The following is a 72,089-nucleotide window of genomic DNA, read 5'->3' on the forward strand; positions in this document are numbered from 1 at the left end:
CGAAATGTTACATTATCCCCCCTTTAGGAACATTCGTCTCCGAAAGACACTAAAATTGTTTTAAAGGAAGAAATCGACTCAAGAATAGAGTCCCAACAATTGAAAAATATCAAATCAATATAAATCATATGATTTCAAAAAGTCAATTTCAAAACTTCAATTGCCACCAATAAGGCACAACATTACATTACGAGGAATATCCTTCTCACAGCAACGACATGACCTCAACATACTTTACATGAGACAATTATGTCAAATTTTAGTCGAACAACATGTTATATATCATTTCATAAAGACTCACCATATAAAAATGCACGACTTAGGTAAAAAAAAAACAAAAGGCAAAAATTGAAGTTTTATGCATCAAATTCACTGTACATCATTGAAATGTGATTAAAATGCACATTTTTTCAAGACTTCACCAAAAATCAAGAAACACAAATTTCTAGTCATATTTATATTATTAAAAAGAATAACTAACCTTTATAATCAAAAAGATGAGGATAACATGACTTCATATCGGTCTCACCCTCCCATGTTGCCCCCTAAACTAGGTGATTTTTCCACACTTTCACAGAAATCACCTCTTTATTCCTTAACCCCTTGACTTGCCTACCAAGAATTTTAACGAGAACTTCATCATAAGAGAGGTTATCCTTCACACCAAGACCCTCAATAGGAAGAATAGACTCGGCATCACAAATACCTTTTTTAAGAATAAAAACATGGAAAACACGATGAACCAAAGCCAATTCACTAGGGAGTTTCAATACATAGGCAACCTTACAAACTCCACAATAGGAAGAATAGACTCGGGATCACAAGTACCCTTTATAAGCATGGAAACATGGAAAACTGGATGAGCCAAAGCCAATTCACTAGGAAGTTTAAATAGATAGGCCACCTTACAAACTCCTTGCAAGATTTCGTAGGGACCCATATAACGACGACTCAACTTCCCTTTCTTGCCAAATCTAACCACCCGTTTCATTGGTGAAATTTTGAAATTCACCTTATAACCTTCTTCAAACTCCGAGTCCCTTCTCCTATGATCGGCATAAGACTTTTGCCAACTATAGGACATTTGCAACCGATTCCTTATTATATGAACTTTCTCTAAAGTCTTATAATTCAAATCGGGAAGAAAAGCGTAGGCTCACCTACTTCAAACCATCCAATATGAGACCTACACCTCCTACCATACAAGGCTTCATAGAAAGCCATAGAGATAAATGAATTAAAACTTATTTTAAGTAAACTCCCCCAAAGGAAAATGCTTATTACAATTTTCCTTGAAATCAATAATACAAACCCTAAGAATATCCTCAAGGGTTTGAATAGTAAATTCCTCTTGACCATCCGTTTGGGGATGAAAAATGGTACTCAACTTCACCTTAGTACCCAACCCCTTTATTGAGTGACCTCGAAAACCTATATGTGAATTATGCACCCCGATCCGATGTAATGGATAACAGAATACCTTGGCGACACACAATATCATCTATGAAGATCCGAGCATAGTCTTCCGCCGAATATGTAGACTTGACAGGAATAAAGTTAGCGACTTGGTCAACCTATCCACAACAACCCATATAGAATCATATGACTTTTGAGTTCGAGGTAAACCCATCCCAAAGTCCATATTGATGTCTTTCCACTTACAAGTAGGATTTTTTATCTCTTGTAGTAAGCCACCCGACTTTTGATTTTCGGCTTTTACTTATTGACAATTTGGACCATTAGCAACAAACTGCGCTATATCCTTCTTCATACCTTTCAAGCAATAAAATTTCGTAAGTTCATGGTACATTTTCATTGAACCCCTATGAATTGAGTAACGGGACATATGGTATTCCTCAACGATCCGATCCCTCAACCCATCTACCATTGGAACACATAATATGCCTTGGAACCTTAAAATACCATCCTCTTAGGGAGAATGTATCGTTAGGATTGCCAAGGACCGATTCCTTGAACTCCATCAATGATTTGTCAAGGTGTTGTTTGGACTTCACCTAACCTACCAATGATGACTAGGAGTTATTATGAACTATGAAACCATAATCCCAAGAATCTTCTAATCTCACTCCCAACCTACCAACCTATGAACATCCCTCACTACGTTTTCCTTGGATTCATCAATGTGATATACACTACCCATAACAATACGACTTAGGGCATCTGCAACCACACTAGAGGACATTCATTTTAAAATATTTCAACAATTCTAACCACCTTCCTTGTCGGATATCAAACTCCTTTTGGGTGAACACATATTGGAGACTCTTCTGGTCGGTAAAGACATCAACATTAAGTCCATACAAGTAGTGCCTCCATATTTTCAAGGAAAACACCATGACCGCTAACTCAAGGTCATGAGTCGGATAGTTTATCTCCTGCATCTTAAGTTATCTAGAAGAATAGGCTATCACCTTCTCATGTTGCATAAGCACACACCCTATACCCACACGGAAGCATAAAAATACAATACAAACCCCTTTGTACCCTCCAGTAAGGTTAACACCAGAGCAGAAGTGAGCCTATCTTTAAACATTTTCAAACTCTTTTGACATGCCTCTGACCACTAAAATTTCTTACTTTTTTGGGTCAAAGTAGTCAAAGGAGATGCAATGGATGCAAAACCATCCACAAACCTTTGGTAATAACCCGCTAGACCTAAGAAACTCCTATATCGGTTAGAGTCAATGGTCTTGGACAATTTTTCACCACCTCTATTTTCCTTGGATCTATCTCAACTCCTTTACTAGAGATTATATGCCTAAGAAATGCCACAAACCTCAAGCAAAACTCACACATTCTATATTTGGCAAACAATTCATGTTCCGTAAGGGTTTGTAATACTACCCTTAAATGACCCTTATGATCACCCTCATTCATCAAATATACCAAGATATCATCAATGAAGATAATGACAAATGAATATAGGTAACTTCCGGATGCAATATTCATTAAGTCCATAAACACTGTCGGAGTATCAGTGATACCGAAAGACATTACAAATAATCACAATTGGAAGTAAAGATAGAGATCATAAGACTTACCAAGTCAACTTCATAGTTCCATTATTTTCCCTTCCATAAACCCTCAATTCGATAAAAATTTAGATGTACCACATCATAATTCAATAATCAACATAATAATAAGGCTAAAATAGTCTCTACACCATATTTCAAAACTATGTCAAACCTTAAGAAAAGATAGATAGGTAAATTCTCATAACTTAGATCACTTCTCACTAACTAGTATGACTAGATACAAATAATCCTAATTTATTCATTAGTAGTGCAAAAACATTACCTAGTAGTGATTTAACAATTAATCAAGTCAATTGAATCAATCACTACCCAATTCACATAAATATCAAACCTAGGGCTAAGGGTAAAAAATCACGCTCTTCAATTTAGACCAAACTATTACAAATTACCATAATCAATTTAAAATACATGTTAATCCATTCATTCTATCCTAAATAAACCATAAACAACGCAGGTCGTAAAAACAAATTCGTAATTGAATGTAACCCACTTGAAAACCGAACTTTTAGAAATACTTTGAAGGAGCCCTTTGAGGAAAGAAATCTCAAAGGTGAATTAGATCTGATAACTTAATATTTGATGAAGATTTGATGGTGAAATAGTCCCTTTACAGCACCCAATACCTTCCTTAGCTTGTCTTCAATGGTGTCTTCCAAAAGAGACAGAAATAAGAGAGAATGAAGAGAGTTTATATTGTAAATGTGTTTAGACTAATGAGAGTTGGGAGTCTTTATATTGGGGGTTAATTAACTTTATTATATTCCCTTAAAACCCTAATTTAATTACCCAACCCTGTAAGTAATTAGATAAACCTAACTTAAAATGTGCTGAAAAGTTGCAGGCCCATCAACGATACTCGGCCCGACGGGACCTTGTTCCATCGATGGTCAGGCCTGCCTTTCATGCTGCACAATCATTGTTCTTGTCAGATAATGTAAATTTGAGGGCCTCCAAAATTTTGAATAATTGTGGGACAATGGTTGGCATAAACGCGTCGTCGTTCCACACACGAGTCGCCGTTGCCTTCTCCTGGTTGCACACTGCCTAGGCCGTGTTTCCTTCTACGTGCTAGGTTCCTCCTGAAGGGCCTTTGGTTGGTCCTTAGAGACTCGTACTAGGACGTTTTATTAAAGAATCATCTTATAGAACTATTAACTACCCTTCTAACAATTTTCATGGATTTATAATTTGTAAGAGCTAGTGGACTAAGGCACACTAATAACCCTTAGAACTATTTTCCGAACGTCATGGACGTTCGTGGACGTTTTGATTCCTAAACTTCCTAAATAACCTATATTCATTATCATAGGTCTTAATAAGTGTTTACACTCCATGGAACCTCTGTTAGGCGTTAAGACTTGTCTTTGATTTTAGAAATGTTACAACTCAAAAGTATGAAGAATGTGTGTTTGTTGATGTAGATATGAAGGCCATTAGAATGGGTTAGCATATTATAATGAACACAACCTGATATCACTCATCATTGAGATAGATTCCTTAATGCCTCAGAAAATCTTATGTGGAAGCTGGAAGGTCCCTAGGTTAATATCTTTGGATTTTAAGCTACATTGATTGATTGATGATTGATATCAATGTAGAAGTGATGCATAACTATAAAGAAGGGAATTTAGTAGCGGGTTTTTTTTCTAACATTGATTTTCATTTTGAAGGTAAACACAAAGACAATTTTAAATCATAAGTGAAACATCTCAACAAGTACAAAATAACTATTCAGCTGGAAATAGACAACATACAAAATTTGAGAATAAATAAAATACAGAACACAGGTTAAACGACGCTAAGCTAACATTGAAAGACTAACAATTAAAACTACAATTTGTATTCTTCATTCAGTAAGCTACTTTATTCTCCAAGTTGGAACTAATCTTGTTAAATAGTGGTATTAACTCTTTTGGAGTTCAATTTGTTTAGAAGATTAAAAAAAGGTAGAAAGTAAGGTAAAAGTTGTAGTATATGAATATTTTATTTTTGATTAATGGTTATGTCAATTCATTCCTACTGAGGGAACATTTCACAATCACATACCTTCCAATCTAGCTTATGTCTACCACATTCATGTTAAAGAAGTCTTCATTGGTAATGAATCATAACATCAATGAGATCTTTGACATTCAAGAAGTGATTACAAGCCGGACATGATATTGTTTGTAAAGAAGATGATTGTACGGGTGAGGTTGTGTTAAGGAAGTCATGGATGCAAAGCTTCGGTGAGGTAGATCAAAGAGGCAACTTAATATAGGTTCTTGGAATTTATATTATTCTTTTTTGTTTGATAAAAAACATTAAAAAATTTCAAATAAATTTATTAATTTTTAATTTTTATAATGTAACGCCCACGTAATTTCACTATGTTTCTGACATTTTTGTACATTGTACAAAATGTGAATTGCATTTCTTACAATGTACATGCATACTAAATGTTTTATTTTTGGTATGCTTTCGATCTCGTGCACGTTTTCATAACTTGCACCCAACATGGGTGAGCAAGTTCGTATACAAACTCAGAAGGCAATAATGGTTAAGGAAGCTTTACATAGGAAGACAAACTCTTAGCGAGGAAAAAAACCACATGACTGCATGCCTTATTTTAGACTACTAAAGCAGAAAGTGGATGGTTTATTAGGTAAGGGATGAAGGGGAATCAACACTACGTATGAAGGAAGGAATTCAATTGTTTTGCGTCAAAGAGTAGCTGAATGAAGAACGAAATTTGGTGAATCTAGAGAAATGGAGGAATTGCAAATAGAGAGTGTAGATCCAGCTTAAAATCAGCTAAAAAGTAAAGGTAACACAAGGAAAGAGATATTGAGTAAGAAAGGGCAAGCCAGTTCAATGGAATAGGGTGAGGAAAGAAGGACGCAATACAAAGCAACGGGATATATTAATAGCCATCTCTGACAGGGTTATTCACACCAATGAATGTGGATTTCTAGTGGAATCAAGTAATGGGAAGAAATCATGCGAGAACGAAGTGAAAAATGTGGCTAGTGCACTAGGTAAGAAAAACATAAAATGGGATGACATTTATATCACGAAATTGGCTAATGTGGGATACAAATTAGAGTATGTAAATCCAACACAGAAGAGGAAGATATCAGAAATCAAAATTGAGGATTTAAGGTCTGAAATTACTTACTAGGTAAAAGATGTTGCTTGTTATAAGTTGGGTACAATCCTCATTTTACAATGATACAATGAAACATATAGAGGTTGTGGGGAAAGTATGCCATAGATAACGTGGCTATGTTAAGAAAATGGGGTACTTTTGGTGAGATCTGAAACTTTGATTGGAAAACATGAGGCATTCAAGGGTAGTATTTTCCATTTCGATAATAAACCATTCATTATTAAGGAATGGATACCATAGTTATAATTCACCAAAGATAAACTAAAACAATTCCAATTTGGGTTAAATTGCCAGGTCTAGATTACAAGTATTGGAGTAGGGCAGGGCTGAGTAACACATAGCTTAAATGAAACCTATAATTGTGGACTACAACATAAATAAAAAGGAATGTCCTGAATTTGTGTGCATTTTTGTTGAAGTTGGGATGGGAACACAAATGCTAGAGGTAGTAATATATAAGAATGGAAAAGGTAAACTGATTGAGCAGCCCGTACACTTCGACTGGAAGCCAATACTATGCAATTTTTGTAAAATAATATTAGCATGAAGAGGAGGTGTGCAAACTTTTAAAAAAGTTCCTAAGATTATTCAGATACCTCCTAAAAAGAGATGAAAAGAGTGTTGGAATTACACTAGAAGTGGCAATTAAACCAGGGGCTGAAGTTGCACAAAAACTACAAACTCAACAAGGGAAAAGGTAGAAACAAGTAATGAGGAGGGATGACATACACCTGTAAGGATAGGGAAGACACTTTGAAGGAGTCTTCCAGGGAAAACTACAAAACAAAATTTCAATGGAAGGAAACAAAGAGAATGTAGGACTATAACAAAGTCTGGGACTGATAATTATACTTAGCTGGAAAGTAAGAGGGCTTAATGCTCCAAATAAGCAATAGGAAGTCAACATCCTTTGCAATGAAGAAAAAGTAACTTTGATTGGCTTACTTGAAAAAAAAGTTGAAAAATTTCAAAGTTTATTGAAAGTATGTTTCGTGGATGGAAATATGTTACTTATTTGGAGAGGAATAAAAAATTGTAGAATATGGCTGACATTAAGGCTAAATTATTATTCTGTAAACCTCATAGACTTGACGGCTCAATAAGTAACTTGTTAGGTAAAATTCATCCCCTTAAACTTCACATTAAAATTTCACATGGATATGCTTTTAATAGAAGTGAAGAAATAATCGAGTTGTGGGAGAGTTTATTTATCCAAAGTAAGAGGTGGACTGAACCATAATTGGTGTTAGCTGATTTTAATAGTCTTGAATACTGAGGAAATAATACGGAGTGATCCAATAACATGGGTAAAATAATGGAATTCAATAAATGTGTGAAGGCAAGAGGATTGGTGGAATTACCTACTTTGGGGAAGCAATTGGGGTGATAAACATGAAGAAAACATAATATTGTTCCAAAGTAGACTAGATATTCGTAAACAAAGAATGATGCACACAATGTGTAGTTTTAAAAAATAATTTTTTCCAAAGGAAATTAGTGACCATTACCTAACAAAAGTAGTTTTAATGAGGAGTACGTAGCCAAAAACGCTTTTAAAATATGTAATGTATGGACAAAACACTCAAAGATTTTACCAATTATGAAAGAAGGATGGAAGGCACATATAGAGGATTGTATAATGTATCATGTAGTGAGAAAATTAAAGTTGCTAAAGAAAAAGTTAAGGGTGTTTCATGTGGAAGACTTCAAGAATATAGTGAGTGAGGCAAATGTAGACAAAAGGAAGTTTAAGCATGCACAAATGAAATTATACTGAGATCCCTATAGCATAGAATGTCAACAAATAGAAAGTCAATTATATCATCAATTCAAGACTTCATCTTATCTAGCTGAATCATTTATACAACAAATAAGTAAAGAAACTTGGATAAGATTGGGAGGGTGATGACTATGATATTTTGGCTCATTCTGGGAATGATTTTCATAGTTTTATTGTTCTAACTTCCAAATTTAGGATATAAACTGGTTAAGTGTTAGTTTACACTAATGAAGGAAAAGGAGCAAGTCAAGAATATTATTGGACAAAAAGAAGTTTCAAAAAGATGAAAAAAGGCTGAAAATAGAAAAAGCTGAAAGTCACTAAAGCCACTTGGCACCTCGCAAAGTCACACTTTAGCTCAGCTAATGTTTCAGACTACCAGCCCTGGGGAGAAGCCAAATTGGCGATGTATTTCGAACTTTGGTGATACAAAATTTAATCTTATAAATTAACAGAACCCTGAGTTTAAGGAGCCACAATAAATCAACGATTGGAATGTAGCTATTTTCATCTAACCTTGCCTGTTAATCCTGAAGACCAAAATTTTAGAAATTATAAATTGAATTTCAAAAAGCAGAAAAATGGCCGAATCTTAAATGAATTTATTTGATCAGCATTTATACATTGTAGAACTAAAACATTAGTTTATTACTTAGTTGTAGGAATTCTTCATTAGATTTTGAGTTGGGTTTTTAATAATCAGCATTTGGACCAGTGTAAAGATGTGGATTGAAATGCCATGATTATGTAAAACGTAATTAGTATTGTTTTCTTCCTTTTTATGATGTGTGACTAAAATCCTGATTCTTGGGGTGTGATCATGTGATTATTTGTTCCAATTAGATTATTTGTATTGTTGTTTACTAATTGAAATGGTGTTTTATAGCCAGTTTTATTGATAGTTATGCATTAACTCATAATTGTCTTAGCAAAAGCAATTTTAGCTTAGTGTTCAAGGCTTGCTCGACAGGTAGAATCTTAATTTAGTCCTACCTATCTAGCGTGAAACACTACATAAATTATGTTTTTGAGTTATTTATATTGTTAACCTTGTTGAGGTTGAAGAGAACTCACTTGAATAGTAATAGTTGTTCGTGCGATAGTTATTGAATTTATAGCTACCCTACACGCTGAGAGTCATCAATTATTAGTAAATTTCACTTACCCATATACCTAAATTATCCAATAATTGATTGCATTACCAAGAATTAATATCTATTTTATTACTACTCTACTTTTGTAGTTATTGTAGCTGTTAATTGATAGTCTTAACCACCCTTACATTTTTTGTGGAATCATTAATTTAATTTGATTGGTTTCCCTAATGTGTACCTCTATAACCGATTATAACACTTTGAATTCTATAAAGTACCACTTCATGTGGTATCGACCCCAACTTTTTATGGAGTTTTATACTAGAATACAATCTCCTTCGCCTAGTATTGAGTGAGGTGTAGATGAGAATTTATCATAAATGGTGTTGTTGTTGGAGGGTAGTGTAACGAAATATTCTTATCGAACTTTTTTTATGATATGGTTTTGTTGTAGTTTAACCTATTAAGCTTTTGTGTGTTGTTTTTTTGCTTTTGAGGAGGTGGCATGATGTGATTATGAAAGAAACTCCATCCATCTTATCAAAAATGATTACATCAATAACTTGAACGATGTGAATCAAGTACTGGTGAATGAGGTACATTTCGGTGGGGTAGGTTCTATCTGGTTGCCTCAAGTTGAGGGAAATGTGGTATTCCACGTGACAAGCATCATGTTGCAAATCTTAAAAATGAAAGGGCTATTTGGAGGCTTGGTTCATGTGGATCAGCATGACCATATTCAAAATTTATGGATGTCAATGGTCCCATCTTGTTTAAGAACATATCCCAAGACTCAGTTCAAGTCCAATTGTTCCCTTTATGTTTGAGGGGATATACTACGAAGTGTTTAGCCGACCTACCTAGGGACTCCATTACTACATAGGATGAGCTGACCGTAGCATTCGACATAAGGTTCTTTCATCCTTCTAGGATGATTTCATTGTCAGATAATATCAATGGCTTCAAACGTTTAGATGGTGAGACTATCCACGAAGCTTGGCTACAGTTTCAAAACGTTTTTCTCCAATATCTGAATAATGAACTCCCAAAAAACTTCTTGCTACAACATTTCTATTGTAATCAAGATTCGGTTAACAAAGGTGTAGCTAATCAACTTGTATGTGGATGTATAAGGCAAGTATTTTAAATTTCTTACAATTCGTTTGATGGAATGACAAAAATCAATCGTTATTTGTACAACAGAGAGGATCAAGTGTATTCTTTGAATTTTAGAATGACCAAGGTAGAAATTGAACAGAACCAAGAACGGGATCAAAACATTGGCAAGATAATGTCAACCAAATGAGTTATTGTCAAAACATGTCATGAGCAGTTGTCCAAAAGTTGTGAATAATGTTGGTATTAGTGATGTCAACCCTGATGAGGAACATTTTGAGGCTTTATATAATTATTAAGTGATATTCCTATCAAATAAATGTTGTACTTTCTGTCTGAACTATCCAAGGCCGAGCATAATTAAATGTTGGAGTAGAGAGTATTATGATGGTTGGAGAGACTGTCATAGGGAATGGCATGAGAGTGGACCTAGTTTGAAAGAGATATGGGGACAAGGAGAGATATGTGCCTCCCCATGAGTATCATAATCACAAAGAGAAAAGGCTGAACCGAAAATCTTTTTCACTTAATATATATGCTCTCATGCATTCGCAACAAAGTGGATGGGTCAGAGAAGGTGTTTAAAGAGATGAAGGAGGACGTCTGTACTCTCAAGCAGACTTTTACTTCTTATTTGGTGTCTATTAAGGACATAGATACAAAAATCGGTTCAATCTTGATACATTTTGATCCAAGGCCAAAAGAGGGACTAACGAGTAACACCATGGACAACCCCAAGAATAAAACATTAATGGGTATCTTTGTTGTGATAGGACATAAAAAAGGAACTTCTTATGATATAACACAAGTTCTTATTTTTTAATATTGCATTTGAATAACGGTTGTTGAATGTACAGGTTTGGAATGTGAAAATTTTGGGAAAACAGACACTAGGCGATTCTAAGGTCTAGTCGACGACTCGCCAAATAGGCCGGTGAGCCCGACTTGAAAAACCGTTTGAAACACCAAAATCGTTAGAGTTTCTGATAAACTCTACGAACTAAAGTACTTCTCATCGCATCGCTGAGTTACTAGGTGACATAAGTCGTGATCGCTGACTGGTGGGAGAATTTAAGCATCTTGAAGGCCAAACAATTTTAAATATGAAAATCTCCCTTATTTTACAATTTTTCACTTCCAACCTTTCACAACCGCATATCTTATTAGTCTCCTACTAGTTTACTTTTTTTGGTTGGGATCTATAAGTCAGAAAGGATTTCTGATTCACTTGTACCCTAGCATTTAAAATTTACCGCATATAAGGTTGATTTTAAAAACCCCGACTTTAAATTTTGGTAAGAATCAAATGCATAATCTTTGTGTGGTTGATATCTATGTTTTATTATGACTTGTTGAATATAAGATATGAATGTCTTCCCTTATTTAGTTTAAATTCTGTTAACTAGCCTTAAATAATGAAATGTCTATTTGAGCGTGTTTACTTGTGTGGGTTATGTTAAATTTTTTATGGGTCTAGTAGTGGTGAAGTCTAAGTAATCCCACATTGTGTCTATTAGTGGATTATTCCCAATGATAGAGTGTTCGACATCATTCTTAATAACAAAAGATGTTAATTAACCAATTTGACCGATTCGGGCAAGTCTGAGTGCTCTGTGGGCATGAGTATTATGGTTTCTAAACCAATTAATTAAAATAAAAGTGTAATTTGTTTTTGAGAGATGCAGATTAGATTTTGAAGGTGGGGTTAAAAATCTAGCATGTTGGACTATACTGCGAGTTGTGTTTAGCTCGCTATGTTGTTTGGTGGCGCGTCTATGTTCTCCTCGATTAGCTTTTTAATACTTCATTTTGTTTGTTTGAGATCTTTTTAATTTGGAGATACGCATGTGCTCATCTAGTTCACTTGGCGACTCACCGAAAGTCCTTTCTAGTTACCCTTATGTGCCATAAATCTCTAAAATTGTTCTTCACTTTGGTGAGGTATTTCTAGTTTATTGAATGGTGTCGGTGATCCGCCGAATGAGCCTAAACATCGCCAACCTGTAATTATTTTTGAATGATTTTACTCTGAAACTTCATATGTGCCAAACTTTTTTGCAGAAGGCACTCTCCGAACGGTTCTGCAAGTCATTATATAAAGTTACCAAACTTTGAAAAAAAAAACAAATTGCATCTATCATGGGCAGTTTTGTTTTCTTGAAATGTATAGAACTAAAGTCACATAAAGGAATCAACTGCACTAAAAGATGACTACAGGTATAGTGATCAATGAGGAGGTTGCAGCCTCCCAAGCTCCGATTACTAATTTTCCTACAAATGGAGTAAAGCGCATGGGCAAAGGCCAACTTCACACCACAGAAGCGGAGGAGAGCTCCGACAGTGAGGAAATCTACAACACGTACCTCAATCCCATTGACACTAAGGGACACACAAAGAGCAATTTTTCGGCCTCCATTTTTGATACAAAAGATGACCAACTCTTATAAGTTAGGAAAGCAGAGCTACGCTTCTAGTCGGTGAATGATCCATCTAGGATCCCAGTCCCTGCTATGCCTCCTCTAGCTCCAACTCAAACAGTAGTAGAGGACCCTTGTTTAGATTAGGCTCCTCTATCCCAGTAACTTAACAGACTAATGATCGAGGGTTCGAGGACCATTTAAGAGGAAAAGTGGTTATCCACAAATGGTGTGGTAGGTCGGTTCCCCCAAGTGTGGAGCACTCTAAAGTTCCATGAATTTTAAATTTTCAAAAGTACCGTGGCTCTTACATATCTACTTAGTTCCACAAGTTCTACCTATTTTATGGGGAGTTGGTTCCAAAAGGGAAAAAGACACTACAACGAATATGATATATATCTACAAAATTATTAGCTACGACATCAAATTTGTAACTGATTATTCGCTTTTACTGAAAATTTTACTTTTCGTTCTTAAATATATGAGACACAAACTAATAGTGAAGAAACATACAAAATTGTGGGAAAGTTTTGTCCACTAATGTTTCCCACCAAACAAATTAATTGGCGCTATTTTGTTAAGTATTGTTTATCACGAATTTAAAGTTGTTGGTGGCACATTATTTCGTCACTAATGGTGTATGTAATTCATGATAAACTATGACATACAATTCACCACTAATTATTCTCATATAATAACAGAATACTTTCGTGCTTAAACATATGAGACACATACTTTTAGTGATGAAACTTAAAAATTCATAACAATGTTTTATCCACTAAACTTTCCCACCAAAAAATTCATTAGTGTCATTTATTAAGTAGTGTTAGTAACAAGTTTCAAGTTATCGGTGATAGATTATTTCGTCACAATTAATGTATCTAATTCATGAAAAATATTTTTTTCCTACTAATTCATAAAATTTTGGATACAAAAAAAATTCATCTAACAAGAATATGATGGTAAATATCGACAAATTAATGTTCACAATTATATATAATAAATTTTAGCTATGAAAATTTAGATTTAATAATGACAATTTTTTTCTTCACTATTTTATTGCCTCTAATAAATCTTTAATTAAGTGAAAATGAAAAAGTGGCCACAGAATATGTAAGTTGCTAAACAGCAACGACTTAAAATAAGTAGTGAATAATTTAACTATTTGCTAAGAAAAAAAGTCATAGCTAAATACAATTTTTTTACTTCAATTGGTCATAATAACAAGTGACAACTTACAAAAAAGATAATACATGTGCTTCATAAGAAATAGGGAGATTTCATTCGTTAATTGACAAGTGAAAATATTAAAACAAACAAATTCAATCGATTTTATAAAAATGGAAAAGTTCAATACGTCAATTTCCTTAAGTTACGCATTTATAAAATGCATCATTTAAAAAATACAATCCATGTTATATTTATTTTGAAGGGGAACGATTCTACCACTTGATTACTTATATTTGTTGGTTTAGTATTTGTTTTTCTTTTATACACTTTCATTGATAAATACGATAAAAAAATAACTTCTCAAGTATTTGTGCTTATTTTTGTGTGTGTCTATTAATTTGTGATTTGTAAACTACGTAGACTAAGTCGATCTATTTGCTTATGTCTTTAAATATGTACATATTTAATAGTAATTCTATATACGTACATCTACTGAGAAAACTTAGACTTTGCAAAGGTGTAATATATTTTTAACGAATTTTTATTAACTATTCCCGTCGGTGTTAAAATTTAAATAAACTATGAAATGAAAGAAAAATAATAGAAATGAAATAACTAGGATTTAAAATATATTAAAATTAAATACTATAGTTATGAGTATCGATGTTCAAATTGAACCAATTTAAATAAAATCAAAATATTTAATATTAATAAAAATATAATTGTACTGAATAATTTTTAAAGTTGACAAAAAATATAAAGAAAATGACAAAATCATATTGTATATATTCAGAGATATTTAAAAAAATTCAATACTTAATAATATAATCTACACTTGAACGAATTGTGACTGATAAATTTCATGCATTTGTTTATGAGCATAAATAATCATATAATATATTATTTCTACAAAAGATAATTTCAAAGAAATGAATGAAGTAAAAAATAAAACAAAAATGAAAGACAAGAAAGAGTTTATCTGATTGTAAGAACTCTATACTTCGAACCTTAAGGTTGTGAGTTTGATTCCCCAAGATGGCACGATAGTCAAACTCCTAGCAAGGGTCTGATAAAAATTGAGAAAGGAGAGAATATATATATATGTATCGATATGTATATATACATACATATATATATATATATATATATATATATATATATATATATATATATATATATATATATATATATATATATGAAGAAATGTTCTAGCATATGATGTGCTATAAAAAGTTTTAAATTTTCCAATATTTTTACAATTAAGAAATGAAAGATCTTTAAGGTCTTGTCTCATACCTTTGAGAGGTCGACGATGTCGTGTTGCAATCTAAGAGTTCTCTAACTTCAAGATGGTACTTTTGGTCATTACAACCTTTGTATTAGAGCATAAGGTTTTGTGTTTTCTCCTTAGGTTTCAAAGTCTCATATTGCCACATCTAGTAGAGTCTCGATCATCAGTGGTGAGTCACGAAACATCTCTAAGCGTGAGGCAATAGGATGATAGAGTTTACGTTCTTCACTATTCTCATATCGTGCCATATATTTTAACTCTATGTGATCTATCTCTTATATTTTCAAGTTCGGTAAATGTTTAGATGTGATTGCTTGGACGAGATGGTATTTATATGCTTGAGGGAGAAAAGGTGAGTTTTCATGCATACCTTAGTTTATGGTTTGGTAAGTATATGTGAAGGTGAATTTAGTATATGATGATGTGATGCCTTTTATGGTTGTAGGTGGTTTATGAAAAAAGATATGTTAAGTTGAAAAATTATAATATGATCTGAATAAAGCTTGTTAATTGTTGTTATGGATAAATGGAGTTCCCCATGGAATAATAGAATGCCTTATGATTATGTTGTATTATAGTTTGATGTTATGTTATCGGCTTGAAAACTCTTGGAAAATGTGGTAAATAGTGAGAAAGATGAATGTTACCTCTATATATGTGAAATGTTCCATAGTTGTCCTTATGTAGATTGGAACCTTTGTATAGGCTTGCTCATATGTAGGGGTGATAGTGTGTTGAACATTGTAAGGTGACTGACAAGTATGCTAGTTAATGGGACAAACCATATGAGTAGTTTATGATTCCTTCTATGAACCTATATTAAAAGTAAGAAAAAGGTTTAATCCCATAAGATTGGAGTATGATTAATCTTAGATGTCTTAGGGGGATGTATGGCATGTACCCCTAGTTCTTGAAGTTAAAGAGAGAATTGAGGTTGACCTACTTTGAAGTTGTTAGTTGTATTTTAATCTTGAATTTGAGTATGATCAATTGAGGAACTACTTAGATTTTACCTAGAAATGGTTGGTTAGAAAATTCCACTTAAAAGGATGACCCTTGTAGGTTGGTTCCTTAATCTTGGTTTTTAAGGGCGTAATGTTCTTAGGCTTACCACAAGTGGGGGATAATGTTCATAGATAGTATGATTTTTAGGGACCATGTTTTCTCTGTGTTGAGTTCCCTTTAACTTCTGTAGGATTGAAATCACCTTGAAGTGTTGGTGTGAAGGATGTTCATAAGATTATATCCCAAAAGAGGGATGATGTGCTTAGTTAATAGGGTTGGTAAGCTATGATTCCCTAGATTTGATAGGATTTTTCTCTTAAATATGGTTATCCTAAGTCGGAGAGGATAATTTTAGTAGTAAGGTTTTAGATATCTCTATATTTTCCTTCTATTTTTACTGAATCTTGTAACCAAAGAGTTCTTAATTACCTTGTTCATGATGGGAGTCTTGCATAAAAGAATAAGTTTCATCTTCTCCATATGTTATACATGTCTTAAATGACACTATGTTATGCATGTTATGAAAGGTCATGATTGCATGAAAAAGGAATTTTTTATAAATTTGCATGTCACTCATGTAGTTGTACATTCTTATATGATAAATCTACAACTAGATTTCATGAGATACCTTAATGATCATTCTTCATGTCACTCATATTGTGTGGTGAATTGGCCTCACTATGGGAAATGGAGTCTCCATCAAATATGAAAAGATGAGTCTCTTTAAAAAATATGACACTTTTGAGATACGGAGAGTGTTACTATAGGCTCATCCTTGAGAAGTGGTGGTTTGTCTAGCCTATGTCTTTTGTTATGCCTATATATTCGTATATATTTTCCTTAATGATGCATGCTTATGAAATCTAGTGATGTGCTAGATTTAGAAACCTATAAATTTACTTCCTAATGTTGTGATATGCTTGGTGTGACCTACCATGTTTATTTCATCAGGAAGGAAGTATAAGAATAATGTTGTTTGGAGTAAACAAATATTCCTTAATATGAATTAACCTCTATGAGTTGCTTTAATATGAACTATATGATGCCATGTGTATATGTTTTTAATAGTACAAGGTAGTTCGTCCTTGAACAAAACTAAGCATGGTGATGCCATATATGATCTTGATGATGTTATGTCTAGACCATAACATTGTAGTTGATCTACATTATTCATGATTCTTGTGCAACTAAATTAATCATTCAAAATTTTCTCATTAGTTCAAGTTTGGATTATGCCTAAGTGCGCAATTGGAACACATAGTATGTTTAACCTTGTTATGAAATAATAAAGTTGCCAAAAATTATAAAAGGTAGTTCCTCAAAATGGCAATGAATATGAAGAAGTATGTGTGTATAAACGAATTATTAAAGTAGTCCATGTTTGATTATGTTTCCTTTAATGCATAATTTGTTGCATTTACTTTTATGTGATAACATGTATAAGTGTTGTCGGTTTCTCTGGAAGTCATTGAGTCCTTGAAAGTGTTTAATTGTTTCAAGTATCATTCGAGGAACAATGTTTCAATGTGTGGAATATTGTAACAACCCTAAAAAATTTACGAAGTGTTTTATATCCTGTATATTTAATTTTAAGTCATTTGGAGGTCAAACATCTAAGACATTTGAAAGTGAGTCTCTAGACGAGCTAGCGAGTCCTTGTATTTTTGCCTTGTTTTTATGTGTTGTTTAGATTTGAGAAGCAGTGTAGTTGACCCTAGTAACTTAATAAAGATTTTAAAGGTCAAAACGTCTGGGTACAAATCCACGGGGACCACTCGAAGGGCCCCCAAGGATAAATCCCCGGGGACCACTCGAAGGGCTCCCAAGGATGAGCCAAACCTTGGACAAGAGGCTGCCCAAGAATGCGAGCAGGCCAAGATATGGACTTGTCCTGTGCGACACATGCCTAGAACGCACCTCACTTTCCAGAAAATTATTTGCGGAATAATTTGGAGGCTGCCCCACGACGTGCATCCCACTCTCTGATCTGTTTGCGTCATTTATATGTCAATTTTTACTTGTCTAAATGTATCAATTCGTGTGAGGGTGATACGCTCAAACTTACTTCTCAAATAAGAAGTAAAATGGTCGTGTCAAGTAAATAACCCAACTAGTGAGGTTGGGATCATTCCCACGAGGAAAATAGTCTAGACTTAACTTTAACCTGGTATTACTATTGTTTGGCCCATGACTTCCTTGGAAAGTAAAACAATAAAAAGGGGGGTTTCTCTTTCTAAATGAGTGAAAATAACTAACAAAATTAAAAGAGACACTTAACAGCGTTGAAAGTTAGATTTTAATCAATTAATCAAAGTAACTAGGGTTTACGTGTTCCCCACAGGTTCATAACTTGATAATTCTAACTATAACAATTCTTTCCTAGTATCTTGCATACAAACTGATAAGTTATGTATTTCTAAATCCTTGGTCCTACATCTAAAAAATCTCACTCCGCACCTTGGTCCGGCTACGTGTGTTTCTTTCCTAACCCTTATCTTTACCTCATATTAAGCATCGTATTTGATATTTGACTAAGTTATTACCTCGTACCAATCAATACTAGCATATTAGATAGTCTACACTAAATCTATGTTGACAATTCTTTTCCTATTATCTACCTCCTTTGTCTGACAAGTAGCATTAAGGCGAGTTCTAACGTTGGCCATCCGTTAAAAAGACTTCTAAGCGAAAGAATTATTAATACATGCAAGACACTATTCTAGAATTGTTATTTTAGTTAGGTTTTATCTCATTATTTGCCTATGGTTCCCACAACCCTAGTTATGGAGTTTAGTTACCCATAGCCATAATCACAATATTCAAATATATCAAATAAGAATTCATGTACTTACTTCAATGAGAAAAAGTAAAATCCAAAAGTTTGCTTGATTACTCACCACAAATCACCAACAATCAATAATAAGCAAAAGTCTAACACTAATACAAAGAGTCTAATTATATGATGTCTAACAATCCAGAGTCTACCAGTCTAAGAGTCTAACAATCTAAGAGTCTAACAATCTAAGATTCTAACCTAAAAAATGAGGTTTTTCGAACTATTTCATAAAAAATAAAAAACCTAATTAAATAAGGACTCTATTTGCTGGAGATCGTCTAAAACGCCGCTGGGTCGACGCAACTCCCGACAGATCGGCATGGTCACGATGGACCATCATGGACTCCGTCATCCCATACTTGTGCAATTTCTTCTGCTGCTCTTCTTCATTACCCTCGATGGCATGTATGACGGACCATCATAGGCACAATGGTCCGTCAAGATTTTTGTTCCAAAACACTTCAACTCTTGGAATATGGTTACTGGGATTACTTCTCTGAACTTCATGACGAACCTGCAGGACCGACCGTCATTAACACGACGGACCGTCACAAGCTTCGTAACCCCACACTTGGTCAGACTTTCTCATCTTCCTTCAGCAGCTGCACTACGCTGCCACCTACAGACCGTCACAAGCACGACGGACCGTCATAAGCTCCGTCGCTGGTCTCTTCTGCATTTCTTCTCTCAAAATCTCCGCATTCAGCTTTGGACAGATTTCCTGCAAAATAAAAGAAACTTATATAAAAATTATCACAAAAAGGCATCTGGACACATTAAACTTAGGGAAAAAGTATTAATAATACCGTGAAACCACGGTATATCATGGGGTGTTCTGGTAACTTAGGGTACGTTTTGTTACCTTATTTTTGGATCTTTTTAAACCATTTACCAAGCTAAAACTCCAACACCCATTAAAAAATCAAATTCCCAAAGTTCTATTATCTTCCAAAAAACCGAAAACCTCCATTGAAGACCAAGCTCAAGAACAAGCTACGAAGTTGGATTATTGGAGATTTCATATTATATTTTAATGGGATTTTTAATTTTTAAGGTATGGTGGTCCTTCATCCCTAGATAACCATTTATCTATAGAGTCCATTCAAAGATTTTTAAAACAACATTTTAAGTCAAAAATCCTATCTTTCAATCTAGCCATGGGTTCATCCTCAAATTGATTTAAAATGCACTGTGCTAATTTCATTTGTTTAGTGACTCTTCTTTTCTTGTATATTTTTCTTTCAATCTAGCCATGGGTTCATCCTTTGCAATCATTTCGCTATCAATCCCGATTAATCTCATCAAATCTATACATGCTATCATTATTTAGGCTTGAATTATGTGGGATCAAAACATGACACAGACTCACCATGCACTAACACCTATCCTCTTCAATTTCTCACTGAGGTGCTAACAGTTCCGGTATTGCAACTAGTGTCCTCACTTCAAAACAAAATCCTCCTTTTTCACACAATGATTTTAGTTTGAGTATAAAGATTACTTTTCAACAGTCTCTCTCAGAACAAAGTCACACTCATTCATACTTATTGCCATAAGCTTGCCCTTATTTTCACTGCCTTAAGTTCGCAATACAACCCTTAGAATCACTATAGGACTTTTTTAGCTAGTAACATAGGCTCAGGGTCAGGTAGGGTATATTTAGGTATAATTTAGTGACTTTTTGCCCTCCTTGACATATTGGCTAAACCTTCCACTTTATATCATTTTATCTCACCCAGTTTCTCATATTCTCTCACCTTGCTATTTTCTCGTCTTTCTTCTTTTGTGTAAGTGACTCTTCTTTTCTTGCTTGTATTTCTTGTATATTTTTATTTTTCTTAGCTTTTCTTTCAACTAATTCTTGAGTCACTTTACTTTTGTTCTTTCTCTCTCTTTGTTCTTTCAACCCCACTTTCTAGAGCATTCCTCATAATAGCCACCCTCAACTTATGGCTTTGCCATGAGTCAAGGTACACAATACCGAAAGTTGGGTCAGGGCAATAACGAAGGTGTTTGCTGCATTAGCCACCCTCGACTTATGCTTTTACCATAAGTTGTGGTGCACATGTCCAAGGAGGGACCAGGGCCAACACATTGTTCCAAGAAAAGATCAGTTGAGCTGAAAAAGAAAGGTCTAATTTAAGCTCAAATCATTTGGATCAAAGAAGGATAAATTTCATTTGTTTTCTTTTATTTAGGCTAGAAATGGGCTATATTGAATAAGGGCCTATGATCCTTTCCTAATTGTCTATTACAGCTCACTTTTAGCAGGACTAACCAGACAAGTTCTAGCTCAGTACCAATAGTAGACTATTCAAATTTTCTGCACACTCACTTGACATCTAGTCACTATACCAGATTAAAGACACCTAGTTCAAATGTTAGACTTAGGGTAATGCAATGGTGTACCTCTATGTCATGCTTAGGGCCACACAATCATCAGTTGCTATACCTAGTCACGCATCATTTTTCCAGTTTATATGGATATCATTTTATCCATCGTGCTCTAGAATTAAACTATGTACAAAAGATATAAACATGCCGGTTCAACATAAAAAATAATCAGTCTTTTCAGGGAAAAGAACACAGGCAAGAAAACCTTAAAAGAGGATAGTGAATTGGGCTACTCATACTTCACCCTAAAAGTCACAGTCCATTTACCCCACCCCCAACAAAAAAGCATGCAATTGTCCCCTTCTTCCATGCTCGCGCCTCGTCCTCTGCTCGACCCCTACGCCTTTTGGAATTCTCTTGAGGGGGAGGTGGTGTAATCTCTAATGTGGCGAATAGGGCCGCTAGCACTGTGTCCTCAGCAGGCTTGACGGAAGGGGCCTCAGACTCAGGCACCCTAGCCTCTAAGATTGTGTCGATATCTGCACGAAGATTGTCAACTGCATCCTGAAGAGTCCACACATCCCTTGGAGGGGCTGGTTGGGCTAGCACCCTCAACTCAATAGTGTACAAGCGCTGGTTAACCTCAGCGATCTTCCGCTCTGTATATTGTACCATTTTCCGCTCTAGGCGCTCTTCTGACTCAGTAATAGACTTCAGCATCCACGGCTGGATATGATGCAGAAGTGTAGCCATTTGCGCCTCCAATTATTGGACCCTAGCAAGGGGAACAAGTGCCGGTAGAGGGTCTGTGCGAGAGGAGCTCAGGGCAGTGCTACTACCCGGGATAGACTCGACCGGGGTAGTGTCAGTGGACGCTGCGTGTGTAGCCGCCTGGGCTACCGAATCAGCAAGATCATCAGCAAGTGGGGGTAGCTCTGGACGGGGCCCTCTGCGTGGAGCCAACTCATTGGCCTCGTCTCTGATGAGGACGACGTCAAAAGTGCCCTGCAGGGTCTTGAGCTGATCTACGTGCCATATTGTAACATCTGCGGACCTGCAGAGAGCAAAGATCATGCACGGGATAGGGTAAGTAGTAGTGACCTTGAATTCCCTCTCATGCATGACTCCCTGTAGAAGCCACGCGAAGTCCACCTCGAAACCTGCTATCATCGCTGCCAGCAACACTGCTCGATGCCATGTAACGATATTACCAGCAGCTGTAGGGGAGAGGCAGTGACAGATAAGCAGCCACAAGAACTTCGCCGTGAAAGTGATGCTGGTCTTCTTAATGGCCCCCTTTGGCTCAGTCACCCAGTCGACACCCTCTCCATCAACTGAAAGGGGCACGGCCATCCACCTCTTGGTGATCTTTCTCAGTGAAGACTCGCGCAGAAACTGTCCATCTTTAACTATCTGTCAGCGGTAATCAAAATCGGCAGTGAGGGGGGTCCGAGTAGCATCAACACCCTCACCTTATAGAAACTGGCGGATGGCAGGCAGGAAAATGTCAACATGTATGCCCCGTACTCGAACCTGCTCCAGTGGGGACTGTTCAGCAAGGGCAGTCAATCTGTGATTGGAGAGTCGCTATGTAGGATGCATAGAACTTTCTGACAATTTCTTCACTGTAACGTCCCAACGAACATGATGTCCACTCCAAGCGATGCCTGGTGAAGCGATTGTGGATCTCAGGCATCGTCGGGAGGCTCCTTGTTAGGAACCGCCACTCTTAGGTGAGTGTTCGAGTCATCACTCCTTTATCAGTAAGGAACTTTGCGTTAAAGTAGACTTGAAATTTCCCGTCGACTCACCACCAGTTTGGTTAGTCAGTGGTTGGGGTGGCAACCTGTGCTGGTGAGCCTGATGTATATTCTTAACTGTCAGCCTCATCAGACGAGGCCGACGCTGCAGCGGTGGTGGGTGCGGGAACCTCAGCAGAGCCAGAGGCTTCCTCGGAACATGATACTCCTAAGGAGCCAGACACTCCTTCTTCATTTGTGGTTGACCCAGAGGGTGTGCTGGTCAGTGTGCGCTCCTCATGAGACTGGGAGGCAGTGACTATGCCGGACGCCACCTTTTTGGGTTTGGCTTTGGGAGCACATGCAACACGGGAAGGGGTGGAAGTTCCTAGGGGAACATACTCGGGGTCACGCTCATCATCAGAGCAAATGACCATGCGGGAAGATGGGGCGACAGACTTCGATCGCCCGCGTGTGTAGATTCGGTCTTGCTTGGATGCCATAGTAAATAGTACCTGTAAAGGATCAATATTAGTACGAGTAGTGACAAACAAGACAAGCAAAACAATACTAAAAATAATATTTAAAATAGTATGTCATTACTATAGAAATTGTGATACCCGACGGGCCTGGTGACGGATCGTCGTGGCTATGAGGGACCGTCATGGTGTCTGTCGTGTATTACTTAGACTATGTATATATGTGCAGAACGATCCGTCACAGGTACGAAGGTCCATTATAGGTGTCCGTCGTAGGACACTTGGAAAAAAATATGGAGACCCATAGGAGAGGGGTCTCTTACCGTCATGATGGTCATGCTGGATGGACCATCATGGGTATGATGGTCCTTCACATGTGCCCGTTGAAGGACACTAAGAAAAAGTGAGAGACCCTTATAAACAGGGTCTCTGACAACTAGAACGGTTGTGCAGGATGGACCGTCGTGAAGACGACGGTACGTTACATGTTTCTTTTGGGGGACAATTACAAAAAAAATGAGAGACCCTTAGAAATAGGGTCTCTGACAACCAGAATGGTTGTGCAGGACAGACCATCGTGGGTATGACGGTCCGTCACATGTGTCCGTTGAAGGATACATAGAAAAAATGGACAGTTGGGAGTTAGGTCTTTTGGAACGGACCCTATGACGGCCCGTCCTGGGCACGACGATATGTCAGTGGTGTCTCATTCTGTAGATTAGTGACAGAACTGGGGGTACCCCATGCATCCCCGATGAACCCACATCAAACTTGTAGTGTTTTGAACCTATATTTTTCTAACCCAACTACCTAGGAAACTAGCAATGCAAAAGCCCCTATGTGCCCACGACGGACCGTCATCGGGGTCTCGTTCTATAAATTAGTGACAGATCTAGGGGTACCCCATGCATCCCCGTTGAACCCACATCAAACTTGTAGTATTTTAGACCTACATTTGTCTAACCCAACTACCTAGGAAACTAGCAATGCAAAAGCACCTATGTCTAGGGTTGTAAACATGGCAATTTTGAACATTTTAAACCTAGGTTAGATAGAATCGTATGAATGAAATAACATATGACTATGAACTAAGCTAATACTAACTAATAAACAAAAATGCAAGATAAATGAGTAGAAATTAGATACACATACCTTAGAATTGGAGAAAAACAAATGGACAAGTACTCTGTGGTAAGGCAGACACCCACAACAGTAGCACCGACAAGTAGATTAACACTTTTAGGGCTTTGGAGAATTGTGGGGGGAGCAATGATCGAGGGAGGGAATGTGGAAGTTACAAAGAGAGGGAAATAGGGGGAATAATGAAGGAATGGGGGTGAAATGAAGGTTTGGTGAAAGTTTATAATGAACTTCAACCGGGTCGTGTCAGGTATGCCTCATTAATCACGTGATGATTCCCCGACGATGGTCCATCGCAGTTGTGACGACTTGTCGTTGGTTCCGTCGTGTCTGCCCTAGTTTGAAAATAATAGAGAAACGTACCTGGTACGATGGATGGATACGACGGTCCGTCGCAAGCTCAACGGTCCGTCGCAGGCTCAACGGTCCGTCAATGTGTCCGTCAGTGACTGCTACAGAGTAATTTTCTGCAGAATATCCTGGTGATGTGCCTGCAAATTTAAAAACCCATTAGTAGAAAAAATGCTACCATTACTAAAAAGACTATAAGTATTGGGTTGCCTCCCAACAAGCGCCCGATTTAATGTCGCGGCACGACTGGGGACACTTGATTACTCAGCCTTCATCAAGATGGTTTGCCTCTATTACTTTATTCCCCAATGCTTTATGCCCAAAATAGAGTTTTAATCGTTCTCTATTAACCTTAAACAACACTTCCTCCTTGGATTTTAACTCAACTGTTCCATGAGAGAATACTTGGGTAATCAAGTAAGGGCCAGTCCATTCGGACTCGAGCTTGCCCGGAAGTCAAGGTGACCCAAAACTAACTAAAAGCACCAAGTCCCCAACCATAAACTCTTGTTTTGCATTTTTTTGTTCATTCTCCTTCTTCATCTTTTCTTTGTGGGATATGGAAGATAATGATTGGAGCTCACCACTCTGCCTCATGGTCTTATAAATGTTGAAGGTCGCTTTTTTATTATTCAACCGAAATTTCATCTGTACCTTCTCCATATACTCTAAGGTTTTACCTGTAGCAAAGAATGGCCTTCCAAGAATAATAGGCACTTAAAAATCAACCTCACAATCAAGAATAATAAAATCAGCCGGAAAGATGAATGACTCTACTTTTACTAGCACATCATGGAGTATCTCTATAGGCAGTTTCACTGTCCAATCAGCCATCAGTAGCCGCATCGCAGTGGGTTTTGGATCCCCCAAACCCAACTTCTTGTGAATTGAGAGGGGCATGAGATTTATGCTTGCCCCCATATCACATAATGCTTTCGTAAAATGTAATGACCCAACTGTACAAAGAATAGTGAACGCACCCGGATCTTCTTTCTTTTGTACGAGGGATCTTGTAGAAATAGCACTACAATGCAGTCTATCATCACCCTCAAAAGTGACTGAACTTTTCTTTGTGACCAGATCTTTCATAAATTTGGAATAACCGGGCATTTGTTCTAGAGCCTCTACCAAAGGGACATTGATAGAAAGCTGCTTCAATATTGTTATGAAACGCCGGTATTTACCATCCTCGGTCTTTTTCACTAATCTTTTAGGGAAAGATGTTTTTGGCCTAGGAATGGGAATTACCTTCATAGGTACTTCTATTTTTTTCCCATAACTTTCCTCTGCTTCACCACTACCCTTAACCACATTATCATTATCCTTTCTCACATTTTCCTTAGTAGACGGCATAGGTGGGTCAATGGTTTGCTTACCACCCCGAGTAATGATTGCCATACAGTGCGCATCATTCTTTGGATTTTGGACAGTGTTGCTAGGAAGAGTGCCGGTTGCCGTGTGTTCACTGTCGCAGATAATTGGGCCATTTACAACTCGATATGCTTAATCGAAATTGCATGTTTATAACTTTTTTCCCAATACTAGCTAAATCATAGCTCAACTCTTTAATTTTCTTATCACTAACATCGAACCTCCTCATCATTTTGTGCAACATATCCTCAACTCGCGCCATACTATCTCCACCATCCCTAGGAGTCACTTCACGATTTTGACGAGGGACATAGGGCCCATTCCTGTCGTTTCTATTAGCATAGTTACCCCTATTAAAGTTGTTGTCGCGGTTGTAGTTTCCATCTCGGACATAATGACCCTTACGGTTGTGGTTACCATAGTTCCGACCTTGGTTCACTTGACCTTGTCGCAAGTTATCGTGATTTGAGCCTTGGGCACTTAGTCGGAAACCCCCTGTCTGCTCATTTACGACATAAGTGTCCTCCGGATAATAGCATTCATCATTAGGAGGTGGTGGTTTAGCCAAGTAGCTGACTGCATTTATCTTTTCTGCACCCCCAATGACATGTTTTAGTACCAACCCAAGCTCGGTTCTCATCTGAGCCATTTCTTCGCGAATCTCATCTGTAACTGGGTTGTGAGTGGACTGCACTGCGAAGGTGTTTCTCCCTGTATAAGACTTCCCAGTACTCAAAACTTTGTCATTCCGGGAGATTTTCTCTAATTTTTCAGCGATCTCAGCATAAAGACACTCCCCATAAGATCCACCTGCTATGGTGTCCAACACCACTATATTGTTATCATCTTGTCCCCGATAGAAGTATTCCTTTAGTGGCTCATCACCTATACAGTGATTTGGGACACTTCTCAAGAGTGAGGTGAATCTATCCCAAGAATTACTAACGGACTCTCCTTGTAGTGCCACAAAGTTATTCACTCTGTCTTTGTGGTTTAGTTTCTTGGAGATCGGATAGTAGCATGCTAAGAAGACATCCCTTAGTTGGTTCCAAGTGAAGATTGAGTTGTGTAGGAGCTTAGTGAACCACATAGCAGCCTCTCCCATCAGTGAGAGAGGAAACACTCTGAGACCTATTATATCTAAATCCAAATCAGTCCTCCCTACACAGCTTTTACACACTGCCCTTACTTTAGCTATATGGGCATCTGGATCCTCATAAGGTATCCCTAAAAACAAACCTCTCGCAGTGAGCACTTGCATTAGGCTACTAGTTATCACAAAAGTGTGGCCTGTGGGTAGAGGAGGCAGAACCAGTGGCCCATCAGATTCTGCTATGTTATCATAGCCTCTGTAGTATGCTTGGGGCCGTGGAGCGGGATTTTGTTCCCTCTGTTGGTGTTCACCCGGAGCATCAGGTAACATCTGACCATGAACATCAACCAGAGCTGGGATGTTCTAGTTCGGATCATCATCATTTATTCCCAAGTTTCGATTCATATTGTGCAGTGTACGCTCTAACTCGTGATCGTAGGGAAACAAGGGTTCTATTCCTCTCCGTGTATTTGGCATACAAGGAGGATAGTCTTAAAAAATTCAAAAACAATAAAACAAAGTAAAATAAAGAAAATATCAACTAAACAATAGTAATAAGTTCAAGATAATCTAAAAGCTACTATCCTCGGTAGCGGCGCCAAAATTTGATACGCCCAAACTTACTTCTTAAATAAGAAGTAAAGCGGCCGTGTCAGGTAAATAACCCAACTAGTGAGGTTGGGATCGTTCCCACGAGGAAAATAGTCTAGACTTAACTTCAACCTGGTATTACTATTGTTTGATCAATGACTTCCTTGGAAAATAAAACAATAAAAAGGGGGTTTCTATTTCTAAATGAGTGAAAATAACTAACAAAATTAAAAGAGACACTTAACAGCGTTGAAAGTTGAATTTTATCAATTAATCAAAGAAACTAGGGTTTACGTGTTCCCCACAAGTTCATAACTTGATAATTCTAACTATAACAATTCTTTCCTAGTATCTTGCATGCAAAGTGATAAGTTATGTATTTCTAAATCCTTGGTCCGACATCTACAAAAATCTCACTCCGCACCTTGGTCCGGCTACGTGTGTTGCTTTCCTTACCCTTATCTTTAACTCATATTAAGCATCGTATTCAATATTTGACTAAGTTATTACCTCCTACCGATCAATACTAGCCTATTAGATAGTCTACACTAAATCTATGTTGATAATTATTTTGCTATTATCTACCTCCTTTGTCTGGCAAGTAGCATTAAGGCGGGTTCTAACGTTGGCCATCCGTTAAAGACTTCTAAGCAAAAGAATTATTAATACATGCAAGACACTATTCTAGAATTGTTATTTTAGTAAGGTTTTATCTCATTATTTGCCTATGGTTCCCACAACCCTAGTTATGGAGTTTAAATACCCATAGTCATAATCACAATATTCAAATATATTAAATAAGAATTCATCTACTTACTTCAATGAGAAAGAGAAATCCAAAAGTTTGCTTGATTAATCACCACAAATCACCAACAATCAATGATAAGCAAAAGTCAAATACTAATACAAAAAGTCTAATAATATAATGTGTAACAATCCAGAGTCTACCAGTCTAAGAGTCTAACAATCTAAGATTCTAACCTAAAAATGAGGTTTTTCGAACTATTTATTAAAAATAAAAACCCTAATTAAACAAGGACTCCATTTGCTGGAAATCTGCCAAAACGCGGCTGGGTCGACGGACCTCCTGACGGATCGTCATGGTCACGATGGACCGTCATGGACTCTGTCGCCCCATACTTGTGCAATTTTTTCTGATGCTCTTCTTCATTACCCATGCCGGCAAGTATGACGGACCGTCATAGGCACAACGGTCCGTCAAGGTCTTCGTTCAAAAACACTTAAACTCTTGAAATATGGGTACTAGGATTACTTTTCTGAACTTCATGACGAACCTGCAGGACGGACCGTCATAGACACGACGGACCTTCACAAGCTTCGTAACCCCACACTTGGTCAGACTTACTCATATTCCTTCAGCAGCTGAACTACGCTGCCACCTTAGGACCGTCACAAGCATGACGGACCGTCATAAGCTCCGTAGGTGGTCTCTTCTGCATTTCTTCTCTCAAAATCTCCGCATTCGGCTTTGGAAAGATTTCCTGCAAAATAAAACAAAACTTATATAAAAATTAGTACAAAAAGGCTTCTGGACACACTAAACTTAAGGAAAAGTATTAATAATACCGTGAAACCACGGTATATCATGGGGTGTTTTGGTAACTTAGGGTACGTTTTATTACCTTATTTTAGGATCTTTTTAAACCATTTACCAAGCTAAAACTCCAACACCCATTAAAAAAATCAAATTCCCAAAGTTCTATTATCTTCCAAAAAACCCAAAACCTCCATTGAAGACCAATCTCAAGAACAAGAGATTTCATATTATATTTTAAATGTGATTTTTAATTTTTAAGGTATGGTGGTCCTTCATTCCTAGATAACCATTCATCTATAGAGTCCATTCAAAGATTTTCGAAACAACACTTTAAGTCAAAAATCCTATCTTTCAATCTAGCAATGGGTTTATCCTCAAATTTATTTAAAATGCATTGTAATGATTAATATATGTTTATTTACACCATTTATGATGAACTTATGTCCAATTTTATGAATAATCCATAATCCTCCAAGTTTCTCAAAATAGACTATAATGTGGCTATTGTGATAATGACTTGATGTTTCTAGAATGGTGATTAGATTGTATTAAATTTATTATTGCTATTACTTTATATATCAATTGAATATGAATTGTGGAGGAATGATCAAAGATGATCCTTAGCTTGGAGATTTTGTAATTTGACCTATTTCGTCTAATTAGCCTAGAATGTACATTGAGTGTGTTCATTGATATGGTTCACTTATGCTGGCGGTGTTTATATTCTTGTACATATTTATGTGTTATGATCATGGCCTTGAAGGCATTAGATGCAAGTTGAATTGATATGATTATTTTTATGTTAGGAATTTGAAGGATTTAGCTTGGTTCTAATATCATGTTCTAAGTGAATTGATGATATGTATAGAATATGAATAGCCCTCAAAAGAAGTTGCATGACCTAGGTATGGGGATGATGTTCTATGCATACATGTGATGATCGTGTTAGGGTTAGGTGCGGTCTATATGGCTAATGATGAAAGGTATTATTGTAGCACGATCCTTACCTATATGAATCCTATATGAATGTGTAATCAAAGTATCGTAAGAGTCTTCTATTCTATTATTTGGAATGTTAGTGTCTCCAATGATGTAATATGAGATGTGTGTAGTCTATAGTCCATAATACTCTACATGGTTGTATGACTTGAGACTTGAGGAAAGGTTGAACATGTGTTTTTATCCTTAGAGGATGGCTTCCACAATGTTTGGTGTTAAGCCATTATGTGATCATGTTGACCATGTACACACACACACACACTTCATGCGTATCTGTAAAAAGGTAGATCTGTCACATCTTGGGAGAACCCCCTAGAAATAACATGGAAAACATGACCTCTTGAAGGTTTTATAAAATTCCATTGTTATCATTCATCGCATTGTCATAGTAAATTTAGAGGAAAATGTGAAACTTTTCATAGCACATCATATGCTAGACTCTTACTCTAAGTATGTTATATGATGATATATATATATATATATATATATATATATAAAATATCATATTACATACTTAGACTCAAAGTCTCTTTTTCATCTTAGACTCAAAAACATGAGAATACATTAGGGACACCACCCTCAAAACATAAGACATAACTATAAAATATTTAATACACTTTACAGTAAGTAAACATTAGGACATCCTTGGACATAAGAATTCCTTTCCTTTATCTTTGGAATCACCTATAAAGCTACTCAATCATATATACATCTTTTAAGCATCCATAACCTACAGTTTGTGTAAAGATGTAGAGAAGAATGGGATTAATACAAGAATGCACCAAGTATGACAACCATGAAAAAACATGCATTTAAAAAGGACATTTTCCTTTAATTATACCTCATGTATTTTTGAGTAAATATTTATAAAACCTCCGGAAAATAGCATTTATATCAGTCACATACTTCATATAAACATATTGAAAGGCCAAACATTACATAATATCACATATAAAATTTATGACATTTTCAAGTCACATTACAGTGAGCCAACTTCCCTTAACAGTGACTATTCCTTTCTTCTATTCATTAACCTCCCAAGTAACCCTTTAGTAATACATGGTTCGATTCATCACCTTAGGACACAATATATAACCCACATAAGCCAAAACATATCATCACACCAGCATAATATATCAAAAACACACTAAGTCAATATTCCTTTGTCTTTACAGTAAGTTACTTCCATTTGTACCTATTTTTACTTCTTTTCATATTTATCGATATAAGACTTTGTTCATGACCCCATTCATTTTATACTAGTGCAATGCACATATGAGGCCCCATAACCCCACCCATGATTAGCAAAACCCTTCATAATACCACATACCTAAACATTCAATTCATACATCAACAAGTAAGTAGAGGCAATTTCATTCATGTAAATACAAGAACTTCATCATATAGTAATTTTAAACCCACATAGTGCATATAAGGACAAGATCACATCTTATAGTTTCATACCATGCACATCTTCATCATTAGTAGAAGATACTTACTAAGGAGATACTTGTGTAATGCCTAGATGGGTTCATTAGTTCCACCTATCTCCTAAGTAACCTCCATTAAGTCCTCCTAGGTAGGATCCTATATATTTACTTCCATTGTAAATTTAAATTTAGGGAAACTATAGCCTTAACTTACACTAGGACCATAGGTGCTATACATTGAATTTGGTGTTGTACAGCCTTACACAATGGAAGGTTTTCTTACCTAGACAAGGTTGATTATTAACACATGCTAGCATAGTAAGTAATATCACATTACTAGATCTTATGTGTCAAGCATAGTTATGAAACTTGGAGGTACATGTGAAAACCCTCTTTATGTGAAGATGGGGCATAATTGTTATTAACTTATTCAAATGTCACTCTAAACACCTTTTGGGTCATGAGGCTATCCACACTGTGAGGTTTATGATGTCCTACCTTCCCATACTAGAAAGGGACACACACTCATATTCAAGTTCACTCGGTTCTAAACTAAGTTCCGTTAATTGAAAAGCCATTACTACATTACTTTATAAAATATAGGCTTAGGAGATTAATAACCTCATATGCTTAGCTAATAGGTCATACATGAAAGTTCATCAACCTAAATAATGTGAGAAGATACTTTCACATGGACATATCATTAGTATTATAACTATATATTTTAGGATACATTTTAGCACACCTTTCAAGGCTCCTCTATTGAGTAGATCATAATTCATGTGTGTGTGTGTATACATATATGTGAGTAAACCTTTCACATATTGAATAATGTCACACATGTTCATATATCAATGCATAAGTCTAGATGTGTACTTATATGAGCAATCCTTTCATATCAACACTCCAAGACACTATGCACATTCATACTTCATTATATAATATACTTAACATCATAGCATATAAGTCATATTTATAACATGTTAATACAATCCTATGCATGTTCTTAGAAGAACAACCAAGGAACTATCCCATCAAGCTGCACATGTGCAATGCATATTCAAAGTCCCATACCTTTTCCTATGCTAGTACATCTATCAAGTCATCGTAGTTAATGATATATCACACAACATCATACAATGGTTAACATATCATAAGACTCATTTATTTAACACTTACAACATTCTTATAGTAAGCTTCAGTTTTCATGTACTTATCTTTTCTTTACATTACATAATGCATTATAAGACCTTATCACAGGAAGCAAGTAACACAGCCATTTACATGCTTATCACAATAGTAACATCCCATAGATTCAAAACTATTGAAGAAAACACAAGTTACACACAAGGTGATCATCATAACCACTCCTTTATATAATCATCAATTTGACTTCAAGGACATAGTAAACACATATATAATGATAATAATGTAAACACCTCCACCATAAGTGGACCATACCACTCAATGCCATACAAGGATTCATCAACAACATTAATATAGAAAAGTAGAGGGATGAGTCATTTTTACTAATTTCTGACCCTTTGATCATCATTGATCAATACACCTTGTTTATCAACAATTCATATATAGGGAAGTAGCTAAATATACTTTAAGCATCGAATAAACCATATACAAGTCGCTACAAGGTAATGATACAATTAATGCAAAACATCATCATTGTTCTAGAGAATAGATAGGCATAGATCATCAATCAATTTCCTTGTCTTGTTTATCAATCAAGATTCATTAATGATTTACGTGTATGATACTAGCCAAAGAAATCATAATCTCAACGAGATCCTACTACAATTGTCAATAAAGTCGAATTCACTGTAAGTATACTCTATACTAGGAAATCATGGAAGATAAATCAACATAGGTTAATCCTATTAAACTATGATAAATTGATCCACATTAGATCCTTTGCATACAATTGATGAACAAATCACATAATAGGCAGTAGGTATGGACAATTAATCATGATCGATTCATATAACAACTAACCTAACATCAAGATCAGAAGTTACAATTGCATAGACTAGACGAACCTAGTTCAATTCATATAAGCCTTCTTTACTTTGATAGTACAAGATTCATATCCATAATTCAAACATGATATTAGCATAAAACAGTAGATACAATAAACTTAACATGATCGAAATCTACTTTTATACAATTAAGAACCCACATTACAATGATACCTTTGATAACTAGGCTAGGAATGTTCAAACCTTCATTCATTGATCCACGTAGATTCTTCATCATCAATTCAACATCAATTAACTTAAAGGAAAAATGGTCAAATATGCCCCTAAACTATTCAAAAAGGTCTATATATACCCTCTGTTAAATGTTTGGTTCACTCATGCCCTCGCCGTCCAACTTTTGATCCAAATATGCCCTTATGAACATTAGATGTCATGTTGGAAATATTCAATTCATTTTTCATTTCTTTAAATGTTACATAGAATTGCCATGTTATTTCGACCTTATCACATGAAATTTATAAGAAAATGGAAATATATTATGACTCATAAAAACCTAATCCGACCCATAAATCAACTCCTTTTAAATTCACTATCCGACCCACTTCTAGCAATTTTGTTTAATTTTAATTTTTTGGGAAATTCCGAAAATGAGTAATTAAAAAATAAAATAGGAAAAATATGGGAAAATATATAAAATTCACGCCAAAATTCAATAATTTTTAATTTTTTTTTACTTTTTAGGTATATATCGAAAATGAGTAATTGATCAAATAAAAAATATGAAAAGCATAAAAAATTATAACTTAGAACCAAAAGATCACAAACAAATATAGAACATTTCATTATACAATTTTTTAAAAATTTTATATTTTTCGTCTAATCCCAAAAATGAGTTACTTATAAATTAAAAGGGAAAAATATGAAAACAAAATAAAAAATTTACGTCAATATTCACAAATAAATATAGTAACCGTAAATTCATTAATTTCAAAAAAAAATTATTTTATTTTTTTCTACTTTTTGTTTATGATTTTTTGTGTGATTTTTATATTTTTCATATTTTTTTTGTTAATAAATACATTTTTGGGATTTTCTGAAAAAATTTAAAATAATTTTTTTTAATTGTTGAATTTAAGGTTAGTGTATTTATTTTTAATTTTTTGCATTAATTTTATATTTTTCATATTTTTTGTTAATCAATTAATCATTTCGGTATTTATCGAAAACAATAATATTTTTAAAAAGAAGTGTTTAAATTGGATTTAAGGTTATTATAATTATATTGTGAATTTTGGTGTTCATTTTATATTCTTTTTAATATTATTCCAATTTTTTTATTGACCAATTACTCATTTTCAGAATTTATCAAAAAAATTAAAAATTAAAAAAATTGTTGAAAATCGGTTGGATAATTTATTTAAAAGGGTGTTGATTTATGGGTCGGATTTGGTGCTTATGAATCCGAATATCTTTTCATTTTCATATAAAAGTCACGTGGTAAGGTAAAATTTACATGAAAATTTCATGTGACATTTAAAGAAATAAAAAATGAGTTTGATATATCCAACATGGCAACTAACACCTATACGGGCATATTTGGACAAAATGTTGGATGTCGAGGGCATGAGTGAACCAAAGTTTAAATGGAGGGTATATCTAGAACTTTTAGAATAGTTTAGGGCCATATTTGAACCTTTTCCCTAATTTAAATAACAACATATATAATCACTTCAACGAAATAGAATTAAAATTCAATCGATAACAAGCCAAGATCACAAAGCCAATGTAGGAACTAAATCGATTAAGGGAAGGAACATGGGTTCATCATGAAATTTGATTAAAATCACGTTCAAACCAATATATTAACATAAATTAATCATGATTTAACCATTTAAAAGGTTTTGACAACGAACCCATGGCAAGATTAATGAAGAAGAATTTGATAAATATTTTCTCTTTGAAAAAATATAGATTAACTCCCTAGATGGAAGGATACCTAGAGATCAAGGATCACCAAACATTATCAACATGAAAACCTCTAAAACTTTTTGAATAAACCAAAGTAATCAATGCTCATAGATGTTCTTGAGCATCACCAAAAATAGAGGTTTCTAAGGAGAAGATTTTTTTAGGGAAAGTTTATTTCGTGTTAAGGGGATTGGGAATGGGTTGTTCACCTGTTTGATACCTTATATACACCAAAAAATTATTGAATTAATTAATTCGAGTCAACTTATGACGTGGGGTGAATTTCCCCTTCACCCCTTAAAATAAAACAGTCGCAAGGTAATGTTGCAGGCCACCATTGACTGGTTATTAGTCAATCTACTGATCGTCTGTGGCTTCCGGGAATCGGACCTTGTCCTTTTTTTCGGTTGAGACTTTCCAAAGGCTTTGTGTCCATCAACAATACCTCACCAACAGGATGTTGGTCAACGAACTTTACGTCATTTGATTCAGTCGATATACACTGTGTAGGCCTTGTTACAACCAGCCTTGGGTCCTTCTTGTGGGACCTATAGTGGGGCCCTTTATAAGTCGTACCCGGATTATTCAAACATAAATACAACCCTTAACAAGTTTCATACCTCCAAAAATATTTACATCCGATAAAATACACATAGAACGCCCAAACAGGCTAGGCTCCATAAAGACACACTTGGAGGTCTCAAATTCTAACTATCAAATGTCTTAGACGTTGTTGGACGTTTGACATACAAACTTCACAGAACTCCATATACTACCATTAAACATAATTATAAATAATTTAAAGACTTAATAATCTCATGACATATAATATATAAACAAGTCTAGACACATGAGTCACATAGGTGGCTAGTCATCTTATGTCTTGGTCGTCTCTTGACGTTTGACTTCCAAATCAACTCAAACTTTACATACTTCCTATAAAAAATATTATAATTTATTTTAGTACCTTAAAAACTTAATATAAACATGTTACTCTATATACACCCTAACTCATTTTGGGTGTCTTACAAGATTCATGATGATTAAGGAAAGCATAGTTCTCCTACGCATCATCAACTAATTCTATGTATGTGAAGTATATAATTAATGAAGTTATGAACATGTGATTTGAGGTGTTATGTAAAGGTAGATCTTACATGGTATGCAGATAAACATGATGAATTATTGTATGAATATGTGAAAGGTCATTCACATGAAGTAAGGTATATATTGAAAGGACATTCTCATCTTAGAATCCATTGAGCTATACGATGTATGATGGAGAAAGCTCCTAAAGCCTTCTTTATGAACTAATACACTAAAGTATTAAGTATATTTACAAAGGGAGTGACGTCCTAGCACAAGGTGAACATAAAATATTATAGTGGGGGATTCATGTTAGTATGTTGGACTTCCCACAAAGAGAACCTTCACCTTCAGCAAGTTTGGATCCCCAACTAGATGTTGTCTCATGTGATGGAGACCTCAACGCTAGTAAGTCAAGGTTTCTAGAAGAAATCTCCATGTTCCATAACTACGTGCCCCATAGGTTATAACTTGTTTTTTCCACTTAGAAGAGCTATGTACGAATGGTTTCAACTTGGGAAACCAAGAATACTATAGAGGCTATGACAATATAGAAGACCTCGATGGGCCACTTGTCTTTCCCCCTTTACCACTAGGACACACCTTTGTGGTAACTAGTAGCTTGATGCAAATGCTCACTGCTAGAGGTTTGTTTTCAGGGTTACCTTAAGAGGATCCACACACCCATATAGCTAAGGTAAGGGCGATGTGTAAAAGTTGTGTAGGGAGGCCTTACTTGGACTAGGATGTAATAGGGCTAAGATTGTTTACTCTCTCACTGACGGGAGAGGCTGCTATTTGGTTCACTGACCTCCCTTACAACTCAATTTTCACTTGGATCCAACTAAGGGACGTTTTCTTCGCACGCTATTACCCGGTCTCCAAGACTAAACCACAAATACAGAGTAAACAACATTGTTGCAGTACCAGGAGAGTCAGTTAGTAATTTGTGGGATAGATTCATCTCGTTTTTTAGAAGCGTCTAGAATCACCGCATAGATGATGAGTCACTGAAGGAACACTTTTATCGAGGACTGGATGAAAATAATAACGTAGTGTTGGATACTATATCGGGTGGTTCTAATGGGGAGTGTCCTTATGCTGAGACATCTTTAAAGTTAGAGAAAAACTCTTAGAACAATAAAGCTTGGAGTACTACGAAGTAAGATACAAGGAGAAATACCTTCGCAGTGAAATCCACTCACAACCCGACAACATATGAGATCCGTGAAGATATGGCACAAATGAGAACTGAGCTTGGGTTAGTATTAAAACATATCACTAGGGGTGCAGAACAGATAAATGCAGTTAACTACTTGTCTAAACCACCACCACCAAATGATGAAACCTATTACTCAAAGCATTTCTATGCTATAATTGAGCAAATGGGGGGTTTCCGAATGAGTGCCCAAGGCACAAATAAGGATAATTGGCACCAGGGTCAAGGGAACCAAGGTCGGATCTATGGTAACTATAACCATGAGGCTAATTATGTCCGAGTTGGATACTACAACCGCGACAATAACTTCAACAAGGGTAACTATTATAATATAAATGATAGGAATGGGCCCTATGTACCTCCTCAAAATCATGAAGTTACTCCTAGGGATGGTGGAGATAGCATGGCGCGAGTTGAGGAAATGTTGCACAAAATGATGATGAGGTTCGGTGCTAGTGTTGAGAACATTAAAGAGTTAATGAGTGATTTATCGGGTATTACACAAAAGTTGATACACATGCAATATTGATTAAGCAGATAGAGTTGCAAATGTCCAAATTATCTGCGACTGTGAACACACGGCAACTGGGCACTCTTCCTAGCAACACGGTCCAAAATCCAAAAAATGATGCACATTGTATGACAATCACTACTCCGGATTGTAAGCAAACCATTTACCTGCTTATGTCATCTAATGAGGAAAAGGTGAGAAAGGATAATGATAAGGTGGTAGAGGGTAGTGGTGAAGTAGAAGATAGCATGTGAAAAGATCCCTATAAATGTAATTCCCATGCCTAGACCCCCCCCCCTTTCCTCAAAGATTAGTGAAAAAGACCGAGGAAGGTAGAAGCTCTAAAACAAATTCTCGGTTATGATAAGTTTTTGAAAGATCAGGTTACAACAAAAAGATCGATCACTTACGAGGATAATGATAGAATGCAACATTATAGTGTTATTTCTATAAGATCTCTCGTACAAAAGAAAGAAGATCCTGGTGCGTTCACTATTCCTTGTACAGTAAGGTTATTACATTTTGCGAAAGCAATATGTGATCCGCGGGCAAGCATAAATGTCACGCCCCTATAAATTTACAAGAAGTTGGGTTTGGGTGACCCAAAGCCAACAGCGATGCGGCTACTGATGGATGATTGAATAGTGAAAAGGCCTATAGGGATACTCCATGATGTGCTAATAAAAGTGGAGTCTTTCATACTTCCAAAAAATTTAGTTATTCTTAATTGTGAAGTCGATTTTGAAGTGCATATTATTCATGGTAGGCCATTACTTGCTATGGGTAGAGCCTTAGTTGATATGAAAAAGGGGCAGATGAAATTTCGGTTGAACAATGAAGAAGCAACCTTCAACATTTGTAGGTCCATGAGTAAGAGTGGTGAGCTCCAATCGGTATCTGTTGTATCCTACAAAGAAAATACGAAGAAGGATAATGACCTAAAAAGTGAGAAACGAGAGTTTATGGTGGGGATTTGGTGCTTTTAGACAGTTCTAGGTTGCATTGGCTTCCAGGCAAGCTTAAGTCCAAACAGACTGGACCTTAATTAATTACCCAAGTGTTCCCAATTTTGGGGTGGAAGCGTAAAGAGAGAGTATTCAGAAAGATGAGAGATGTAAGGATGAAGGTGTGTTTTATTTATGAGGAAAGCTCCTCTATTTATACACATAAATTACACCGTCATACTATTTACTTTACATAATTGGCCGACAAACTTTTTACATGATTGGCCGACAAACTATTTACTTTACGACTTTTGTACATTTGGCTTTTTTCAGCCGACGCAAGACGACAAAAATAAAAAGACTCTTACTTTATACATATGGCTGATATTCAGCCGACACAACAATACATATAATACTTTATACATATGGCTGTTATTCAGCCAACAATAATAACTTTTTTTTATCTTTATTCTAAATCAACTGTAGGTATCACATTGTCTTCTCCGTTGCATTTGGAGCATTTGTGGTCTGGATATTTGTTGCTGATAAGTTTGCAATACCTTACTAATAATTCTTCTGAAATAAATCCTTTCTTCAAAGCTCTCGTAGATGGTTGTTCTTCTGGTTGTAACAATGACAAAATCCATCTTTGAACTTCGTCCATATCTGATTTTCTTAATTCTTTGGAGTTTGCATATATCATTACCTGACCTCTTGAATAATAGCTACAAATAGCATTGCCATTTAAATAATTGTTTGCTAGCTCTTGTATAATCGTAGCTATACCAATTATTCTTTTATTTGCATAAAAATTAGGTATTTCTACTTTTGGTATGTCATTTTTTTTTCTATCTCTTCTGGAATAATCATATCTTTTGTTAATCCTATCTTTACCACCTGTATTGGTGATTTTATCTCTTCGTATAATATCTCTGCTGGTGCTGTATAACATTTTATATAGAATAAATTTCCTTTGGTAAGTCTTTTATATGTTAGAAATGCTCTATGTAATTCTGGTATTCCTACTATCTCTTCTCCGGTATATGTGTATACTGTATTTAGTAGTCCATAGTTATAACATGTTTTTACTAGGTTGGGGTTGGTCTTAGGTTGTGCAATAAGTTTGTTATATCCTTGTAGTTTCTGGGTTATATAATCTTCTTCGGGATTTTTTGTTTGTGTAGATCTTGAATTTAGGTTTAGGTATGTTTGGATTTTGTATATGTTTTCAATGTGATATAACTATATTACCCAATCTTACATTGAAAACATATACAAAATCCAAACATACCTAAACCTAAACCCAAGATCTACACAAAAAAAAATCCCGAAGAAGATTATATAACCCAGAAACTACAAGGATATAACAAACTTATTGCACAACCTAAGACCAACCCCAACCTAGTAAAAACATGTTATAACTACGGACTACTAAATACAGTATACACATATACCGGAGATGAGATAGTAGGAATACCAGAATTACATAGAGCATTTCTAACATATAAAAGAATTACCAAAGGACATTTATTCTATATAAAATGTTATACAGCACCAGCAGAGATATTATACGAAGAGATAAAATCACCAATACAGGTGGTAAAGATAGGATTAACAAAAGATATGATTATTCCAGAAGAGATAGAAAAACAAAATGACATACCAAAAGTAGAAATACCTAATTTTTATGCAAATAAAAGAATAATTGGTATAGCTACGATTATACAAGAGCAAGCAAACAATTATTTAAATGGCAATGCTATTTGGAGCTATTATGCAAGAGATCAGGTAATGATATATGCAAACTCCAAAGAATTAAGAAAATCATATATGGACGAAGTTCAAAGATGGATTTTGTCATTGTTACAACCAGAAGAACAACCATCTACGAGAGCTTTGAAGAAAGGATTTATTTCAGAAGAATTATTAGTAAGGTATTGCAAACTTATCAGCAACAAATATCCAGACCACAAATGCTCCAAATGCAACGGAGAAGACAATGTGATACCTACAGTTGATTTAGAATAAAGATAAAAAAAAGTTGTTATTGTTGGCTGAATAACAGCCATATGTATAAAGTATTATATGTATTGTTGTGTCGGCTGAATATCTACCATATGTATAAAGTAAGAGTCTTTTTATTTTTGTCGTCTTGCGTCGGTTGAAAAAAGCCAAATGTACAAAAGTCGTAAAGTAAATAGTTTGTCGGCCAATCATGTAAAAAGTTTGTCGGCCAATTATGTAAAGTAAATAGTATGACGGTGTAATTTATGTGTATAAATAGAGGAGCTTTCCTCATAAATAAAACACACCTTCATCCTTACATCTCTCATCTTTCTGAATACTCTATCTTTACGCTTCCACCCCAAAATTGGTTTAAGGTGAATGAAGAACGAATAAAGCTCTATTTTGGGCATACTGCATCGGTGAATGAAGCGATAGTGACATACCATCTTGAAGAAGGCTGAGTAATTAAGTGTCCTTAGTCGTGCCGCGACGTTAAATCAGGCGCTTGTTGGGAGGAAACCCAATACTTATAGTTTTTTCTTATTAGTAATGGTAGCATTTTCTACTAATAAGTCTTAAATTTGCAGGTACATCACCAAGAAAATTCTACAGAAAATCACTCTACAGCAGTCACATTAATCCGTCGTGCCAGGTATCTCTTTCTGTTATTTTCAAAACTAGGGCCACGCGACAGAACAAATGACGGACCGTCACAACAGCAACAGACCATCTTTGGGGACTCGTCGCGTCATTAATGACGCGTACCTGACCAAACCCGGCTGGGTTTTTTAAAAATTCTTAACATTTAAAAACCCCACCCCCTTCATTTCACCCATTTCCTTTCCTCTTCTTCAAATTTCCCTCCCTTTTCAACTTCCAAACTCCTACCTTTTGTTCGTTCAACCTATCATTTTCCCAACTTCTCCAATTTTTAAATTCCACTCCCTACTAGTCGGAGTTTGCCGCTGTGGTTCTTTTCTTGATCACCAAGTACCTTCCTCGCTTGTTTTTCTTAAATTCTGAGGTATGTGTCTTTGATTTCTACCCATTTACATTGAATTTTTGTTTATCAATTAGTATTAGCCTATTTCTTATTGATGGGTTCATTCTTTAATGCATACTCTATCTAACCTAGGTTGAGAAACTTCAAATTTGTCTTGTTAAAACTCTAGAAATATGTGCTTAAGCATTTCTAGTTTACTAGGTATTTGAGTTAGACAAATGAAGGTTAAAACACTAACAATTCCATTTGGGTCATAGTGGATGAATGGGGCATTCCCAGTTCTATCACTGAATGACAGAATGAGACACCGATGACAGACCGTCGCACCCATGATGGACCGTCATTGGGTCCGTTCCAACATCCCTAACACCGTACTGTAAAACTTTCTCCAAGTGTCTACAAACAAAACATGCGACGTACCGTCGTTCCATGGACGGTCTTTCCTGCACAACCATTTTTGTTGTCAGAGACCCTGTTCCTAAGGGTCTCTCACTTTTTCTAAGTGTCCACAAACGGACAGATGCAACGGACCGTCATTCCCACGATGGTCTATCCTGCACAAGCGTTCTGGTTGTCAGAGACCATGTTTCTAAGGGTCTCTCACTTTTTATAAGTGTCCTCCAACAGAAACATGCGATGGACCGTCATTCCAACGACGGTCCATCCTGCACATACCGTCATGACGGTTAGAGACGGTCCATCGTGTTTCACTGTTACTATAGAAATGTCATTACATCATAACTTCTTTATTTATTTTTTGTTGTTTTGCTTGTATTATTTGCTTTTTCTAGTACTAATATTATTTCTTTACATGTACTATCTATTATGGCACCAAAACAAGATCGAGTCTACGCACGCGGGCAATCAAAGTCTGTCGCCTCATCTGATTGCCTGGTCATTGGCTCTGATGATTAGCGTGACCTTGAGTACGTACCCCATCCCGAGCTGCACGTACTGCCAGAGCCACACCCAAAAAGGTGACGTCCTTTGTAGTCACTGCCTCCCAGTCTGATGAGGAGCACACACTGATTGGCACACCTTCTGGGTTAGCTACTAATAAAGACGGAGCGTCTGGCTCCTTAGGAGTTTCGTGGTTGGAGGAAGCCTTCGGATCTGCTGAGGTCTCTGCACGCGCCACCGCTGCACAGTCTGCCTCGTCAGATGAGGCTGACAGTTCGGAATCCACACCCTGTTCACCGACTCGTGCTCTCACCCGGTTGCCGACCAGCCCAACCGGTGGTGTGTTGACGGGCAGTATCAAGTCTCTTCCAACGCAAAGTTTCTGAATGTTAAATGAGTCATGACACGGACACTTACATTGGAGCGGCAGGTCCTAACGGGAAGTCTCCCGATTATGGTATATATCCATAATCTCTTCACCAGACATCGATTGGAGTGGACAGCGCGTTCATTGGGCCATTATAGTGAAGAATTGGTCCAAGATTTCTATGCCTCTTACGTAGCTACTCTCAAATCATAGATTGATAGGTGGGATGCCCCCGCCATATAGGCCCCACTGGATCAGATCCAAGTACATGGAATTTAGGTTGATATCTCCCTGCCTGCCATTCACCGGTATTTATACGGCGAGGATGATGATGCCAATCGTACCCCTCTCACCGCCGAGTTTTACTATGTGTGGCAAATTTTCAAAGATGGACAATTCCTGCGTGAGCCATCACTGAGAGAAACCACCAAGAGTTGGATGGCCCTACACTTGTTTGTTGATGAAGAGGGTGCTGACTGGGTGACTGAGCCGACGGGATCCATCAAGAAGGCTAACCTGACCTTCACGGAGAAGTTTTTATGGTTGATTGTCTGCCACTTCCTTTCCCCCATAGCCGCTGATAATATAGTCACATGAGATCATGCAGTATTGATGGAGGCGATGATAGCCGGGTTTGAGGTGGACTTTGCTTGGCTTCAAAAGGTGGTCATGCACGAGAGGGCGTTTAAGGTTACAACTACTTACCCTTTCACGTGCATGATATTTTCTCTATGCAGGTCCACAGGTGTGCTTATATGGCACGTTGATCATCTCAAGACCCCGCTGGGCACTGTTGATATCAGCCTCATCAGGGATGAGGCCAATGAGTTGGCCTCACGCAGAAGGCGTCATCCAGAGTTGACTTCACTTCGTGACAATCAAGCTGATACGATAGCACAGGCCCGCATGGCTACGCAAGCGGCTTCCGCTGACACTACCTCGGTCAAGTCTATCCTCGGTAGTAGCACTGCCCCGAGCTCCTCTCGCTCAGCCCCTTTCCCCTCTCTGGTCCCACTTGCTAGGATCTAGAAATTAGAGGCACAAATTGCTAAAACCCTACATCACATCCATCCTGGGATGCAGAGGTCTATTTTTGAGGATGAAGAGCGCTTGAAGAGGAGAATGGTCCAGCACACAGAGCGGAATATCGCTAATGTTCATCAGTGCTTGGACGCTTTTCAGTTGCGGGTGCTAGCCCGGACACCTTCTCAGGTGGATGTGTTGACCCTTCAGGTTGTGGTCGACAGTCTTCGCGTAGACATCGATATGATCTTATAAGCTAGGGTGCCTGAGTGTGAGGCCCCTTCGGCAGAGCCTGCTGAAGACACAGTGATGGCGTCCTTATTATCCACTTCTGAGGTTCCACCACCTTCCCCTCGAGAGCATGCCAAAAGGCGTAGGGGTTGAGAGGAGGATGAGGCTCGAGCACGGAAGAAGGAGAGTTGTGATATGGAGGCGGCGAGGAGAGCTACACTTGCTGATGAGGGCAGTAGAGTTAGCTGCTGGGGAATCTAGCTCCAGAAAGGAGGAGATAGCGGGAGGCACTTCCATTAGTGTTGTTGATGCTGTGGACACTACTGAGGGTGTCCAGATTACAGAGGTAGTGGATTCCGGGGAACAGGACCCACCATCGTGCTGATCATCGGTGCTTTGCGCCCCAGGTTTGCTTCACCTACCACTCTTGTATTTCATTTTTTATGCATTGGGGACAATTGCATGTCTTTTTGTTGGGGGTGGGGCAAATGGAAAGTGAGTACTAGGGTGAAGTCTGAGTAGATCAATTCACTATCCTTTTTTGGGGTTTTCTTGGTTGTGTTCTTTTTCCCCAAGAGACTAATTATTTTTTCTGTTGAACCGGCATGTCTATATCTTGTGTACATAATTTAATTATGAAGCATGATAGCTAAAATGATATCCTGATAAAATGAAATGATGCATGACTAGGCATAGTAATTGATAAATGTGTGGCTTGAAGCATGACATAGAGGTACACAACTGCATGACCGTAAGTCTAAAATTCAAACTAGGTGTATGATAATCTGGTAGAGAAATGATATGTCAAGTGAGTGTGAGGAAGATTTGAATAGTCCACTATTTGTAGTGAGCTAGAACTTACGTGGTTAGTCCTGCTAAAAGTAAGCTGTAATAGACAATCAGGAAAAGATCATAGGCCCTTGTTCAATGTAGCCCATTTTTACCCTAAATAAAAGAAAATCAAATGAAACTAATCCTTTTTTGATCCAAATGATTTGATTTTAAACTAGACCATTCTTTTTCACCCCAGCTGATCTTTTCTGAGAATAATGTGTTGGCTCTGGTCCCTTCTTGGACATGTGCACCTCAACATATGCCAAAAGCATAAGTTTAGGGTGGCTAATGCAGTAAGCAACCGTTTTTATGGCCCTGACCCAACTTCGGGTATTGTGTACTTTGACTAATGGCAAAGACATTACTTGAGGATGGGTATTATGTGGAATGCTCTAGAAAGTGGGGTTGAGAGAACAATGACAGAGAAAGACAAAAATTAAAGTGACTCAAGAATCATTTTAAAGAAAAGTGAAAAAATACAAGAAATACAATCAAGAAAAGAAGAGTGTCACTCACACAAATGAAGAAAGAAGGGAAAATAGCAAGGTGAAAGAATATGAGAAACTAGGCTAAATAAAATGATAAAAAGATGTATGTTTAGCCAATATGTCAAGGAGGTCATAATGTCACTAAAGTATACCTAAATATACTCTACCTGACCTTGAGCCTATGTTACAAGCTAAGAAAGTCCTATCATGATCCTAAGTGTTGTATAGCGAACTTAAAGCAGTGAAAATAAGGGCCAGCTTATGGCAATATTTATGAATGAGTTATGAATTTTTTCTGAGAGTGACTGTTGAAAAGTAATCCTTATACTCAAACTGAAATCATGATGTGAAAAATGAGGATATTGTTTTGAAGTGAGGACACTAGTTGCAATACCGGAAATATTAGCACCTCAGTGAGAAATATAAGAGGATAGGTGTTAGTGCATGGTGAGTCTGTGTCATGGTCTGATTCCAAATAATTCAAGCCATATAGTAATAGCATGCATAAATATGATGAGAATGATAGGGATTGATAGCCAAATGATTGCGAAACATAAAACATGGATACTATTGTACAAAGATTTCGTATTGAGTCTTAGTCATCCTTTGAGGACAAACAACGAATTTAAGTTGAGGATGTTGATATATCATGGTTTCACAGTATTTTTAATGCTTTTCCTTATGTTTAGTGTGTCCAAAAGCCTTTTTGTACTAATTTTTATGTATGTTTCTCTTTAGTTGCAGGAAATCTATCTAAAAGATGAATGAGGAGGTTCTTGAGCAAGAAATGTAGAAAAGTACCACCTACGGAGCTTGTGACGGTCCGTCGAGCTCGTCAAGGTTCGTAGGTGGCATCGTAATACAGCTCCTAAAGGAAGATTGGGAAGTCTGACCATGTGTGGGGTTACGCAATGTGTAACGGACCGTTGTAGCCATGATGGTCCGTCCTACTGGTTCATCATAAAGATCAGAGAAGTAGTCCCACTACCCAAATTCCAAGAGCTCAAGTGTTATGGAACGGATAATCCCGATGGACCGTTGTGTCTGTGATGATCCGCCATACCTGCCGTTGAGGGTAATGAAGAGAGCAACAGAAGAAAATGCATAAGTATGGGACGATGGAGTCCATGACGGCCCGTCATGTCCACTCCGATCTGTCGCTAGATCCGTCGACCCAACATCATTTTGGCTGATTTCCAGCAAATAGATTCCTTATTTATTTAGGATTTTATTTTTTATAAATAGTTCAAAAAACCTTGTTTTTGGGGTTAGACTCTTGGTTATTATAGCTTCTTTTGTGGAATAGATTTGGTGATTATATTTACACTTTTGGAGAATCTTTAGTCTAAAATTAATTTCAGTAATTGATTATTGGTTACTTTTGTTGATTAATCAAGTGAACTTCAAAATTTTATTCTTTCTCATTGAAGTAAGCGCATGAATTCTTATATTACATATTTGAATATTGTGATTATGAGTATGGGTAACTAAATTGCATAACTAGGGTTGTGGAAACCATAGGCGAATAATGAGGTAAAACCTAACTAAATTAACAATTCTAGAATAGTGTCTTGCATGTACTGATAATTCTTTCGCTAAGAAGTATTTTTAATGGATGGCCAACGTTAGAACTCGCCTTAATGCTACTTGCCAGACAAAGGATATAAATAATAGGAAAATAATTATCAACATAGATTTAGTGTATACTCTCTAATAGGCTAGTATTGATTGGTACGAGGTAATAACTTAGTCAAATATTGAATACGATGCTTAATATGAGCTAAAGGGAAGGGATAGTATAGCAACACACGTAGCCGTACCAAGGTGCAGAGTGAAATTTTCTAGATGCCGGACCAAGGATTTAGAAATACATAAAGTATCAATTTGCATGCAAGATAGTAGGAAATATTTGTTATTGTTAGAATTATAAAGTTATGAACATGCAGGGAACACGTAAACCCTAGTTACTTTTATGAATTGATTAAAATCGAACATTTGAAGCTGCTGGTTGTCTCCTTTAATTTCGCTAGTTATTTTTATTTATTTAGAAATAGAAAAACCCCCTTTTATCATTTTTGCTTTCCAAGGAAATAATTGACTAAATAGTAGTAATAATAGATTGAAATTAAGTCTGAAATATTTTCATCGTGGGAACGATCCCAACCTTATTAGTTGGGTTCTTTACTTGATACGAGCACTTTACTTCTTATTTGAGAAGAAATTTTGAGCGTATCACCCATAACTTTTGACATCCTAGTAGAAGGAATGCTTCCACAACTACAAACAAATAGACAAATAATTATTAGGAGGATCTAATTGTTTATGTCTCCTCATTCCTTTTTTTTAGTGTTCGTGTTAGTTTGCGTGCATCATGGTCATTGTATAACACCAATTATGAAATATTGTTTCTTATGAAATTTGAACCCTAATGCAATTATTCGTTGTTGTTGAAATAATTTGGAATTCTAGACACCTAAGGGAAGATCATCTACTTTGAACATCAACAGACAAGTAAGCATCTATTGGAACATCTAAAGATGCAATCTAATTTTCTCTAACTACTGGACTTCTTGCCTCTTTATATTGTTTCAATCAAAACTTCTTACTTCTTCTATATAACTGCGAATATCTTATTTGAGTAGAGAAATGGAGGTCATCAAATTTGAAGTGGATGATGAGAGTTTTTGAACTATAGTAAAAGTGTGAATACATATTTGAACTATTGTGTACACATTTGGAATATTGATGTATAACTATGGGCATGTACACAACACATACTATCTATTGAAGTACTTTATGGGAAATTTATAAATTTGAATTACTTATTAGCGCTAGAGATTATATATATAAATATAAAATTGGAGTATTTTAATTAGAATTTGTGGAATAAGACTGTAAGTCGTGCATGCACGTGGGCAAGGAAAACACTTCAAAGTGTTGTCATACATTACATAAAAAAGGTAACACTTTATAAATGTGTGCAATATGGTAGAAAAGGCCATGCTGTAAAGTGTAGATTATAAGGCAACACTTTTAAACGTAGCAGCAAAACCGTGGATTTTTGCCTTTTAGGCTATGCTTGAAAGTGTAGTCGATAAGGCAACACTTTTAAGCATAGGTACAAAGCGTGGCCTTTTTTAATTTGAGGCTACGCTTAAAATTATAGCTCATAAGGAAACATTTTTAAGCGTAGGTACAAAGCGTGACCTTTTTTCCTTTTGGCTATGCTTTTAAGCGTAGATAATAAGGATACGCTTGTAAAGCGTTTCCTAAACTCTATGGTTTCGCTGCTTTTGGCCACACCTAGAAAAGTATGGCTTAAAGTGAAAAAGTGTGTCCTTTAACCAAAGGCCACACTTTTTCATCGTTTAGGACACACTTCTCTACGGTGGTTGGAGACATAAAATGTTGTAGTGTGTTTATGTTATAAGGGTCGTGTCCCTAATGTATCGTAATGTTATGGAGTCTAAAATAATAACGAGACATAGGTTCTAAATATGTATTATGACTTATATTATATATATATATATAAAGTAATGTTCTAGCATATGATGTGCTATGAAAACTTCTAAATTTTTTGCTAAATTTACAATCACAATGCGATGAATGAAGACTATGGTCTTCTATAAGACCTCCGAGAGGTCAAGTACGCCATGTTACTTCTAGGGGGTGCTCCCTAGATGTGAAAAATGTGTTACTAGAGCATGAGGTTTTAAAAGTTGTTTTAGGGTCCAGGAAGTCTCAAATTGCAACATCTAGTAGAGTCTGGTATCATTGGTAGTGCGTCGCGACACATTAAATGTTACGAGAGGCTATAGGACAATATAGTTTCCCTTCTTCATCATTCTTATATCGTGCCATAGAACTTAACTCTATAAAATCTCTCTCTTGTATTTTCTTTTCTGGTGGTCTCTTTATATGTGATTGCTTGGATGAGATTGTTCTCTATGCTTGAGGGAGAAAAGGTAAGTTTAAATGCTTATCTTAGTTTTATGGTTGGATGAGTATGTGTGAAGGTAAATTTTGGCATGTTGTTATGATGTGATGCCAATTACGACTATACATGAAAATTTATGTGAAATATCATGTTATATTGAGAAATGTATGTCATGATATAGTTAAAGCATGTTAAAAGTTATTACGGTTGACATGAGTTTCTTTTTGAATGATGTGTTACTATACCGTTTTACATGATGGTAGCCTTATAATATGATTTGAACTTGAAATGCTTAGTGACCACCTATGCAAGCATGCTACCCTAAGAATATGTGTTTAAAGGTGTTCAATGATTCCTTTTTGTATACGTGTGGTCCTAGATAAGTTGCCTAGTATGGATTGGATTTTGTATAGACTAGATCCTAGGTGTGATGATAGTATGCTTGCCTTGCTAAAGTTTTGTATCTCATATTGTCATGCTTATTCTATCAATTGCCTAAATGTATTATTTTTGGAAATTTGAAGCATGTTCATTGTAATGCTAGTCAACTTAATGTGAGGTTTTCATAAAATCGACTAAATTGCCCTTTGATTTGAAGTTGATGAAGTGTATATAGAATTGATGCATATGAACATAATAGAGAATGTAAAAAAGAGATTTGCTATTTGGAATTAAGAATGAGAGTCTTATGGCATAATGAGTTGTAGAATTTTTTTCTAACTTCTTATTGTGTTGTGAGTCCATTGATGTTGTGGAATTAATGTCTCCCTAAAATTGAGGGTAGTAATCTTTTTTGTATGGGGTGATGATGTGGGTTTGATCGAACTATAAGTTACCTTACCTTAATGTTGAAAGAAAAGAAATAGTCCTTCTGACTAAGTCTCCTAGTTGTTTTCCCTAATTATGTATGACCTTGGTATCTATTGTATTTTATGAAAACCTTATGTGGTTAAATAGTATGACCTAACATGATAATTGCACGATAATTTAACTAAAATTATAATGTTTAGAATGCATTGGTTGACTTAGTGAAAATTCCTTCTAAACTTGTAATCACTTTTAAGTGATGAAAATGATATTTTTTAAGTTAAGATCCTCTGAAGGTTGGGTTAAGTTGCTAATTAGGTTTACCCTAAATAGGGGATTGTGATGAAGTATTAAGGTTATATTTTTTTTCTACCCTGTCCTTCTATTTTTATTGAGCTTGAAACGAATGAATTCTTACTAAGCTTTTGCATGAATACAGTTTAAATAAAGTATGAATTGTATGACCTTTATATGTTTGATATGTATTGATTAACATTACCTTAAAGATATTTGAAGATTACAAGGTTCATGAAAGAAACTTTTTGATAAATCGATGTTTTCTCATGTTGATTTGAATCTTTATATGCTAGTTGTGCATTTAACTTCATGAGGTAAGTAAGAAACATAGTAATAGCCACTTGTCAGGTGAAATGTTTAGCATTATAATGGAAAGTTTAGTCTCTTTAAAATAAAAAATGTAGAGTCTCTATAAAATTATGTGACATTTATGACTTGGAAAATATGATTGTGGTCTCACTCTTAAAAGATGAAAGCATGTGTAACTAAGTATTATGTGTGTGTGCCTATGATTTGTATTATTTTCCCCAGATGATTCTTAATGTGAAGGTGAGTACTATTTAGAAATTGACATTTTGTGAAATTACTTCATAATTGTTATGATGTAGTTGGTGTGATCTTCGATTTAGACTTTACTAGGAAGGAAACATGACAATGCCTTAGTTTTAAAGTTGAGAATTTCTCATTTTAAGAGGAAATTTACCTTTTACTTATCTTAGATGTGAACTCATGATACATGTAAGTGTGTTTAGGAGAAGGACATTCCTCTATGGACACCACTAAGCATGCTATGTTTGAGTATGACCTTCATGGCGCTAGGTCTAACTAATAAAGATCTTTGTTGTTTCAATTAACTCAAGTCTATGTGCATTGAAGTATGAGTGCCTAAATTGCTTCTTGAGTGTTGTTGACAAATCTGCCTGAGTGTGAATTAAAAGTTGTTACAAAATTAGCTCTTAATGAATTGAAGTATAATGACCATGTTATGATTAGGAGAAGATGTTCCTCCTTTGAACATGATAAGAGCATTTGTGTTTGAAGCATTAAAGAGTGAGTGAATGGATGTTTTTCTTGCTTGAATGCATTGAGTGATAAAATTACTTGATTATGTTATAAATGTTATGAACTACTTTAAAATGCATTAAAGTCCTTGTCATGATTAAATCAATCTAAGTGTCATTCGAGGACGAATGTTTTCAAGTGGGGAATATGGTAAGAACCCCAAACTTATTTATGGTGTCTAGATCCTATGATGTTCCTCTTAGGGTTATGATGTCCTTAAATGACTTATAATATGGTATTGAGGCAGTGTGTAATGTTTGAGGCAATTTAGCAGTCAAACGTTAACTGACGACAAAGACATTCGATGACTATTCACCTATTTGCCTCATGTATCTATGCATGCTTATATATTGTATGTCATGAGCTTTTGAAGTCATAAAATGATTCTAATGATGTTTATATACAGTATATGGAGTTTCGTCATGTTTGGAGTTCAAAAGTACATGATGTTATAAAGATAGCCCTAAGACGCTCAATGTATGTCTTGATGGGGCCTAGCCTGTTTGGACGCGTTATGTGTATATGTTTTTGGATGAAACTCATGTGTGAGGTCTACAACTTGTAAAGGTTTGTATTTACATTGGAAACTTCTGGGCACGACTTCTAAAGGGCTACGCAAAGGGAACCACAAAAAGGACCCGAGGTTGCTCGGGACACTACCTTGGCAGTGTCAATCGATGAAACAAACGACCACCAGTTGGTTGACAAAAGGCCCATTGATGAGGTTTCATCGATGGAAACTTATCCTGGGAAGGTCTCAACCCAAAAACAGGCCGAGGTCCAATCGACGGAAGCCAGAGGATGGCTAGTTGATTGACCAACAGTGAGTCGATAGTCATCCATTGATGGTGGCTTGCATCACTGTCATCCAACTGTTTTATTTATGGGGTGAATGGTAAATTCACCCCACGTCCTAAACTGACTATAATAGATTAATTTACATATATTTTGGTGTATATAAGGGATTAAACACGTGAACACCCAATTCCCAATCCCTTTTCACGAAATAAACCTTTCCCTCCAAAATCTTCTCCCTAGAAACCTCCATTGTTGTTGAAGCTCAAGATCTTGGAGCATAGATTCATATGGTTTTTTAACCATGTTTTAGAGGCCTTCATGTAGATAAAGGTATGGTGATCCTTCATTTCTACTTATCCTTCCATCTAGATAGTTATGTTAAAGTTTTCAAAGAGAAAATATGATCAAAGTTCTTCATCTTCGATCTATCCCTGAGTTCTTTCTAGAAACATTTTAAATGGTTAAAACATGCTGAATTGATTTTAATGTATTTGTTTGAACGTGATATTAATCCATTTGAATGATGAAACCATGTTCCCTCCCTAAATCAATTTAGTCCTTGCATGGGCTTTGTGATCTTGACTTGTTATCGAATGAATTGTTATTCTATTACATTTAAATGGTTATATATGATGTTATTTACGTTAATTCTTGTTAAATTGGTGATGAATAATGCATGTGGATCAATGTATGAATATTTGATCATGCTAAGCTTAGTTTTCCATAATTCGCTGTAACATTGGCCTTTTAATAATTAAAGGGGGAATTCGATTGTGTACGGATGGTTTTTTCTACTGTCTTAATTGGATATTATTGAGGAATTATCAATATGTTACTCATGGGGATCAATGTATATTAGCCTATGATTCTTTTATTTTCCACTGATGTCTAAAATAGAATGTTTATAGTGATCTAGAGGTTATGGCAAATTGTTGTAGGATTTCGTGTAGATTATGTTGTCCTTAACTACTTCCTTATGTTCAGAATATTAATCAGATATGGGTATGAATTCCTGATGATCAATGAAAACGTGTCTTGGCATGAGCTGATCTAGGTTCTTTTAGCATACAATTTGAATGTTGTAATGAACATGTAACGACCTGTAAGTCATTTGGAGCAGTAGAGTTTACTTCTGGTAATAACTATCTTGGTCGACGGATCCCACAACGGACCGTCATGGTCACGACGGACCGTCGAGGCGGTTTCGTTCCAAAACACTTAGATTCTGGAAATTTGAGTACTGAGATCAACTCTCTAAACTTCGCGACAGAAGAGCAGCACGGATCGTCGTAGGCACGACGGACCGTCACAGGGTCTTAAATGAAATTGAGTCTCTGAACTCTGTGACGACTCAGTAGGACGGACTGTCGCAGGCACGACGGACCGTCACAGGCTGCGTAACCCTGATTGGGTCAGAATTCTGTTAAAAGTTTATAAGGGGTGTTTTGGACTATTCCTGCTTATGATTATAAAGTTACTGGTTTAATGTTAATAATTTAATTACTTGGGGGTTAAAGGACATAACCTTGAAATAAGAATGGGTTACTTTCAGAATCTTTTATACTTAATTATATGGTAACTAGGGTAAAACAAAGGGATTTTGAAAGAGGAGAACATTAAAAAGAAAAAGAAGGGAGAACAAGCGAGAGGGAGAGAAGACCGAAAAGGAAAGCAAAACATTGGAGAATTAGATTGCTTGATCAAGATTCTTCGGTCAAGGTAGGTTATGGTTTATGCTATTTTATAGTAAACTCTTAATAGCGAATGATATATATTGGGTAGTATTGTAAAGTCTTCTATATGCTTTATTGTATGCTTGCATGATGTGATTATGTAATTGTAATCGGTTGGAAAGATGAGGTTGTGAAGCTTAAACCTAAAACCCTCTCTGTTAATGATGATGCCTTGGTATAAAAGAAGGCTTGATGAACTAAAAGAATGAGGTTAATGGATCAGGTGTCACGTTCTGACACCAGGATAGTAGTAGTAGATCGGGTGTCACGTTTCGACACCAGGATAGTAGTAGTGGATCGGGTGTCACGTTCCGACACAAGGATAGTAGTAGTGGATCGGGTGTCACGTTCCGACAACAGGATAGTAGTAGTGGATTGGGTGTCACGTTCCGACACCAGGATAGTAGAGGATAGGAGTGTCACGTTCCGGCACCAGGATAGTAGAGGATCGGAGTGTCACATTCCGACACTAGGATAGTAAAAAGAATGAAACTTGAATTATGTTAATATACTCAAATTCAAAGAACCTATTTCCCAAACGAGTATGGTGTGGATGCGTGAGTCCTCATAGATGTCTTCGGTTGTGGCCAATGGTTATGGTACTTGTTGTGGTTATCTGTTTAGTATGGTAGTCGATCTTATGTTATTATCTGATATATATTGCTTTCTATTTTGAGTTGGCCGATGATACCAACTCAGTACTTGTGCCTTGTACTGACCCCTACTTGTAATTTTCTTCTTTGTTATTTGTGGAGTGCAGCAAACGTGCCATCGATTTCGACTCGTCCACAACTATAGCAAGTCTTCAGCATATCAGATTTCTGGGTGAGGTATTGTTCCTAGCTCGGACAGGATTCTCTCTCATTCATGTCTTGATGTCCTTGAAGTTTGGACATGGACCATCTGTTTACTTATTTTAGCTTCTTAGATACTATTAGATTTAGTAATTTGAGGATAGATGTTCTTGTGATTATGACTTCCAGATTTTGGGGATAATAATTGATAAACATTAGAAGTTATTTAATTGATTTCGTTAATGAGTTTTAAGTCTTCCGCATTGTATTTTGTTTATTATGGTTGAGATGTTAGGGTTTAGATTGGTTGGTTCGCTCACATAGGAGGGTAAGTGTGGGTGCCACTCGCGGCTCGTTATGGGTCATGATAAGCTTGGTATTAGAGCATTAGGTTCGTTGGTCTCATCACACAAGAATGAGTCTAGTAGAGTCTTGAGGAACGGTAGGAAGGCGCCTTTACTTTTCTTTGAGAGGCTATAAGACTTTAGAAAAATTCTATTCTTTCCTTCTTTCGTGCTATTACTTCGATACTATTGGTATCTAGGTGATACAAATTGGTATCTGACCATCTTCACTCTATTTCGCAGATGGTTAGAACTAGAGCAACAACTGCGCCAACACCAACACCGGCAAGACAAGATGTGTCTGAGCCATCCACTGGGGCAGTAGCTCGAAGAGGAGCTATGGCAAGAGGTCATGGTAGAGGTCATGGGAGGACGTCCTCTAGAGGAAGAGGACAAGCACCTGGCCCATCTAGTACTAGCGCGGTGACTCCTCCACCGACTGAGGAAGTAGTAAGAGAGGGCGAGGAAGGGGAGAATGAGCAAGTGCAGAATGAAGAATTATCATCCCAACCTACCCCAGAGATGATAATCAGGTTCTTGCTTATCTTAGCGGGTTATCTGATCAAGGCCAGACACCTCAAGTGTTTTCTACACCAGCGCCTCAGGTTCTGGGAGTACAACATGCAGCTGCTGTGGCTCCCCGCATGGATGCCTCATTGGAAATAGGCACGTTTCCTCGATTGACTACAGGGCCTATAATGACAAGTGATCAGCATGAACTTTTTAGTAAGTTCTTGAACTTGAAACCTCTAGTCTTCAAGGGTGCTAAATCTAAGGATGCCTATGATTTTCTGGTTGATTGTCATGATTTGCTACATAAGATGGGCATTGTGGAACGATTTGGTGTTGAGTTTGTAACCTATCAGTTTCAGGGAAATGCCAAAATGTGGTGGCGATCATATGTTGAGTGTCAACCAGCACAGGCACCACCTATTACTTGGGCATCATTCTCTAGCTTGTTTATGGAGAAGTATATACCCCGGACTTTGAGGGATAGGAGGAGAGATGAGTTCCTGAGCCTAGAGCAAGGAAGGATGTCGGTTACTGCGTATGAGGCTAAGTTTCGTGCATTATCTAGGTATGCCACCCAGCTTTGCTTCAGTCAACAAGAGCGGATTCGCCGTTTTGTGAAGGGATTGAGGTCAGATTTGCAGATTCCAGCCTTACAGGTATCTACTGCAGCAAAATCCTTTCAGGAAGTGGTAGACTTTGTGATAGAGGTGGAGGGAGTGAAGCCAGATGACTTCACCATGGCATCAACAACTAAGAAGTTTCATAAGGGAGGTGAGTTTAGTGGATCTTACTCCAGAAGGCAGAATTCAGGAGGTTATCCAGCCCGACCTATTCAGTCTTCACTACAGGATATAGCTGGGGGTCCACCACAAACCGGTCAACATTTCTCTGTGTTTGGAGGTTATCCCCAGACTCCGTCGTTCTTGCAGAGACCTATTCTTGAACCCAGAGAGTGTTACGAATGTGGGGAAATTTGACATATTAAGAGATATTGTCCAAAATAGAGTTACAGACCCCCAATAGTCAGAGGTAGAGGTGGTCATGGAAGATGCCGCAATTTTGGAGGACGTGGTGGTCACCAAACCAACCGGGGTGGCGGGCAAGCTGGAGCGACTGCAGCAAAACATGGTAGGGGCAACGAACAGACAGGTGATAGGGCCCATTGTTATGCTTTCCCTTGGAGATCTGAAGCGGAGACATCTGATGCTATCATCACAGGTAATCTTTTGGTTTGTGATTGCATGGCTTCTGTATTATTTGATCCTGGATCCACATTTTCATATGTATCTTCCTCATTTGCTACTGGTCTTAACTTAAATTGTGAATTGCTTGACATGCCTATTCGTGTTTCTACCCCGGTGGGTGAGTCTGTGATAGTTGAAAAGGTGTATAGGTCTTTTCTTGTGACTTTTATGGGGAGCAATACTCATGTAGACTTTGTTATCTTAGAAATGGTTGATTTCGATGTAATTCTGGGTATGACTTGGCTTTCTCCAAACATTGCAATCTTAGATTGTAATGCCAAAAGCTGTGACATTGGCCAAGCCTGGGACAGATCCGTTAGTGTGGGAGGGTGACTACACTCCCACTCCAGTTCGTATCATCTCCTTTCTTCGTGCTAAGAGAATGGTTAGTAAGGGTTCTTTAGTTTTCTTGGCACACCTCAGGGATGATACTACCCCAGTACCTTCAATTGAGTCGGTTTCGATAGTCCGTGAGTTTCTGGATGTGTTTCCTGCAGACCTTCCTGGTATGCCACCAGATAGAGATATTGATTTCTGTATTGAACTGGAGCCTGGTACTCGCCCCATTTCCATACTCCTTTATAGAATGGCTCCCACTGAGTTAAGGGAGTTAAAGGCCCAACTTCAAGAGTTGTTAGGGAAAGGCTTTATTAGACCAAGTGCATCCCCTTGGGGTGCTCCTGTTTTGTTTGTGAAGAAGAAGGATGGAAGTTTTCGGATGTGCATTGACTACAAACAACTGAATAATGTAACTATTAAGAACAGGTATCCTCTTCCTCGCATCGATGATTTGTTTGATCAGTTACAAGGTGCTTGTACCTTCTCAAAAATTGATTTGAGATCTGGTTATATCAATTGAAAATACAGGCAACGGATGTGCCCAAGACTGCTTTTCGGACCAGGTATGGGCATTATGAGTTCTTATTAATGTCCTTTGGGCTTACGAATGCCCTGCTACTTTCATGAACTTGATGAATGGGATTTTTAAGCCATACCTGGATCTCTTTGTAAATGTATTCAGTGATGATATACTGGTATACTCAAAGAGCAAGAAAGAACATGAGGAGCACTTGAGAATGGTATTGGAAATGTTGAGGGAGAAAAAGCTTTATGCCAAATTCTCTAAGTGTGAGTTTTGGCTAGATTCAGTGTCCTTCTAGGGGCATGTGGTTTCTAAGGATGGAGTGATGGTGGATCCTTCTAAGATTGAAGCAATGAAGAGTTGGGTAAGACCTACTAATGTTACAGAGGTAAGGAGCTTCATTGGTTTAGCTAGCTACTACCGTCGATTTGTCAAGGGATTTTCTTCCGTTGCTTCCCAATTGATAAATTTGACTAAGCAGAGTGTTCCATTTGTATGATCAGACGAATGTGAAGAAAGTTTTCAGCAACTCAAGACCTTGTTGACTACTGCACCAATTCTTACCCTGCTAGTGGAAGGTAAGAATTTCATTGTTTATTGTGATGCATCCTATTCGAGTTTGGGTGCAGTGCTAATGCAAGAGAAGAATGTAATTGCTTATGCTTTGAGGCAATTAAAGGTGCATGAACGTAATTATCCGACCCATGATTTGGAGTTGGCTGCGGTAGTGTTTGCATTAAAGCAATGGAGACATTATCTATATGGGGTTAAATGTGAAATCTATACGGATTATCATAGTTTACAGTATGTCTTTACGCAGAAAGATTTGAATTTGAGACAGAGAAGATGGATGGAACTACTGAAGGACTATAATATCACTATCTTGTATCATCCGGGAAAAGCTAATGTTGTGGCAGATGCTTTAAGTAGAAAGGCAGGGAGCATGAGAATTCTAGCCCACTTGAAGGTTTCTAGACGCCCATTGGCTAGAGAGGTTTAGACTCTGGCTAATGACTTTATGAGGCTAGAATTAAATGAAAATGGAGGATTTTTGTCCTGTGTGGAGGCAAGATCTTCCTTTCTTGATAAGATTAAAGGAAAGCAGTTTACCGATGATAAACTGATCCGGATCCGAGATAAGGTGTTGCGAGAAGAGGCTAAAGAAGCAAAAATCGATGAGGAAGGTGTTTTGAGAATTAAGGGATGGGTATGTGTACCCCGCTTCGATGATTTGATTCACACTATTCTTAAAGAAACATTTTTGGTGGAGTAGGATGAAGCGTGACATTGTTGATTTTGTTGCTCAATGCCCGAATTGTCAGCAGGTAAAGTATGAACACTAGAGGCCTGGAGGGACACTTCAGAGAATTCCCATTCCTGAATGGAAGTGGGAGAGAATTGCAATGGACTAAGTCTGCAATGGTTGGTCTTCCAAAGGCAATGGGTAAGTATGACTCCATTTGGGTAATTGTTGACAGATTAACTAAGTCTGCTCATTTCATTCCGGTCAAGGTGACTTATAATGCAGTAGAAGTTAGCCAAACTTTACATCTCAGAACTTGTTCGATTGCATGGAGTTCCACTTTCCATTATATCAGATAGAGGTACGAAGTTTACTTCTAAATTTTGGAGAACATTGCATGCCGAGTTAGATACTAGGTTTGATCTTAGTACTGCATTTCACCCTCAGACCGATGGTCAGTCTGAGCGAACAATTCAGGTTTTGGAGGATATGCTTCGGGCATGTTTGATAGAATTTGGTGGTCATTGGGATAACTTCTTACCCTTAGCAGAATTCTCATACAACAATAGCTATCACTCGAGTATTGATATGGCCCCATTTGAGGCACTGTATGGGAGAAGATGTAGGTCTCCCATTGGGTGGTTTGATGCATTTGAGGTTAAACCTTGGGGTACTGACCTTCTGAGGGAATCGTTAGATAAAGTGAAATGCATTCAAGAAAAGCTTTTAGCAGCCCAAAGTAGTCAGAAAGATTATGCAGATCAAAAGGTTAGAGACTTGGTGTTTATGGACGGCGAGCAATTTTTGCATAAGGTGTCGCCCATGAAAGGGGTGATGCGGTTCGGTAAGCGAGGTAAGCTTAGTCCGAGTTACATTGGTCCATTTGATGTTCTGAAGCGCGTGGGGGAGGTAGCGTATGAATTATCCTTGCCCCAAGGACTGTCAGGAGTGCACCCGGTATTTCATGTGTCTATGTTGAAAAGATACCATGGGGATGGAAACTATATCATACGTTGGGATTCACTTCTTCTTGATGAGAATTTGTCTTATGAGGAGGAGCCTGTTGCTATTTTAGATAGATAAGTCCGCAAGTTGAGATCAAGGGAGATTGCATCCATCAAGGTTCAATGGAAGAATCGGCCAGTTAAAGAGTCCACTTGGGAGAAGGAGGCTGATATGCAACAAAAATACCCACACCTGTTTACAGATTTAGGTACTCATTTTCGCCCTTGCTTTTCTTCTTGTGGTCGTTCGAGGACGAACGATGGGTAAATTGGTATCTATTGTAACGACCGGTTAGTCGTTTGGAGCAGTAGAGTTTACTTCTGGTAATAACTGTCTGGGTCGACGGATCCCACGATGGACCATCATAGGCACGACAGACCGTTGAGGGGGTCGCGTTCCAAAACACTTAGATTCTGGAAATTTGGGTACTGAGATCAACTCTCTGAACTTCGCGACGGAACAACAGCATGGACCGTCGTAGGCACGATGTACCGTCACAGTGTCTTAAATGAAATTGACTCTCTGAACTCTGTGACGACTCAGCAGGACCGACCGTCGGACGCACGACGGACCATCACAGGCTGCGTAACCCTGATTGGGTCGGATTTGTGTTAAAAGTTTTTAAGGGGTGTTTTGGACTATTCCTGTTTTGATTATAAAGTTAGTGGTTTAATGTTAATAATTCAATTACTTGGGGGTTAAAGCAAATAACCTTGAAATAAGTAATGGGTTACTTTTAGCATCTTTTATACTTAATTATATGGTAACTAGGGTAAAACAAAGGGATTTTGAAATAGGAGAAATTAAAAAGAAAAAGAAGGGAGAACGAGCGAGAGGGAGAGAAGAACGAAGAGGAAAGCAAAGCATTGGAGAAGTAGATTGCTTGATCACGATTCTTCGATAGAGGTAGGTTAGGGTTTATGCTATTTCATAGTAAACTCTTAATAGTGAATGATATGTATTGGGTAGTATTGTAAAGTCTTCTATATGCTTAATTGTATGCTTGCATGATGTGATTATGTAATTGTAGTGGGTTGGAAAGATGAGGTTGTGAAGCTTAAACCTAAAACCCTCTCTGTTAATGATGATGCCTTGGTATAAAAGAAGGCTTGATGAACTAAAAGAATGAGATTAATGGATCGGGTGTCATGTTTTGACACCAGGATAGTAGTAGTGGATCGGGTGTCACGTTCTGACACCAGGATAGTAGTAGTGGATCGGGTATCACGTTCCAACACCAGGATAGTAGTAGTGGATAGAGTGTCACGTTCCGACACCAGGATAGTAGTAGTGGATCGGGTGTCACGTTCCGACACCAGGATAGTAGTAGTGGATCGGATGTCACATTCCGACACCAGGATAGTAGAGGATCAGAGTGTCACGTTCCGACACCAGGATAGTAGAGGATCGGAGTGTCACGTTCCGACACCAGGATAGTAAAAAGAATGAATCTTTAATTATGTTAATATACTCAAATTTAAAGAACCTATTTCCCAAATGAGTATGGTGTGGAGGCGTGAGTACTCATAGATGTGCTTGGGTTGTGGCCAATGGTTCTGGTACTTGTTGTTGTTATCTGTTGAGTATGGTAGTCGATTTTATGTTATTATCTGATATATATTGCTTTCTATTTTGAGTTGGTCGATGATACCTACTCAGTACTTGTGCCTTGTACTGACCCCTACTTGTAATTTTCTTCTTTGTTATTTATGGAGTGCAGCAAACGTGCCATCAACTTCGACTCGTCCGCAACTCTAGCCAGTCTTCAACATATCAGATTTCCGGGTGAGCTATTGTTCCTAGCTCGGACTGGATTCTCTCTCATTCATGTCTTAATGTCCTTGAAGTTCGGACATGGACCATCTGTTTACTTATTTTAGCTTCTTAGATACTCTTAGATTTAGTAATTTGAGGATAGATGTTCTTGTGTTGATTACTTCCAGATTTTGGGGATAGTAATTGATAAACTTTAGAAGTTATTTAATTGATTTCGTTAATGAGTTTTAAGTCTTCCGCATTGTATTTTGTTTATTATGGTTGAGATGTTGGGGCTTAGATTGGTTGGTTCGCTCACATAGGAGGGTAAGTGTGAGTGCCACTCGCGGCTCATTTTGGGTCGTGACAGAACAATATGTGATGTTAATTCTAGAGTAGATGAAGCATGATTTAAATTTGATTTATACCTATTTAGATACTTCCCTAAATGTACATTATATATAAACCATTATTTATTAACTAAAATACGGAGGTTAGTTGATGATCTAAGACTCTTTACTTTCTAGTACATATGAGATGCCTTGTATCAGGTTATAGTATGATCTTGTAGCGACTTATACATGATTTATTTCATTATGAAAGTAAATTTTAGCAATTTCTCTATATTTGAATTATTGATTAACATGGTGTATTGATCAATGATGATCAAAGGGTCAAAAATTGGTAAGAACCCTTATCTTATGTAGTTGATGAACTTTGTATGGCATTGTGTGGTATGGTCCACTTATGATGGCGGTGTTTACTTTATTGGCATCATATATTTATTGAACACGTCCTTGAAGGCAATTTGATGATTATATGAAGGAGTGGTTATGATGATCACTTTATGTGTAACTTGTGCCTAGTCTTCTTCAATAGTTGTGAATCTAGGTGATGTTACTATTGTTATGAATATGACTTATACGCTATGATATTAAGTATATGATTTGATGAAGTATGAATTTGCATAAAGTATTTGAGTGTTTATATGAGAGGATCTCTCATATGGGTACAAATATAGGCTTATGCACTTATATATGAACATGTGTAACATTATTTTTTATGTGAAAGGTTTGCTCACATATTAATACACAAACACATGAAGGATGTTCTAGATAATAGAGGGGTCTTTAAAGGTGTGCCCAAGAATACTCTAAACTAGATAGGTAATTTAATATGGTATAATTATATGAGGAATGAATATCCTAAGCCTATGCTTTATGAAAAATGTAATAAAGGCTTTTCAATAAAGGCAACTTAGCTTAGTACTGAGTGAACTTGATATTGAGAGGTGTTGATTTCCCTTGGAGAAAGATTCACCATTTGTTCCTTATAGAGTGTTGAATTCCCTTAGACAAATACTCACCTATTGATTCACATGAGGTGATGACTCCCCTTTGAGGAATATTCACCCATGTTTTCTCATGACAGGAGGCACCAATTACCAAGTAGTATGAAGAAGGAACACCTATCTCTAAGTTCCATAAACTATTATTTCCACATAGCATCTAGAAAATTTAATTAACTTAGGATTTTATGATGTATGTCAATGTTAAGCATTGTCTAGGTAGGAACACCTTCTATTGGTGTAACGCTCTACAGCAGAAAGTTCCATGTTTACCACCCATGCTCTCAGCGTCTGTTTAGGCTATAGTTCCCTAATGTAAAATAGACAATGGAAGTGAATGAATAGGATCCTAACTAGGAGGACTTAAGGGATGTTACTTAGGATAGGTGGAAGTAATGAACCCATCTAGACATTGCACAAGTAGCTCCTTAGAAAGTCCTAGGAAAGTGACCTAATGTGTATATTTTAGCTTATGTTCGTATGCATGACTTTTTAGCATTTTTCTACTTATTATGAAGATGCGCATGGTTTGAAATCTATAAGATGTGATCTCATCCTTATATGAACTATATTGCCCTAAATGACAATATGGGGAAGGTCTTGTATTTACATGAATGAAGTTGCCTCCACTTACTTTTTGATATATGAATTGAATGTTAAGGTTCTTGGTCTCATGAAATATTTACTAAGAATGTATGGGGTTATGAGCCTCAATATTTTCATTGAACTAGTATAATAAGATTGGGGTCATGAAGAAGGTCTAACAATGATGTTAATGGAAAGAAGTAAATATATGTGTGACTTGATGTAGCTTACATATGTTTTTGTTTATGTAGGTTCTATATATGCTTTCTTTGTGAACTTAAGGTGATGCATTGCACCAAGTATCACTAAAGGTTTACTTGGGAGGTTAATGAACAAAAGAGAAGATAGTCCACTGTTAAGGGAAAAAGTGCACACTGTAATGTGACTCAAAAATGACTTAAATTCTATATGTGACCTTTTGTAATGTTTGACCCTTGAATATGTTTATATGATGTTTGTGAATGAAATTAATGCTATCGTATAGAGGTTTTAATGAGATTTACTCGAAAAGGCATGATGTAAGATTTCAAGAAAGTGTCCATTTTAAATGCATGTTTTTGCATGGTTGTCATACTTAGCGCATTCTTGTACTTATCCCATTCTTCTCTACTTTTTACACAGAGTGTAGGTTATGGATGATTAAAGGATTTGTATGATTGAGGTATTTGATATGTGATTCCAAAACTAAAGGAAAGGAATCCTTATGTGTAACGATTTCCCGTGTTAAGTCTTTAATGTTAAAGTGTATAAGATTATTCTTATGTTTATGTTTTTAAGCGACGTGTCCCTAATGTATTCTTATGTTGTTGAGGCTACGATGGCAAAGAGAATTAGGGTCTAATGTTTTATGACTTATTTTTTATATATATATGAAGTAATGTTCTAGCATATGATGTGCTATGAAATTTTTAAAATTTTCTACGAAATTTACTATGAAAATGCGATGAATGATAACTATGGGCTTGTATAAGACCTCCCAAAGGTCAAGTATAGCATGTTACTTCTATAGGGTTCTCCCTGAATGTGAAAAGTACCATCTCCTTAGTCATCATTAATCTATCCAACTCAAGGTCATGCATGAAGTGTGTATGTGTACATTGGTTAACATGATCACATAATGGCTACAACATAACATTAAGGAAACCCCTTTAAAGATCACAACACATGTACAACATATCTCATGTCTCATGTCTCAAGTCATACACATATAGAGTATTAAGGAATATAGACTACACACACCCATATTACATCATAGGAGGCAAGACATATTAAAGTAAGACTCCTAGCATACTTTTAACACACATTGATATAGGGTTCATATAAGTAGTGTTCATTTTACAAGAATATACATTATAATTAGCCATATAAACCACACCTAAACCTAACATGATTATCACATATGCACAACATCATAAACACACCTAATTCATGCACTAGTGTGGAAGACAATACATATAACTTTTCACATAACATCAATTCTCTTAGACATGAAACTAGAATCGAGGCTACATCCTTCAACTTCCTAAGAATGAAAATCATCATATCAATTAATCTTGAAACTAATTCCTTCAAGGACATGATGATAAAAAAACAAGTTTAAGAATGTAAACATCGTCACCATAAGTGGACCATAACAATAATCATAAATCAATATACATTCTAAGCTAATAAGAGGAAATATGTCCCCTTACCAAATTTACAAGATAATGATCATCTCCTAACAATTCATAATCAATTGACTCAAAAGAATATACAATTAAGCAATTCATCATCATTTAAACATAATCTAATCATCATCTTATCAAGATCACAAGATCCATATAATGTTATAATTTGAAAGGATAAAGATATCATGGGTTCTTCATATAATTGCATTGAAAATCATGTTTAAACCATAATTAATCATATAATCATAATTAGAATGCTTTTTAAATGACTTTAACAAATAACCCCTGGATAGAGTGAAACATTATATTTTTGACTTAAAATCATTTTTTAAAAACATTGAAGGGACTCGTTAGATGAATGGTTATAGAAGGATGAAGGATTAGCATACCTTATACATTAGAAAGACCACGAAAATATGAGAAAAAATATCCAAGAATACACCTCCATAGCTTGTTTTTGAGCTTGGTATTCAATGGGTTTTCTGGTGTTTTAGAAGAGTTTGGTTTGAGAGGGATAGGTTGGATTTGAAGAGCGAGTTCTAAATTACTGTTAAGGCTTATATACTAACTTAAAATACCAAAAACCACCTAAATTAACCATCTATAGTTTAATTAGGATGTTGGGTTAATTTCCCAATTCCCCACTCGCTAGGAAGAGTGTAGGAAGTGTTGATGTAGGACGAATCGATGAGGGTAGTCGACACACTGTTGGTGGGCCAATGAACCGTCCTAAACCAACGTCCTTTTCTACTGAGGCTCCATATTGGGGGGTTCAGCTCACACTTTGTATTTTTTATTAACGCCCCCAAACGACCTTTGGTCAAGTGACAGTGGCTTCGTTTGTTAGGAGTCCTTTGGAAACTCCTTAGGCAGTCCACTGCCACCTTTTGGGTCCTCCTAAAGGACCCTTTGTGAGGTCCTTGGGAAGTCATGCCCGGTCATTTCTAACTATAATGCTTCCATTAACAAGTTAGGATCCACCCCTATAAATTTAGGCCGCACACCTCAAAAAAAACAAAGGCACACTAGAACACACTAGTTTGTCTAGAGACTAACTTTTTAATGATTTGGACGTTTTTGGACATTTGACCTCCAAACCACTTCAAATCAACTATACAATCTCTGAAACACTTAATTAACATTTTAATAACCTTTTTAGGCATATGTGAGGCTCTAGACAACTTAGTTCATTTTGAGGTTCTTGACACCCTTGGTCTTTGGGAAATCATGGCTTGACATTTCAAACCTACATACACTCATATAGATGGTAGGAACCACTCAAATCAATTTGAACCAAAACTAAAACTTAAAACATGTAAATTAACACTAGAACACACAAGCATGTCTCAAGGCGAAAATTCTGCACATCTTGGACGTTGTAAGACGTTTGATCACCAAACACTTCCGAACTTTAAACACTGCCTCAAAACACCATTATAAACCATTTTAGAACTTTAAAACCTCATGACACCCGTTTTAGGATCTAACTTCATCTAGTTTGTATTAGAGGTGTTACATTCACCTCCACTTGGACACCGTTCGTCCTCGAATGACACTTGCTTCATTTTTAATCACTTTTAAGAAATAGGACTTAAGACTAGAAGCACATACCCATACCATACAATCTATAATACACAAAAAAATTAGGAGGAAACATCAACTCCATGAAATCAAGAGACTCAAAACGCAACAAGAAGATATAAACTACTTCAACAACTCATCGTTCAACAAGACTCATATCTTCGGCAGATATAGGAGGAACTACTTCTCCACATATTATCATTATCATACACATCTTTATATACACATTAAACCATTTCTTGTGAAAGAATAATTTAGTCAAATTTCAAATTCATTTTATGATGTACTTAACCTTTTATAGTGAAGCATGCTCAAAAATTCAATAAAATGCACCTTTTAAACAATTTATTATGAAGGCATGACAATATGATAGAAAAACTCATATAAACTCATTTTACAACATAAATATAACTTTATGAAATGCACAATTCAAGGAGATCAATGAAATTCATTTTCAACAAGACCCTTAAACAGCATGCAACATGCAACATGCTACTATGACATTCTATCTCTCAAGCTTCAATAGAATAGAAGAGAAGAATAACAAATAACAACTCCACTACTCACCATACTTCCGCACATAGAAGGAACCCATTTCCAAGTAAGAGAGAAAACTTAACTTATGTGCATCATCACCCGAATTTGATCCCTTAGCTTGGAGAATATAAAAGTGATTCCTCTTTGGTGAATCAACATTTGATGCATTTGGAGGAAACTTTTTAGCTTCTCTTCCTCTAGCCGAAATAGTAGGACAATCCCTCACCTTATGACCATCATAATCACAACTAAAGTAGCAACCAAAAGTACCATCTAGACATTTTCCAAAGTTCTTAGGCTTAACTCCTTCATAAGTAATACCACCCCTAATCTTGACCTTAGGAACACTAGGTCCATCTTTGTTTAGAACCCTTTTTTTAAACAATGGTTGGTTTTTCTCATCGGATCTACCCCTCTTGAAATTCCTTCAGATCCTACTAATTTTGGTGTCCCCAATGGATTGTGCATACACCATAAGTCTAGAAAAATTCATTTCACCATGGAGCATGGACGTATGACACTCTTCTTTCACAAGGTTGGCAACACTAGTCACAAACCTACTCATCTCATCCCTGGTATTAGACACAAAGGATAGAGCATACCTAGAAAACAATATGAACTTCAACTAATACTCTTACACACTAATGTTCTCTTGCCTAATGTTAATGAACTCCTCAACCCTCACCTCCCTCTTCTCACAAGAAAATACTTTCCTGAGAAAGCCTCTTTACAATCTTCCCACTCTATAGGACCCAACTCAATCGGCATATTGTATTTCCATTTAGTGTATTATACTTGAAAAAATTCCCTCAATTGGTATGAAGGAAACTCTTACATATCCCTAAAAGTCACCACCATTGCACTCAACACCTTTTACACACAATCAAGAAACCCTTGGGGATCTTCTCCCACCTTAGAGCCAAGAGAGATAGGAGGATTAATCCTCACAAAGTCCCTCCATATAGAGGTCTTAGTACTTTCCAAAACATCAACCCTAGGCTCAACACCCCTATTCACATTAAATGTCATGGCTGGGGCTAAAGCAAGTAGAGCCTCAATAATATCCCCATCATTCATGTACGAGGGAACCACATGAACCTCATTATATTCACCTACAATAGGGAATTCATCACCTTTTGGATGAACTTGGACACATTAAGGAACTTCATCTGTCACACCTTCCTCTTCTAAACTTTGTGAGGCCATTATTATTGTATTCGTACACTATCATCACAATAGAAGAAATTAGGAATAGAAACTTATAACCTTAACTATATTGGCATGACACAATTGTGATGAAGAAAGTGAAACTCTATCGTCCTATCGCCTCTCACTCATAGATGTGTTATGACTCACACCGATGAACAAGACTCTACTAGACGTGTCTTTAAAGAGACTTTTGATTCGTAAGGACTACTTCATAACCTATGCTCTAATACCATGTTTGTCACGACCCCGAACTACACCCTTGAAGATAGGCCATACTTTAAATTGGGACACGATGTACAAGATCTCTTGTATGTCTTGTACAAACCATTTGACATCATTCATTGCATACATTTATTAAAAGTAGTAGGGAATTAAAACTTTTCACCCAATCAAATAATAATTCAAAATAGATTTCATAGAAAATCATAAGAAAAGTTTATGTTTCATTGTTTCCTTCTTAGACACATGAATATCTAGGGTCACGGCCCCTACGTCAAGAAAATAGAAATAGCTAAGACTATTACAGTGTCTTTAACAAGAAAACTATACATAGTGATTTTTTTATTCAATTGAGGACATACCATAACTTTGATTGAATAAATGTTAATATCCAAGCTTCACATCAATGACTCCTCTAACTTGCAACCTACAACTCTAAAGGACATTTGTATAAAACATGCTCTTTTTGAAGAAATCTTAATAAGAAAACTATAAGAGTCACTACAAGTCAACATAAAAATATATAAGTTATATTCTACAATATAGCATCAACATCACTTCAAAACACATAAACATGAGACCCTGCTACTGACGGATATTCTAAGGCTCACTTGACTAAGCTATGAAGCGGCCACCCATATAACCCCATCTCACACACCTATGTGATCCTTAATACTACCTAACATAAGATTATTCCCGTTTCATCTATTAAACTACCTACCTATTATTACTCGATGACTCACCTGCATAAGACATAAAGAGACCTCCCACGCCCCCTCTTAAAGAATACCTATGAAATCCTTAAAGCTACTGTAGATAAGTATCTTTTAATTTACATGCATTTAACTTACGTCACTCCATTAATCCATATAAAAGACATCCAACAATTAAGGACTTTTGCAGAACGGTATTGGAGAATACCTAGGGAACCGACATACTAGCATCTTCAAAGGCTACTCATGCCATATCTAGATTGTGCCCCATTACACTACCTAAGCATTGTAGAACTTATCCAACACTTGAATGTATCCAACGTGATGAGAATAGTAAATAACTAACAGAACCTGTGTAGGCACGTGGTTAAGGAATAATTAGGGTTTCTTTGTACTCTAATCACATTTTAAGTAGAGCCTTTCCCAAAGCATACTCACTCGGTGCTAGACTTTGTTCTAATAGAGTAATTCAATCATAAGGGCATATGAAGTTGTACCATATAGAAGTCATAACAAAATCATAATACACTTTTTCAAAGAGGGTCAACTAGGGTTTCCACACAATGGTTAGTTGTATAGCCTCATGACTTTCCTATGGTTGGTTTCATGTCGTTCAGTCCGACCTATCACTAAGTCCATCATTCACATAAGACGGATAACATTACGACTTTCAACTCCAAGTATACCATAAACTTTCATCTAGTTTGAAGGTTCCACATTAATGACCCTTTTAACCATGTTCAAGGTCATATTTCAATCATACATACACATACATGACAAAGGTGTTTTAGCCTACTTAATCAAGAGTCATATTCATATTCATCAAGTACCGAGTAGAGGGACATGGGTCTACCAAAACAAGACACACATATCATCATCTTATCACATGTACAATCACATTCAACTAGCACATGGGGTAAACTTGGTATACAATAATTCACACTACTCATTCCTATAGAAACATCAACATAACTCATTATAAGACTAATATAGTCAACTAGTAAGATTCATACTTTAACATCAACTAGACACACATTAAGACATCACCATAGTCTACTATCAATACATATCATCAAATAGAAAAACTCATGCTTTGACTTCACATATACACATAAGTAATATAGACTTTCACAATCATCACATATCCAATTTATAATATTATAACATCACAATTCATCAATAATGCCGACAAGGCAACATTCTTCACAATTCATAAAGTACTGTCGATGAGGCCACATTCTTCACAAATATATCACATAACGTAAC

Source organism: Solanum lycopersicum, chromosome 12 (genome assembly GCF_036512215.1).
Source record: "Solanum lycopersicum chromosome 12, SLM_r2.1".
NCBI classification, from domain to species: domain Eukaryota; kingdom Viridiplantae; phylum Streptophyta; class Magnoliopsida; order Solanales; family Solanaceae; genus Solanum; species Solanum lycopersicum.